This window comes from Castor canadensis, chromosome 11 (assembly GCF_047511655.1).
Source record: "Castor canadensis chromosome 11, mCasCan1.hap1v2, whole genome shotgun sequence".
Classification (NCBI taxonomy): domain Eukaryota; kingdom Metazoa; phylum Chordata; class Mammalia; order Rodentia; family Castoridae; genus Castor; species Castor canadensis.
The window spans coordinates 134,497,244-134,566,694 of record NC_133396.1 but is presented as its reverse complement, the minus strand read 5'-3'; the positions used below and the strand labels follow the sequence as shown (position 1 = coordinate 134,566,694).

Sequence of the window (69,451 nt, the reverse complement as noted above, 5' to 3'; positions counted from 1 at the left end):
TCATGTTCACCGTATAAGAAAGCCAATAATTCTCCATTACATTCTCTGAATTTACAATCCTTTGATTAGAGATACAATAAATCCAACAATATGTTATATGTAAGAACTTCACAATTTATGTTAGGTATCTATCTGCTCAGCATTTATTTGTTCAGCCAATGTTAACACTGGGATTTTGCACAGCAAACATATTCATTGTTTTACATGTGCTACCAGTGAAGTGAAAGGATCAACTTAGAAGTATAACTCTCAACTTATATGTTTGCAATTTCTCCAAGCAATAATTTTTGTAACCAGAAATAATAAAATTTTGATATTATTATTGTATTTGTATTGACCTTATGTTAGCCTGTACATTGATTTGGTCTCTCAATAAATCAAATGATGCTTTTCAGATTCTACAGGAAAATGTGGACCTCCTTCACCTATTGACAAAGGAGACATTACTTCATTACCATTGCTAGTATATGTCCAACATTTTTCAGTTGAATATCAGTGTCAGTCCTTGCATCAACTTCAAGGAAACAAGACAATAAACATGTAGAAATGGAGAGTGGTCAGAGCCACCCAAATGTTTAAGTAAGTAACATCAATAAACTCAGGAATCCTGAGAAAATCACTGTAATGATTAAATTTTCTTTGTTAATAGAACATTTACAGATTAATAAACAACTGTTTTGCTGAATGCCTGACTAACAAATATTAAAGGTTTGGGATTTATTTTATGTAAAAATATTTAATTGACAAAATTACATGTATTCATGTTATAACAAGGTTATAATTTTTTAATTACACTTTTAAATTTGTGATTAAAATATATGGACTGTATTTTCTTTTTTTTATTTCTTTTTTTTTTAAGTGGACTGGCATTTGAACTCAGGGCCTCATATTGCTAAGCAAGCACACTAATACTTCAGGCATTTCAGCAATAACTGATTGTCCATACAAATATACACTATGCACTGATCAAATCCAACCTCCTTTCATCTGTCTTTTCTCTCTCTATATATATATATCGCCTAAACTCTGCTCTTCTATAATCACATTGACTTTTAAAAATCTTCTCTATTATAGAAAAAACACATGAGACTTATCTTTGTATGTCTTGCATATTTCACAATGCCTTTTAGTTCCACCCATTTCACTGTAAATGACAAGATCTTCATCTTTTTAATGACTAGACAATATTCCATTAAAAATGACACATTGTCTCTATTAATTCATTCACTGTTGGACATCTAGACTGATTCCATATCTTAGCTATTGTGATTAGTGTTGCAATACACATCAGAGTGCCTATTTTGGTATGCTGACTTCGTTTCTTTGCATACATCCCCAGAAGGATCATCTGTGGTAGATCTACTTTTAGGTTTTTGAGGAATCTCCATATTGTTCTCTACAATAGCTGTAGTAAGTTGCACACTCTCCTGTAGTGCATGATCTCCTTTTAATCTATAAGCTCATGAGTAATGGATATTTTTAGGGTTTTTTTTTCACTTTATAATAGCCACCCTGAATGGGTGATGTGATATCTCATTGTGCTTTGATTTACAATTCCATGGTGGCTAATGATGTTAATGGTTTTTCATTTTGTTGACTACTTACATTTCTAAGTAAATTTTTCTACTTAGATTATTTTCCCTATTTTTAATTGGTTGTCTCCCTGGTTGTTATGCCTTTTGAATTCTCCCTGCATTCTACATACTGACACTGTGTTAAAATGGGCATTTTAACACTAATTCTTCCAATCCATGGATACTGGAGACCCCTCCATTTTTGTCTTTTCACTTGCTTTCAAACTATTGTAAAGCACTTTCAATCCTTTTGCTGAATTTATTGTTAGATTAGATTTTTTTGGAGCTATTGGGACTGAGATTTCTTTTATTTATTTTCAGCAAATTTGCTATTGCTATCTAGAAAAGCACCGATTTTTCTGTGTTGATAGGATGTTTTGCTAATTTTCTGATTTTGTTTTGGTATCAGTTCTTATAGTCCTGAAAAGGTTTCCTGTACATATAATCATATCATTTCTAAAGAGGGAAAATTTGAATTCCCCCTTCCTGTTTATATGCTTTCTCTCCTCTAATTGCTCTACCAAAAAATCCTAGTTTAGCTCTTCTGTCATTGAATAAGCTTTTTGTGCCCCAAATTTTTTCTCTTTTCCTTTGGATATATTGTAAATAAAGAAATCTATTTGTTCAGTGGTGCTCCAAAAGACTTAGTGCTCTCTTCTCTCTCTTTTCTCTACTTCTTCTCTCCTCTTCTATCTCTCTCTGCTTTTCTTTACCTCTCTCTTTCTCTCTCTCTCTCCCTCTCTTTGTATGCCTGAGATATTTTAAAATATCTGCCTTCAGGTTCAGATATTCTTTCTTGCACTTGATTTAGTTTCTTGTTTACATTACCAAATGAATGTTTATTCAACTTGTTGAGCTATTTATTTCCAATGTTTCTGTTTGATTCATTTTCAAACTCTAAATCTTTCATTAGTTCTCATTCATAACCTCCATTGTCTTTTTTTACTTGTTTTCTTGTGTTATCTTGGAAATCATTTATATTCTTTTTAAATACTTCATCCAACACTTCATTTACTTCAGTAACTTTGAATTGAGCTACTGCAGGGTGTCCTGTTGCCTTAATTTTTCATATCCTTGGGTTTCTGCATCAACATGCACACATCTAGTGAACCAGTTATCTCTGCCATATTGGTGTAGCTTCCTTAGTAAGAAGCTTTCTCCTAAAGATGTGTCTTGGAGTGTCAATTTGTTATGCAGTGTGAGAGTTGTTTCCAGCAAGGCACCACAGTGTAACCTCCCTATGCTATCTTTGACTGTAACCAGAGCTATTGGACACAATGTATACCATTCTGTCTGTGAGAAATACAAAAAAAAAGAGGATACTCTTAGCAGTTCTGACAGCAGAGGATATGGGTGCACTCTGTGTTGGTAATCTGACCACAGAAGTGGTGGCCACAATCAGGTGATAGTGGTTCCTCAGGGACTCTTGATTCTTCCTTTGCTACATTCCATCGTCTTAGGCCCTGGCTTCCCCCCAGTGCTGAAAGGTCTGACACATTTGTCCTCTGAGAAGTCATTTTGTGAGACAAAATGTTTCATGGGGACAGGTAGTGGTAAGAATGACAGCATCTCCACTGGGACATTCATCTTGAGACTTCAAAGCAGTGCATAGTCAGATGTGTTGTATGGAAGGATGGCAGCAGGAACTAGACCTTCTTCTCTGATGCTTTTGTGGTAGTGTACCCCCAAGTGTCACGTGGTGTCTGAACCATGAGCTTTTCCCCAAGTTTATTCAGATGGACAATGAATTGATTTGATATACTTAAAATTATATAAACAAAATGAATATATATCAGTCACTATCTATTTTTCCATTTTACATGCATATTTTGAAATCAATTAAAATTTGCTTTGTTAAGAGGCCACGAACAGCTAAGGCAATACTCAGTCAAAAGAACAATGCTGGAGGTATCACAATACCTGACTTCAAACTATATTACAAAGCAATAACAATAAAAACAGCATGGTACTGTCACAAAAACAGACATGAAGACCAGTGGAACAGAATAGAGGACCCAGATATGAAGCCACACAACTATAACCAACTTGTCTTTGACAAAGGCGCTAAAAATATGTGATGGAGAAAAGACAGCCTCTTCAACAAAAACTGCTGGGAAAACTGGCTAGCAGTCTGCAAAAAACTGAAACTAGATCCATGTATATCACCCTACACCAATATTCACTCAAAGTGGATCAAGGATCTTAATATCAGACCACAAACTCTAAAGTTGATACAGGAAAGAGTAGGAAATACTCTGGAGTTAGTAGGTATAGGTAAGAACTTTCTCAACGAAACCCCATCAGCACAGCAACTAAGAGATAGCATAGATAAATGGGACCTCATAAAACTAAAAAGCTTCTGTTCATCAAAAGAAATGGTCTCTAAACTGAAGAGAACACCCACAGAGTGGGAGAAAATATTTGCCAGCTACACATCAGACAAAGGACTGATAACCAGAATATATAGGGAACTTAAGAAACTAAATTCTCCCAAAATTAATGAACCAATGAAGAAATGGGCAAGTGAACTAAACAGAACTTTCTCAAAAGAAGAAATTCAAATGGCCAAAAAACACATGAAAAAATGCTCACCATCTTTAGCAATAAAGGAAATGCAAATTAAAACCACACTAAGATTCCACCTCACCCCTGTTAGAATAGCCATCATTATTTACAATTCATTCAAAAATTTAAAAATGAATTTACAATTCATTTAATGTATATAACAATTACATCTGTGTGCATGAGCATGTGTGTGACTCCAACATGGGGCCAACTAAACATAAAAAGTGAACATTAAGCCAGGTGCCAATGGCTCCCAGCTACTAAAAAGGTGGAGATCAGGAGGATCACATTTCAAAATCAGTTGGGCAAGAAGTTTGCAAGATCCTATCTCAAAATTATCCAACACAAAAAAAGGGCTGGCAGACTTGCTCAAGTGGTATAGCATCTGCCTAGCAAGTGTGAGGCCCTGAGTTTTTACTAATGAATTCTTACTTATGTTTTTTAAACATAGCTGTATTGTTCTGATGCAAGCTTATATGTCCTCTGAGATAAACTGAAATAATGCATTAAGGAAATACAAACAACAAAAGGAAACACAGAGAAATACAAATAAGGAAACTTAATCATTTCTAAATAATGTTAACATATGATAATTTCACACATCTTTCTCAACAGATATAGGTATTGATAAAGTGGATCAAAGACTTTAATATAAGTCATGAAACTTCTGAAACAACTACAGGACATAATTGGAAATACACTGGAATATATACTAGATAGGAACAATTTCTTAAGTAAAACTCCAGTGGCTCAGCATCTAAGAGAATGAATGAAGAAATGGGACTGCATAAAACTAAAAGGTTTCTGCACAGCCAAAGAAACAGTCACTAGACTTAAGAGACTGCCCATAGAACAAGAGAAAATCTTTGCCAGCTATGCATCTGATGAAGAAATAATATGCAGAACCAATAGGGAACTCAAAACACTCAATCCCCAAACAATCTACATCCCAATGAAAAAATGGGCACATGAATTGAATAGGGAATTTTCAACAGAAGAGGGTCAAATGGACAAAATATATGAAAGAAGGGTTCACCTTCTCTAGCTATAACAGGAAGGCAAATCAAAAGTACCCTAAGATTTCATCTCACTCCAATTAGAGTGGTCAACTTCAAGAGCAAAGACAACAACAAATGCTGGAGAGGAGGCAGTGAAATAGGAACCCTTATACACTATTGTTGAAAATGTGAATTAGTACATCCATTATGAAAAGCAGTATGAAGATTCCTCAATAAGCTAAAAATAGAATTGACATGTGATCCAGTGACACCACTCTTGGGCATATATCCAAAGCAACCTAAGTCAACATGTAATAGAGACCCTTGCACTACAATATTTATTATACCACTATTCACAATAACCAATTGTGGAAACAACCCAGATGCATTACAACTGATGAATGCATCAAGAAAATGGGATATATATACACAATGAAGTCTTACTCAGCCATGCAGAATAATGACAACATGTGGTTTGAAGGTAAATGAATGCAATTGGAGGACATCATGTTAAGTGAAGTAAGCCAGACTCAGAAAGACAAAGGCTGCATATTTTATATTATATGTGGAAGATAAATCTGAAAGATAAACAGGCACACACACACACACAATCATGATCACACACAAACATATTTAGAAAATGTTTGTAATAGTGTAACTATGGAACTTGGGGAAGGGGGAAAGGAAAAGAGACTGATAGAGCACCAACAATCTTACAAAAGATAACATCTGTGAAATTAGAAGATATTAGGATACTTACTGTTAGAGAGGTGTTGAAAATGGGGGTAGGAGGTAAAGGGGTAAGGGAGAGCATTAGAAGGGGTTAAATAAACAAAAGTAAAGTACACTCACACAGGGATACACTGAGAAACCCATCTGGGCATCAACTTAAATATTGATAACAAATGACAGTATTTTAAAATAGGTTAAGTGGAAGGAAGTAATTGTTGGGGGGAAGGATAATGAAGGGTATTAAGGTGAGGGAATATGGTTGATGGACTTCATATATGAAATAAAACAAAGAAACCTCTTGCAGTTACTTTAAGTGCAGTGGGGAGGAGGTCAAGGGGAAGACACAGTAGGGGTGATCTAACCATTGTACAGTATAAGCCTATTTGGAAGTATGTGCAATGAATCTCCCGTGTCAACGAATATATCCTAATGAAAAAGTAAACCTCAATAGATCTGAAGAAAGAAATAGATTACAATACTTTAACATCACAGACATCTATAACCTACTTTAAACAGTGGGTGAATGATCCAGTCAGAAAATCAATAAAGAAACATTGGACATTCACTATATGCTAGACTAACTGGACATAGCAGACCTTTGTAAATCATTCCACCTAATAAGGCATGCATTATTATCAAGTGTGTATAAGACTTTCTCTGGCATAGACATGTTAAGCCACAGAAATTTTATCAACATCTTTTTCAAATATGGCAGTATGAACTAGAAATAAATAACAGGATTAATTTGAGTCAATTGTTAATCCCCAATATACTAAAAGTTGTGAGATGTAGCAAAACCAGTTCTATGAGGGAACTTTATGGTATAGTGACATAACTATATTACATAAGTAATTGAACTACAAAGAAAGATCTGAAATTATTTTATATTTCAAGAACAGGAAAATGAAGAGCAAACAAGTATATGCTAATCAGAGGAAATAAATGAGTATTAGAACAGAAAGAAACAAGGACTAGAAAAATCACAGTAGTCATCAACAAAGAAGGAGATAATTTTTTGAAGAGAAAATCAAAATCAATACACATTTTAGAAATGAAAGAGAAGACATTGCATCTGATAGCACAGAAATACAAAATACTATGAGACTACTATGAACAATTTACAACATTGTCAATAACCTGGAAGTAATGAATATAATTATAGGTATATACAATGTACAAAGACTGAATCACAAATAAATAAAAAATCTGAATAGACCCATATTGAGAAAAGAAATTGAATTAGCAACAAAAAATTTCTTACATAAGAAAAGCCCAGGATCTGGTGGCTTCCTTTCTGAATACTACCAAACATTAAAAAATAACACTAATTCTTTGTCATAGTCTTCCAAGAAATGGAAGAGGAGGAAGAACTTTCAAACTCATTTATGAGGCCAACATTATTCCAACACTGAAGGACACTACAAGAAAATAACCCAATATGTCTGATGAATATCTCTGATAAATATAGATGCAAAAAGATTTCAACCAGCAAACTGAATTCAACAGCACATTTAATGGATCATAAATCATGATCATGTGTGATTTATTTCTGGCATTCAAGGATGGTTAAATATGCCAGAAAATATGCTATACACCACATTAATAGAATTAAGGATCAAAAACTATTTGTTTATCTCAATAATGCAAAACTAGAATGTGAGAACAATCAACATCCTTTCATGATTAAAAAAGATCCTTCAACAAATTAGGTATAAAATGAATTACCTTTAAGAGAAAACACCTCATAGAGGATGAATATCCTTAATCTAGAATATCCAAAATCTTAAATGCTCCAAATCTAAAGCTTTCTGAATAGCAGTGTCACAACTGGAAAATTCAATACCACGAAAGTTTGTTTCATGCACACAATTAATTAGTACAGTATTTGAAATGACATTGAAGCTATATTCATAAATTATATATGTAACATAAATAAATTTTCTGTTTAGGGTAAGGTCCCAAGTAAAAGATATTTCCATTAGTAACAAATATTCTAAAATCGGAAAAGTTATAATTCCTTTAGATAAGGTATACTCAATTTGTATTACAAGCCCACAATGCCCTAGTGGCTACGGCTCTGACCCCAAATATTTGCTTGGTATTACCTGAGTGGGAACTTTCTGTGGTGGTTCTGCCCCTGTGACAAGTCTCTATTTGAGCCCCAAGGCTACCACAAACTTGTTTTGAAATGCTGGTTATGCCTACCTTACCTCCACATCTCAAACATGCTGAGCCCTTCAAACTAATACTACATGGATACTGACTAATGCCATATTGATGAATCTTTCAAAAGTTGAAGAAAAAGTATTTAAAAAATAACAAGAAAAAAGTGGTGCCATATAAAGTAATGACCTTTAGAGTAACAGTATATTCTCAGCAGACACTTTACAGGCAATAGGGACTGGGAAGACGTATTAAAAATTCTCAGGAAAAGAAAATAAGAATAATACATCCAGAAAATTAATGCTTCAGAAATAAAGACTTTCTGATATAACAAAAAGGGAAGAAAGTCATTAATATCAGACTGACTTACAAAATATACTTAGTGTTCTTATTATCACTGGAAATGCATGTGCAATATCTGAAGGAATGGATAAAAATAACAGACAATTGGAAACCTGAGAATGGTATTCCTAGACAGAGGGGAGACTGAGATCAGGAGGACTGAAGATCTGGGCCTGAATGGTTAGCAAATATTTAAGACCCCATACTCTCAACCAGTACCTGGGCATGGTAGGACCCACTTGTTCATCCCAGCTATGCAGGAGGCTGAGATCTGGAGAATCACAGTTCAAGGCCAGCTTGGGCAAAAAAGATCATGAGACTTCACCTCAACAGATGAAATCTGAGTGTAGTGGCTTCAAATTTGGGTCACTCACTTGAGGGTTCTACAGGCTTGGTGGGTGACAATTGCTCCTGAGAAGCTCTGTATCCAAGGTCCACACACAGAAATCATTGCTGTGAATGAAGCAATGAACCAAGCATTGTCTTGTACCCACTCGCAGGCAGGGCAACCTCAGCCTCCATATAGACCAATCTCCTTGACTGTTTTGAGAAGGAGGAAGACACACCTAGCATCCAATATCTGGCAAACTAAGGACCACATGCCAGGCTAACAGATATCTGTATCTCTTCAACAGGAAGGAATTTGACTCTTTTTTCTTTCTTTGACCATTTTGTTTTGGAATTGTATTATTGTATTTTACTAATTTCCCATATGTCTATCTTATATTCTTTTCCTTTATTTCCTTTTTTCTCTTTTTTTGGTGTTGGTACTGGGATTTGAACTCAGGCTCTCAAGCTTGTTAGGCAGGCACTCTGCCATTGAGCCATGCCCCATGAGTGTCTTTCCTATTTTACATCCTTTCTTATTTTTCCTTTTAGCAGCCCCTTTTTATTACTATAGTAATACTACTAATACTACTTTTACCGTTAGGCATTTTTAATTTCTAGATTAATCCATATTATATTTGTTCCTTTCTTACCATTATTAAGAGTGTAGTAAACATTTGAGATAATTTCATATTACATGTATCTAATTCTTTTGTGTTGATATCATCACTATGATTTTTTTCACACTACTAAAGATATGGATAGCTATGTCCTAAAATAAGGCAGCTCACTAAAACCCTTGTTAAAGAGTTTAAAAGCAGAAGTGATATCCATCTCAATAAATGTGCAAATTGCACTATAGAAACTCAAGAATATGAAAAATCAAGTCAATAAGTCATCCAAAACTTCATGATGCTTCAATATATGAGTTCAGAGATATCAAAGCAAATGAAATGCTGAATAAATCATTCAGAAGTCTAATTTTATAATGATCAATGACTGCAAAGTAGTTGCAAATAAAAAACTGAATAAAGAAAGGAAGCCAGTATGATATTTGGAATATAGTTTGAAAAAAATGCACAAACGAATATCTTGAGAATGAAAAGCTCAATAAATCAAATAAAAACCTCAGTAGAAATCATTTGTAATAGACTTTCATTCAAGCAGAAGAATGAATACCAGGGACTGCCAGCTGATGAATCATTACATTAAGGTTGGTACCAGTGGAAGGGGGAAGGTGGTGGAGGGTGAACACTGTGCAAACAATGTGTACACAAGTATGTAAATGCAAAAATGATACCTGTTAAAGTTATTCCAGGAATTGGGAGAAGGGGAGATAAAGGAGAGAAGTTGGGGGGGGTGAATCCAAGTATGATATATATGATACCTTGTAAGAACCTTTGTAAGTGCCACAAGGTACCCCCACCCAGCACAACAATAAAGGAAACATATCACAAAGGTTCTCAAAGTGAACAGTACCTAATGGGGTACAATATAATAACAATAGGGACAAGTCTAAGGTCCTTCATTGGAGTCCAAACAAACCCTACACGTATGAGAATCAGACTCAGAAAAAAAACTAAAATGATCCAAAAAGCAAAAAAAAAAAAGTAAACAAAATAATAAGATATGATGACCATAACATCCAAGACCTCTGAGACACAACAGACTAAACTTATAAATCTTTAGTATAAAAACGTGAATCAAAAGATATAGATGTTCAGGTACTGGAGACATTTCAACCCCATATAAACATAACCATAAAAGAACTTCTAATCATATTTTAGCATCATATCATTGTTAAATGCCAATGCATTTAAATGCAGGAGCACTGAAAGCTGAAATAAGTGCTAACTATGTACAAAGGCAAAACTGTCAGTAAAATAAGACTTCTCAGCAGAAACCCTAAAGATGAGAAGAGCTCAGACTGATATGTTTCAGGCCCTGAATGAAAATAAATGGCAACCAATGTTACTACATCCAGCAGAGTTCACCTTGAAAATCAAAGAAGAAATTAGACCTTCTAAGATAAGCATAAACTAAAGCAATTTAAGAGGACTAACCCAGTATAACAGAAGATACTTAAAATAATTCTAAGCAAGAAAGAGAAGAAAACTGTATACAATCACTAGATCTCAAGAAAGAATAAATCTTAGTAAAAAAACAAACAAACAAATGGGAACTAAGAATCAACATTTTTCACTAAACTAAAAAATGTTCTAAGATGTATAGGGAGCAAATCAGAATGCAGAATATTTAAAACAACTAGAAAATAAAACAGGAATTTGTACGTAACTTTGAATAATAATCCTAAATGTAAGTAGTTTAAAAACTCAATTAAAAGATCCAACTGTTTGTCTGTAAGAAACTCACTTCAGAGGCAAAAAAAAAAAAAAAACAAAAAACATACAAATGAAAAATGAATGGTTGGAAAATGATATACCACAGAAATGGAACCAAAAATCAAACAGGAGTAGCTATACTCAAATCTGACAAAACAGATTCAGCTAAAATTAATCAGAAAAGTCAAAGAAGGTCACGCCATAGCAATTGCAAAAGTAATCCATCAATATAGTATAATTACAAATTCTTTGTGCCAAGATTGTTGCATCCAATATCACTACTACTAGACATAAACAGACAGATGGGTCCAGATACAGTGCTAGTGTGTGACTTCAATACCCCACTCTCATAAATACATGGATCATTCATATAAAAATGAATAAAAAACTTCATCATTAAAATGCATCTAAGATCAAATGGATGGTACATAAATACAAAGGTTCCTAAGATCAATGATGGAATACATTCTTCTCAGAAACTCATAGAATGTTTTCCAAAATAGACCACACTTTAGGCCATATAACAAGTCTCAACAAATACAAAAATAAATTTTAAACAATAACTTGTATCTTATAAGATCATAATAGAATAAAACTAGAAATGAGCAACAGGAGAAACTATAGCAAATAGACCAAGGTGGTAATGGGACAATGCACCATAAAAATAAGTGCTGAAGAAAAAATTCCTAGAATCAACCAGGCATGTGTCCAGCTAATTAGCTTGGCCATGGTTCATGGCCATCCTGAGCAAAAAGTTAATAAGACCCCTTCTCAAAAAACAGTGAGGGTATACTGGTGCCAACTACATGGGTGTGGTAGGTAGGAGAATCATGATCCAAGAACTCCCCAGGCAAGAACTCCAAAACCCTATATGAAAAGTAACTAAAGCAAAAAGTATTGGGGCCCTGACTTAATTAGCTGAGTACCTGCCTAAAAAGTGAGATACTTTTAATTTGTTCTCCAGTGCCACCAAAAAAATTCATAGATTCAAATCAAAATGAAAACACAATTTACCAGATCCTGTCAGATTCAGCATTTGTAGAGCTAAGTGGGAACTTTACAGCTATATGGGCCTACATTTAAAAAAAAATTAGAGAGTTCTCAAATAAATAACCTAGTGATGCATCCCTAAGGCATAGAAAAACAAGAATAAGCCAACCTCAAAATCAATAGAAAGAAAGAAATAATGTCAACCTGAGTTGAGATTAATGAAATGAAAACAAAATGAACAACATAAAGGAATAATGAAACAAAGAGTTGATTCTTTAAACAGATAAATAACATTGACAAACCCTTAGCTAAACTAACCAAAAGAAAGAGAACAAAGATGAAAATTACTGAAATCAGAGATGAACATAGGGATATTCCAACAGATGCTGCTGAAATCCACAGACACAACATGGAATAACTAAAAGATTTATGTTTTAATAAACTGCAAAAATCTAGAGGATATGGATAAATTTCTAGACAAATAGAACTACCAAAATTGAACAACTTAAGTGCACCAATAATGAGCGATGAGATTGAAGCAGTAATAATCATCCCAAGAACAATTAAAAGACCAAAAATAGACAATTTGCTGCTGAATTTTATCACATCTTTAAAGAAGAAATAATACCAATAACCTTCAAACTATTCTATGATATAGAAAGAGAAGGAATCCTCACAATTTCATTTTACAAATCCAGTAACAAATACCCAAAAGAGATAGGGACAGAAATATACACACACACATGAAATCTATAGATCAAATTCAAAAATACATGCAAAAATCCTCAAAATATATTTGCAAACTAAATTGCACACCACATTTAAAAGATTATACATGTTGTGCAAGTTGGTTTCTTTCCAGGGACATAAGGATTGTTCAGCATACACAATAGATCAATGTTTACAGCACTTAAATAAAATCAAGAACAAAAGCACACAATCATCTCTAATATAGAAAAGCTTTTGAAAAAATCAACATTGCTTTATGATAAAGGCATAGATGACAAGAGGAATACATTGATCATATCTGAACATACCAAAGGCTATATGTGACCAACTCATACCCAACAGTATGCTGAAATTATTTCATTATGTGAGGAAACTGAAACTATTTCCTCTGAAATTAGGAACATAAGAAGAGCGTCTGCTCAGAGCCATTAACCAAGAGAAAGAAATAAAAGGGATTATCCTAATTTGCATTTGATATGATCCTATCCTTAAAAGAGTAATGAACACAGGACTCTTTGATTTGGTAAGTAAGTTCAACATAATAAGAATATAGAATCAACCTACAAAAATGAACTGAATAGACAGCTCTCAAAAGAAGTACAAATGACCAGTAAATACATGAAAAAAATTAACATCTTTAACTATTAGGGATACAGAGTCAAAGCTACATTGACATTCCGTCTCACCACAGAATGATGATCTTAAAAGAACAAACAAAAATAAACATAGGGGAGGAATCAGGGAAAAAAATGGGAAAAAGGAACACTTATGCAATGTTGGTGAAAATGTAAATTAGAGCAACTATTATGGAAATCTGTATGGAAGTTCCTGTAAAACTAAAAAGAAAAGCTACTATATGATGCAACTATACCACTCTTGTGTATATGCCCAAAGGCATCAAAGTCAACATACAATAGATATATTTGTATATCTGTGTTACAGTAGGCACTATTCACAATAGCCAAGGTATGGAATCAGGCTATGTGCCCAAAAACAATGAACCGATGTATGTATATGTACATAAATATAGATAGATGATGGATAGATAGATTAGAAGGATAAATAGATGTATCTAGCTAGATAAATATGTATATAACTATAGATAGGTATGTATCTATTTATACATGTATATGCATTCATGTATCTATCTATATATGTATCTCTCCTTATATTTGTACATATACATAAATGCATACATAAATATATATAAAACAGAGTATATTTCAACCTTAAAGAAGAATGAAATCCTATCGTTGTGGAGAATGGATTATGAGAGGCCTATGAGAACTGGACATAAGCAAGGCAAGATGCAGCTCAACTGCTTTTTCCTAAGATGTTTATCTATAGGCTGAGATTGGCACAGCCCCCAGCCACAGAAGAGGAAGATGCAGAACAGCTGCTTCTCCTAAACTGTTTACATTCAGAGAAGCAGGAACACAGGTTTCTCCTGTTACAATGTCACACCCCCTCCCTGAGAACCAATGCTCCACCCTGTTTACCAGTGGATATGAAAGACTCAACTGAAGGAGGAAAGGAGGTTTTTTGCTTTGGGGCTTTTTTGCTTTGGAGACTTTTGCTTTTTGTCTTTTTGATAGGGAAGGCTTTGGCTTTAGGTTTTCTGGCTTCTGGCTTTGGGGCTTTTGTATTTTTGATGTGGGAGGCTTTTGGAAGGGAAAAGAATTGCTGAAGGAGAATTGCTAAAGGGGAATTGCTATCAAGCCTGAAGGCTGAGACTTTAAGAAAGCTAAAGAGAGAACATAGGACAGTGCAAGTCTGCACTGAGAACTTTATACATATGCTTTAGAAAAGCTAAACTAATGAAAAGCTAAAGAGAACATGGGACAGTGCAAGTCTGAGCACCAAGACTTTAAGAAAACTAAAGAGAGAATATGGGACAGTGCAAGCCTGGGGGCAAAGACTTTAAGAGAGATTATGCTAAAGAAAAGCTAAGAGAAATCATGGGATAGAGCAAGTCTAAGGAAAGAGGCTTTAAAGAACAGAAAAGAAGATTTTAAAAGCAAGGTTTTAAGGAAAGACTTTAGAAGCAAGGTTTTAAAGAATTATAAAGGAATAAGGCCTTAAAGAATAAAGATAGAGAAAAGAAGCGGAGTAAAGAGAAGAGATTAACAGAGATAAAGAAGAAGCAATGAGTGTTGTGCGTCTCCACCCGAGCGCCCAATACACCTGATCCCATTTTGTGTCTGTCTGTCTATCCTGTGTCTTTTCTGCATCTCCAGTTGCCCCCAGTTAGCCCCAGTTAGGTTCAGTAATAACCAGAAGCAAGAGAAAACTCGCTCCAACAAGGGAGGGAGAGAAAAAAAACTCCCCTCATATCATTTGTAGAAAAATGGATGGAACTGGAGATCATCATGTGAAGTGAATAAGCCGGACTCAGAAAAGCATCACATGCTTTCTCTCATGTTAGGGATGTAGAAAAAATGACATGAAAGGAGAAGAGGGACTACTAGGGAAGGAGAGGGAGATCTGGGGACAGGAATAAGAGAAGGAAATGGAGTGGTGACTCTGATCAAAGTACGTTACATGAATGCATGAAAATATCACAATTAAAACCATTGTTGTATACAATTAACACAAAGGAATAAAAAGCATTTAAAAAGGAATAAGGAAATATAGTTTGTTGTTGCATATAAGATGTTGCAAATTTTAGGCAATATATTATAAAAACCTGGAATTATGAATCCTCTGAATTTTATTTATTTATTTATATATTGACTTGCCTACACTAATTCAGTGAAATTCATTTCCGTCAAAGTGTATAGATTTTGATACCATTGCTCAGTTTTCACTTTTTATTTTTACATCAATGTCTGACTTGCTAGGAGTCACCCTACTATTAGCATAGCTTAGTGGTCAGCCAATAATTGGTCACAAGTTGCACTTAAACACCTTTGGCCTGAATATAGATTTTTTAAGATAGTTGAAACCACCATGAGAAAGGGACTAAGATAGAAAGAAGAAAAATAGATGAGATGAGCCAAATCAGGCTATAATGTACATATATATATATGTATATATGTGTGTATATATATGGAAGTGCCTCAAGGAGACTACCTGTGTAGCTATTTTAAACAAGCAATAATGTGATTTCTTTTTCTTTTTCTTTTATTCTTATACAAAATCCGAAAACAGGAGAACAGAACATGTCCTGCTTGGGGTGTGTTGGTAACAGTGGGAGGAGGAAGTATATGGGGAAAGGGTGAAGGAGGGTGAATATAGTACAACTACAGTTACACTTATATGTAAATTGACAAAATGATACCTGTTGAAATTAGAACAGGAATAGGGGAGGAGGGATAAAGCAGAATGGTTGAGGGGATGAATTCAAGAATGATATATTTGATATAATGTAAGAACTTTTGCAAATACCACAATGTACCACCTAGCACAACAATTCAAAAAAATTTTAAAACACCTTAAGACAGTAAGTGTGCTGTGTTTTGCTGCTTGACCCTTTGGGAATTTGAAAAATGCCTTCAAAATTCAGGCAATTATGAGTCTGTTTCACATTTAATGAAGAACTAACTGTTCCCACATCATCTCTGGCTTCTCTGATTGGGCACAGCCATGTGTATGGCCATTGGTTTTTCAATCTCTGTAGTCAAAGGTCATCTCAGTGGGACCACTTCTGGCTCTCTTCCCTCCAAACTTCTCTGTCAATTTTCTTCTTGGTTTGCCATTTTTTTTTATTTCCTTAACTAGTATTTTTATCTAGAGATACTAAACCACTGCAACCACTTTGCACACCACAATATCTTGGGTATGGAATTTTTAAGCTGTAAAGTCATTCTTTTCCTCAAGGAGAAGAGCTCTGTGTTCACATGACTGCATGCCCTGCCAGAGGACAAACCCTGAACCATGAAATTAGGATAAGAAACAGGGGTACGTGAAAGGAGGCACACTTTTTGTTTGAGATATATGGAGATTTTTTAATAATCACTTCTCATCAGTAGGGTCTTTGATGACTTTCCAGAGACTCTATAAATGGTTGGGTTTTTTGTAATTTTATCTAGTGTTATCCTGCATTTTGAATGGGAAGAGTATAGATCCATTTCCTCAAAAAGCCTTTCTGGAAGTCTCACCTTAACAAATTGAATTTGAAATATAATTTATCTGTTCAAACATTTTAGGAAGCATTACTTGATAAAACTCTTCTTGATTAGCTCTTAAAAATACATACAAAATATGAAAACTATTAAGAAGGAACGTAATTATTAGTGCCAGTTTCTAAAAGAAATTTACAACTATTAAGTGGTGATGTTTGACATGAGGGTTGATGACCTATACTTGTTTGCTTTTTGAAACAGCTGTCCTCCTAAATAGGGAGAAAGCAAAGAGAAGATTTGTTTCTTTGTTTTTAAATTTCTCTTTAATGGTCCATTTCTGATTACTCTATTCTCAGAGTCTCAGTTTCCAGCACAAGGAGCTTTTATTTTCTCAAATAACTATCAAATGATGATTTCAGTGTATTAATGTGAAAACACTGATTAAACACTATTTAGCTATTATGCCCATCTCTCTTTGAACTTTGATATTTACCCAACAAACTTCACTAAACTAACTTCCCAGCAGTGCACAGAAATTGGTTCCACTCATAATTGTTAATGACAGCAGGATTCCAAGTAAGAAGACAGTGCTAGTGCATGTTTAGATATGCAAGGTCAGACTCAACCAGCATGTTCCTCTCCATCAATGTCATTCTAATGTTATGGGTTTCCACTGTTGGAGGAGAAGGTAAGTTGAAACCAGATTTGAGTATTTACTTTCTTACTCAAATGTGCTCATTAGTTGTATGTAAGCATATTTTTAAATAAAAAAAAAAAAGAACAATTTGAATTAGGAATCATAGTAGTTATCTATATTCATGTAAGTAGATAATTGAAAAGAAATTGTTTTCTTCTTTCTCTAAATCTCCAAAGTGTTACTAGTGTAACTTTATATAATTACTGCATGACACTGATAAAGACGCATCCCCTAAAATGTGTAGATATCTTCAGAATGTTCACAGATTGGTTGATTTAAAACATGGAACATATTCAAATGAGGAATTTCCCATTTCAATCTAATTATCATGCCACACACAGAATTATCTCTTAAAAAACAGGTACAAAGGTAGAGTGTATTTTTATTTTTGCATGTAAACCTGTGAAATGCCACTATGTGACTTTTTCTATGACAAATATGGAAAGTGAAAAGAAATCATGTTGCCTCTTTATTAACATCAGAAACAGCCTACAGTGTTTTAAACACTCATTTTATTTTATAATGCCACCATATGAAAAGAATTGCAAACAGACCTTTCACAAAGGTACAGGAGACTGACTAAACTGTGTAAATGGAATTTCATTCACTGTGCTTTACTGTGATTTTCAGCAAGGATTTATTTTGCTGTTTTGTTGCTTTGCTAATTCTGAACATCATTGAAGATTTATTTGTCCAGTTTCTTTTCAGTTCTGACATAAGAGAAGAAACAGGAAGAATAAATATTCTTTTATTTAAGATCTACCCTTACACAAGTTGTAAAGCATTTTTCTAGAGACTTCAAACTCATTTTATTTTGTTTCCCCTTGAAGGTTGATTTGTAATCCCAGGAGATCAGTCACCTAGTGAGAAAACCATTTTCCCTCCAATGACAGACATTGTTTAGCTTCAATTAGAAACACTGAGGACTTTGGTTAGCCTGCAGGGAGGGCTAGACCTTTACAGTCCCTCACTGGCTGAGCTGAATTTGAGATATGTAAATCAAAGTTTCTAAAACATATTAAGAAGCTCAAACGTCTGTTGGAGATGGTATTAAAAGGGGATTTGTAAATGATGAAAAGAGGAAAGGAAATGAAAACTAGAATATAGTGTGTGGACTTTTGTCCAAGATCAGAGAAGTCCAACGTTCAGTTACCTAGAGAAATTTAGTGAAACTCTATCCAAAAGTTGCCCAAGTGGTAAATGTCCTGTAAGTCAGTAGTGATATCTGTTGGGTGCCTATTGACACTTCGCCAAATAGTGGAAGCAACATAGTACGGTAATATTTTTGAATCCATAGAAAAACTGTACATGGTTTAGTAGGAAAATAGTTATTGTCTTTCATCCTGAAACAAGGAGGCTGGAGAAAAATGAAAACCCCAAGCATGCCTCACTACAAATTATAATGTCTTCAAAACAGTAAAATACATTGCCTGCCTGTGTGTGTGTGTGTGTGGGGGGGGTGTTTGTGTGTGTGTGTGTGTGTGTGTGTGTATGTGTGTGTGTGTGTGTATGTGTGCATGTGTGTGCATCCCATAAGAAATGTATTCCTAAGGTGCCCTCAGAATGTAGAGCTGATAGAAATAAATAATGACCTGCACTTTGGAGTGGATGCTGGGAGAATTGTCAAGAGAAATAAATCTTCCTAGCTAGCACTACTGGTGAAGCACACAAGAGTATTTGATGTATGCTGTGGAATGCATTTTTAACAATGGGTAGAATAAAATTGGAGGATAGAAGCCATGTTATTCTGAATTGAGAAGTATGTGTACGCATAATGCATAAAAATCCAGTACTGTAGGTAAGAGTACACACGGAGGTCTAGAACTGAAGAGCTTCTCCAAAACTATCTAATGTCAAATTTAAACAGTTAGATAAAAAACTTCAGATTTCAGAAGGCTAAATACCACAGAAATTCATAGTTTCAAATAATGTGCAATATTGGAGATTACCTGCAGATAAGTGAAAAAGAATTATTTCCTAGATTTCTGAGCTGAATTTGTACACAATGTTTTCCAAAGAAAAAGAGAAAACTATTTCTTATTAAGTAGCAACATACGAAGGCAATATCTTGAGCTACAAAAAAAGAAAAAAGTGTTGAAAATACAGTACTCCAAACCTGGAGCGCATAACTGTCTAGTTAAGTCCTAAGCTTTTAATGATAATGACACTGATGATGGGAAAGCTTTGGGTTGGGGCTGGGGAATGGGAAATGCTGTTACCTTCTACTTAACTTATCTGTAATTACCTGTTCTGAAAAGCAAAGTCTACTAATAACATACAAAGATACGTACAAAAACAAGTACAAAGGTATAATGATTTTATACATTTTGTAAATTGTCCTGACAGATCTTGCACCTCTTGCACCATAATGCATGTATATCACATATACACCTCCACCTATACATATTATGCTAGAGAAAAATTTATTCATAAAAAAATTTCATCAGAATTTAGCTACAGTTTTATTTTGATGGATTGTTCTTAGTGATTCTTTGTATTTTAAAATATTCTGGATAAAATTTAATTGACCTTGTAACCACAAAAAATCAAAATGATGACATTAATAAACAATACTACCAACCCCACATCTCTAATATATAGCAAAAAATAGAGAAGAAAAATTTTGGTAGGTGTATATATTGTTGTCATTTGAAAGAACAAAGGAAGTGCATTGAAAGGTAAGCACAACCCCATCTTCCCACCACCACATACCACATATGACTTCCTTCTTGACTCTTTTCTTAAATTTTTGTATGGGGTTTCTTCTTGAAGGCCTGCCAAAAAGGTAATGCTTCATATTACTTCCAAATGTTAATTTCATATTTATTGAAAATTATGTCCTCAAATACACATGTACTCTTTTAGTGTATATTAATTGTGTAAAACAATAGGCTGCATTTGGACACTTTCATACATGTATGTGAGGTACATGAAGGCACGCTAGAAGGCATTTGAGTTACATGTAGTTAAGATAAATAAGAGGAAAAAGATCATCAATGAGGTGATTAAATATGACTTAAGGATTCACTAATGCAGACCACCATTTACTTCTTTGGATTTGTTTTACTTTTCCCAGTGGGGCTTTGTGATTTTCCACAAATAAACCATGGAATTCTGTATGATGAGAAGAAATATAAACCATCTTTCCCAGTTTCTACTGGGAAATTTTTCTACTACTCCTGTGAATATAATTTTGTATCTCCTTCAAAATCATTTTGGACTCAAATAACATGCACAGAAGAAGGATGGTCACCAACACCAAAGTGTCTCAGTGAGTACATGTCCCAAGTATAACGGAGACTCAGTGAAAAGAGAAGAACTTATAAGAGGGGATAATGGGGTCTCCACAGCCACGGGCACAGGGACTAACGGAGCCAGCAATGGGGATCTGGCAGTCATCTTTTATGAGATGTCTTTTCTGAAAACCAGTAGAGAACAGAATAAATATTTCAACTTGAAATACAGTCTGACAGTGCTCTGCATACTGAAATATTTTAATTTTAAAAAGTTATGATGAATATATTTAATGACTAACAGTTTTTACAAATATTGATTTTATAGTGACCATGTTTTTCATTTGAAAGAAAAGTCATTTTGCATATGCATTCTGTTTTGAATTAACCATTCTATCAACTATTGCATGAGGAGGTTTTCCACTTTTATATTATCCATAAATCACTTCTTTCATCCTTAAAATTGTTATCTATATTAATACTTCAGTGAAAGTATGGAGCAGATCTGGGTGGTGACAGGTGTATCAAAAGAGAAAAACAGTGGAAGACAGAAAACCTTAGCCAATGAAATAATGAGAGTTATCCCCTCCTGTTAGAAATACTTATGAGAAATAAGAGAGAAATTGGTATTTAAGACAGTTTTGTATTTAAAAGAATTTATAATTATCAAATATTAAATTATAAAAACCATGCAACAGCAGCATGAAAAACTAATCTCTGTTCTAATATAAGAATAAATCACATATAGCAGCATGACCTAAATTCATTCAAAACTTTTTTATATTTGACCTCAGTTTTGAAAAGTTGGTATTTTTTAAAATGTTCTAAAATGCAATTATACATTTTAGCAACATTGATATAGCATACTAATCATATTTTTCTTTTAGGAATGTGTTTTTTTCCTTTTGTGGAAAATGGTCATTCTATATCTTCAGGAAAAACACACCTGGAAGGGGACACTGTACTAATTCTTTGCAATCATGGCTACAGCCTTCAAGACAATGAGAAAACCATCTCATGTACAGAAAGGGGATGGTCCACTTCCCCTGTGTGCATTTCCACCAGTGAGTACAGTACTGTCCTGTACATCCTGCTATGATCTAGATTTTTAAAACAATAATTCTATCATCAGGGTTAAATACAGATTAATACAGGAGCACTTGCTTCTGTTATTAGACATTTGATATTTAGTTCCAATTGTGTCTAAGTGGATGTACTAATAACGTAGCTTTCTATCTATGTAATTCAAATGCATGCTCTAAGTAGAAATAGTGTACGAGATGTTGAGGCCAGCCCCCTCATGTTTAAGTCACACCCATTTATCATCTACATTACCAAGTTAGTTGGCAATAAATGATCACAAAACTAAAACATTAAAGTGAAAAGTCCAATTCTTTTAAAAATGTGTGACAGTTTTTAATATTTTCAGTTAGCTGTGTGTATGTGGGTTTTTTACTGTGATATGTATTCTGTCCCATTGGTCTGATGTCACACTTTATGGCAGGCCATGCTGCTTGGTTAGTATGATGTAGTAGCAAGTGGAGGAATCAAGTATTCTGACATTTTTCAGTTTTTTTTTCTTTAGTTCAAGACTTATTTGGCTGTGTGTTCTGATTCAGTATAAGTTTTAGAATTGTTTGAGAAGTGCCATTGATGTTATATGGAACTGTACCTAAGTCTGTGAATCAGTTTGGGTAGTGTGAACACATCACAATAGAAATCTTCTAATCACTGAACATGAAAGATATGTTCATTCTGTGTGTGTGTTCGTCAATTTTTTTTATCAGCTTCTTATAATTTTCATCATAGAGGCCTTTCACTTCCATAGTTAGATTAATTCTTGTTACTTTTATACACATTATGAATGGAAATGTTTTCATGATTGTTCACTATTGGTGTATAAAATGGTACTGATTTCTTTTTTTAATTAGTTATTCATATTTGCATACATTGTTTGGGCCATTTATCCCCCCCACCCCCCACGTCCTCCCTCTCCTCCACCTCACTTCCAGGCAGAACCTGTTCTGCCCTTATCTCTAATTTTGTTGAAGAGAAAGTATAAGCAATAATAAGAAAAACAAAGCATTTTTGCTAGTTGAGATAAGGATTCTATACAGAGATTCTAAGCATTGTTTCCATATACAAATGTGTTATATCTCAAGTTGATTCATCTCTACCTGATCTTTCATTAGTTCCTGATCCCCTTCTCATATTGACCTCTGTCGCTGTATTAGTTCCTCTGCAGTGGGGAAATTCTCATCATCTCTAGCCATAAAGGTACTGATTTCTTATGTGTTGATTTTCTCTTGAAATTTACTGAATTCATTTATTGGTTATAATACTCTTTAGGTAGAGTCTGTAATTATTTTATGTAGAATTACATCATCTTCAAGAAGTGGTAATTTAACTTCCTCTTTCCTATTTGCATGCCTTTTATTTCTTTCTCTTGCCTAATATTTTGTCTGAAAGTTCCAGTACTACATTGATTAAAAGCAATGAGAGTGGACATCTTTTCCTTGTTTGGGGTCTTAGAAGAAATATTTCAAGCTTTCAGTATGATGCTGGCTGTGAGCTTGTCACACATAACTTTATTATGTTGAGGTGTGACCCTTTCATGTGTGTTCTGGGTTTTTATGATGAAGGGATGTTCAGTTTTGTCAAATGTTTTTGTGCATCTATTAAATGGTCATATGGTATTCTCCCTCATTCTGTTGATATGATGCATTGTGTTTATTGATGCTCATATGCTGAACATTCTTGCATCATGGGAAATGATCTTTTTAATGTGATTTATACCTTATTTGTGAGTATATTGTTGATAATGTCTGTATCTATGTTCATTGGAGATATTGGCCAAAAGATTTCTTTTCTGCTGTATCTTTTTTTTTTTTGTATCCAGGTAATGCAGGCCTCATTGAATATATTTGGAAGGCTCCCACTCCCTTTCACCCTTGGAAAACTTTGGAAAGATCTGGTGTTAGTTCTGCATTAAATGCTTGGTAGAATTAAGTAATGATGCCATCTAGTCCTGGTATTTTCATTAGCAGATACTTTTATTTTTTACAGAATCAGTCTCACTGTTTGATATTTGTCAATCAGCAATTCTTTATGTCCTTTCCGTTCATTTGTGGTAGAGCATATATGTCCAGAAATTCATTATACATTTTCCAATTTGTCAGTTCATGGTTGTAATAGAATACTGTGATATCAATTTTAATGTGTTCTTTCATCTCTGATTTTATTTGTGTGTTCTTTCATTTTTCCGTGGTTATTCAAGCTAATGTTATATTATTTATCTTTTCAAAAAAAAACCCAAATCTTCTTTCCACAAATTGGTGGAGTGATAGGCACTTGGGTTTGAACTAAGAGCTTTGTGCTTGCAAAGTAGATTCTCTACTACTTGAGTCACACCTACTTAGTCACACCTCTAGTTATTTTGGAGAAAGGGTCCCATAATCTCTTTTTTCCAGGTTGGCCTGGAGCCACAATCCTCCCTATGTCTTCTCCACACTCTTATTCCAACACTGAGGATTATTTTTTTTAATTCTATTTTATTCTCAGTTCCACAATTCTTCTTGTTTTTTGAAAGATTTTCAATCAAGACATATTTGTCATGTCAGTGCACATTTTATTAATTTTTCTATTTGAAAATTTACTGATCCTTATTTTATGAATGATCTAATTTTATTGTAGTCATATCGGGTGTTGTATTATATTTGAAATGCACATTTTATTTAAAATTCCTATTTAGCATGTCTCCATTACCATGATGATGTTCCCACTTAGTACTGGCTATGAACGTGAAGTGCGGTCTTGCCACCCCAATATGTGGGTTGTCTCTTGTATCAAAGAGTACAGAGGATGGACACTGATGTCTTTTCTAGATTAGGCCATATCTTGTTGCAAAAAGTTTTTTGTCTTGCTAGGTTGCTGCTTACTGGCCCTTGGGTTAAAGAGATATGCTCCTCTTTGTATTGCTTTCTTTATTGGTTCCTGATATCACTCCTCAGTGTATTTTTCTCCAGTGCTGCATGTAAGATACAGAGGAGTTCAACACAGAATTCAAATAGCACAATGAAGTGCCACTTCTTGAACCCTGAAATTCTTAGCCAGACTGTATTTTCTATTCTTTAGAGTCTCATAGTTTCTTAAAAATAGTATGGCCAGCAGTTTTAGTTGTACTAACTTAGCCAGCTTTTATAGATCAACTGTGGGTAAACTACACCTAGACTTCAACAAAGTAATTTCACTATGGACTTTCTGAAGTTCTCACAGACATGACAAAAAATTGACCAATTGCATGTTTTATTTGTTTACAATTTCATTAAATAACCTTATCTGATTATCAGACATAGCACTTTCTTTTCAGGCCTGCTTCATTATTTACTTGTGTTATCAAATAATTTAATGTTTTAGGAGACATACACATAAATTCACAACTGGAATGACACAAAGGATGGTGAAAGTGAGCCTACATTAGGACAGATTATTCAAAGAATCCTTGTGTCAAGTTGAATTTAGTAAGATTGAATTTAGCAGTGATGACCCTCAGATGGTAGGCTTGGGTCCAAGCAATGAACTGCCTAGTTCAGACAGATTCACAAAAGCAACAAAAACAGTGAATACTTTAGTGACTAATATGATCAGGCTTTAGAAGCAAGGTTTTAAAGAACTGCAAGGAGCAAGGCTTTAAAGAATCAAGATAGAGAAAAAGAAGCAATGAGGGTTGTGTGTCTCCAGCCTAGCATACAACACACCTGATCCGAAATTTCTTTCTATCTGTCTGTCTATTCTATATCTTCTCTAAAATCTCCAGTTGCCCCCAGTTAAGCCCAGTTAGGTCCAGTAATAACCAAGGAGTGAGAGAGAAAACCTCACTCCAGCAAGGGAGGGAGGTTGAGAAACAGCGCCCCCTTCAAAGGAGGATGAAAGTGAATCTTCATTAGCACAGAGAGAATCCTGTGTGCAAGGTTGGATTTAGTAAGATGGAATTTATCAGTGACAATCCTCAGATGCTAAGTTTGTGTCCAAGAAATGAGCTACTTAGTTCAGATATATTTACAACACCGAAAAGCTAGCAAATATTTTACTAAATTTTATGATCAGGGTGATTCAACACTGTGATGGAACCACATAGTTAATGATGAGGCCATAAACTGTATTGTTAGGAGTGTAAGAAGTAGAACCAATCTGATCTAAGGACTGTCCAACTCTGCTGATCACACCCTATGGGAATACTATGCTGTGTGTCCAGCTACCAAGTTGTTTCCACCCAAGACAGAAGAGTAGCAAAGTGGCTCAAGCCTGTTATAATGATGCCAATTTGTAACTATGTTTCATTCTGCACTTTGAAAAGCCATCTCAGTGGATTATTTCTTTTCATTGATGTTCTATGAAACACAGTTATGAGATAGATAATCACATTTGTTATGCATTTTACACAAGTTTTCAATGTTCTATAACTGAATGGGTGTTTTCGTTTATTTATTAAAATGTCACTTCCTGTAATCCAAAGACTCAAAATTGCCCAACACAGTTAATATTATATGACACACTTATTGATAGCATGATGCAATTCATAAAAATCAAGGGTAAATTGAGAATATCTAAATCTTTAAAAAATAAAAGAGTTCATTTGGAATCTGGGTGTTGGTGACTAAAACTTGTAATCCTAGCTACTTGGGAGGCTGAGATATGGGCTATCACAGTCGAGGCCATCTTGGGCACATAGTTCACAAGATCCCATCTCCAAAATAACCAGACAAAGAAAATGGACTGGAGGTGTGACTTAAGCAGTAGGACACCTGCTTTGCAGTGTAAAGCCTCTAAGTTCATACCTCAGTCCTGCCACAAAAAGTGATGTGGGAAAATGCAAATGCTCATTAAAAGGAAAGAAAGTAAATCTTAAATAAGCACTTTAATTTCAGCAGTGGAAACTTCATGAAAGTGGCAATGCATTTGTCAATGATAGGGATAAAGACTACGGATCAAGGGAGTGTACCCAGAAAGGTAAAATACTCTAGCATTCGTTAATGAAATACACACAGTGTTAGCAAAGGACCAACATTTATAATTCATATCACCAGTGTGGAGGAACTTTTTGAAAAATTTTGTAATTAAGCAAAAAGGAAAATTTATAAATAAATATAAGAATGCCATAAAATATTTGTGTGAGTGTGTGTGTGTGCATGTTTGTGCACACTGGTGTACTCATCTGTGTGCATGTGTGTCTAGGAATGTGTTTGTGCATGTGTGTCTGTAAATACATCGGTGTGTGTTCATATGTGTGTCTATGTGCATGTGTCTATTGTGTGTGTGCCTCAGAAATTGTGTGCATGTGTGTGCCTGTGTGTTTGACTATGTGTGTGTGTGTTTGTCTCTGTGTATATCTATGGGTGTGTGTTCATGTTTGTGTATGTGTGTTGCACATGAGGCTCTAAATGTGTGTGTGTGTGTGTGTGTGTGCATGTGCCTGTGTGTGTGTCTGTGTGCTTGCAAGTGTTCATGGGGATTCTTTTAGACATGGTGCATAAGGTTTTCTAAAATAGAATAATACTTCATGGAAATAAATGAATTCTATTCTGATATCTAGAAAGCTATTTATTTCTAAAGAAGCTCATTAAAAGGAAATTTTTTTGAAAACACCATATGTATACCTGTCATTATAATAATGTAGCACTTAAAATGAGTGTTAAAATTATTCAGTACTTAAGAATAACACATAAAATATCATTATATTTTGCATCATCTTAAATATTTTACAACATTTTAAAATACCTAATTTTCCAATTAAAACTGGAAACACATGAATGTTTATCATAGTTTTAGTTACTTGGATATTAACAAATTTTGATAGTTCACTTCTCTGGTGACCCCCAAGATAAAATTCCAACTTCATTAGCAAAGGCCACCTTACATACCTCAGTCATCTGAATTCTATATTTTGCTTGTTTTGAAACCTTAATACTATGTGTATGATTATGATAATAATGGAAGGTAATTGATGAAATAATTTGTGTCTGATATGATTGTTTGCTAAAAAGATTTGTGCTTACACTTTTCTTCTTGCAAGTGAAATCTTGTGATTTTCCACAAATAAAACATGGACATCTACATAATGAGGACAGACATAGACCATATTTTCCAGAACCTATAGGAAAACGATACGGGTATTACTGTGATCACAATTATGTGACTCCTTCAAACTCGTACTTTGAATATATTTACTGCACGAAGGAAGGATGGGTGCCCACAGTGCCATGCCAGAGTAAGTAAATGCCTTTACAATTACATGCATACAGTTCTTTCAAAGGGTGGAGAGAGAAAAGCACATAAGTGATTACAAATGTCTGGGATGACAAAAATAGTGCCAAAGGACAGTTGTGGTGCTGCACACCTTTAATTCCAGCACTTAGTAGATGGAGCCAAGAGGACTGTGAGTCTGAGGCGCCTGGTAAGACCCAGTATATAAAAAATAGAGAAGGGGGACCAAAGGAAGTGTTGTAGGAACAACAGCATACAGTTTTGTTTTTATAATGAGTTCTTCACTAAAATCACATGAAAAGTGAAGGTAGAGACTTAACGAGAATAATTTCGCATTTATACAGGTTTTAATTATAAAACTAAAATAACATTCTCTTAAAACAAACATTTTCAAATAGTTCTAGATTTTCTTAATTTCACATTACTTTTGAATGTTATGCAATCCATTTCAATATTGGGAAGATAACATTTTAAATTTAGTACTTTGGCCAAATTCATTTTTTCTCTTTTTCATTTATTATTGGCTTGTTGTTTAGGACAATGTGTTTTCAATTATGTGGAAAATGGAATTCCTCCATCTTCACCAAGAACATATGTACAGGATCAATCCGTGAAAGTTCAGTGCTATCCTGGTTATAGTCTTCCAAATGGAGAGAACACAATTGTGTGTACAGAGAGTGGCTGGTCCCCTCCTCCCAAATGCGTCCGTGTCAGTAAGTACACTGCTGTGACAAGCAGATAGACTGACCTACAATAACTGTGTAGGTGTGTATAAGTGAATGCACAGATTTCTCCATAAGTATAGAGCAAAATAAATGCACCTATCTGTAGGCATTACTCCAGATTACAAATGAATACTATCTTTAAGTCATGATAATATACATTGAAATTGTTTAATCACTCAACGGTAAATGATTATAGAATTAAAAATAAATAGGATGGTAGCCAAGAATATCACTCATCTGTCCAAGAAATGATATGACATTTTACAGCCATGCTGCTTGTCTCTGAATTTCTCTGGTACATGCAAATATGAGGGGATGTCTTGGACGCTGGGCATCCTCTGCTTTTGAAGTATTTCTCTTGTGTTTGTCCCCATAAACACTATGTCCACAGTTTATTCATTTTCTCCATAATTAATGATGTCACATTTAAATGTTTATAAAATAAATGGCTATAAAATGTTACAGCACTGTAGTGTTGATATGCATCTTTTATTATGAATCTGGTTTAGCACCTACAGCCATTAGTTAATTGGCAGTTAATTATTTTTTTTATTCACTTTTCACATGTGCATACATTGTTTGGGTCATTTCTCCCCACTGCTCCCTGACCTCACCCTCTCCGCCCCCCACCTCGCTTCCAGACAGAACCTGTTCTACCCTTATCTCTAATTTTGTTGAAGAGAAGACATAAGCATTAATAAGGAAAACAAAGCGTTTTTGCTAGTTGAGTTAAGGATGGTTATACAGAGAGATTCCTAGCATTGCTTCCATGTACAAATGTGTTACAACCCAAGTTGATTCATCTCTAACTGATCTTTACACTGATCCTGTTCTCATGTTAACCTCTGTCACTTTAAGTTTTCTGTATTAGTTCCTCTGGAGTGGGGACATCAAATGCTTTCATGTTTTGGGTTTACTACCTATCCCCATACCTCCCTTATATGCTCTCCCCTTGTCGTGTGACCTAAGTCCAACAACATTCCTGTATTTGTCTTGGATCTAAAGTCCGCATATGAGGGAGAACATATGATTTTTGGTCTTCTGAGCTTGGCTAACCTCACTCAGAATGATGTTCTCCAGTTCTATCCATTTACTTGCAAATTTTAAGGTTTCATTCTACTTCATGGCTTAGTAAAATTCCATTGTGTATAAATACCACATCTTCTTGATCTATTCATCAGTAGTGGGGCATTTTGGTTTCTATTACTTGGCCATTGTGAATAGTGCTGCAATAAACAGGGGTGTGCAGGTGCCTCTGCAGTAACCTGTGTCACATTCTTTTGGGTATATCCCCAGGAGTGGGATTTCTGGATCATATGTCTATGTTTAGATTTTTAAGAAGCCTTGAAATTTTTTTCCAGAGTGGTTTCACTAGCTTGCATTCCCACCAGTTAATTATTTTAATCTATGAAATGTGGTTTGATGTTCTTCTTAACATCTTTCTGGAGATTTTTTTATTTATTGTGGGAATCATTAATTCTAAATATTAATGTGTTTCGATTACATCATTTCAAATGTGTTTTCCACTTCATGGCTTGTATTTTACTTCATTTTTCTTTGTTTTTATTTGTTACAGAAGTTGCTTCTTTCACTATAAAATTATAAATTGTTTGGCAATTAATGTTTTTATTTCTTTTTGAGTAATACTTCCTCAATAATATGAAGACATTACACATTTTCTAACAGTTATAATATTTTGTTATTCTTCTTCCTAATTTTAATTCTTTTGGATTAGATTTTTATACACAATATTTTCTTTTTTAAAAATGTGGGAAGCCCCACATACCTGTTCTCTAATATTGCATCTTTCTCAGATGTCATGGTCTCTATGCATGGTTATTTTTCCATATATTCTATTGTGCAATATTTAATAATTTTTCAACTGGTGTTTTAATAATCCTCTATTATAATTAGAGTAAATTTATAATAAGAATGGATATTGAATCAGTACCATCCACCCTAATCTTTTGTATTCATTAGTCTCATTAAGGAGAAGTAGGGCTTTGCTCTTCATATATTTGGTGTGTGAGCTTATGAAGCTCCATTGTGATTGAAATCATGTTGGATCGCTAGAAAAATTTATGGAGAATCCAAACCTTTGTGATGTTCACCTTTCTTTTTTAGATGTCATATGTTTCTAATTCTTAGGTATTTTTAAGGCCTACAAATTGTGCATTGCTACAAAATTTTGCTGTCAAGAAGCTTTCAGCAGTTTTGCGAGCTCTATTTTTTCTAGAGAACATGTTTAATAATTATAAGCAAGATGATTGCAAACCAAGATAATGTCATATAATCTCTTTATTCTGACTTCTGTTTGCATTTTTGCAATTTATCTTGCATTTTTAGAAATTATAATATTTACTGTGCTCAAAGACAAATGTCCATGAAAACTTTCCTCTTCACTGACTTCCAAGTGACAAAAAGTCGTCAGTGTTCTCGTGAAGGATGGCAAAGAGATTTAGGGATGTGAACACTATCTTTTATTCCTCAACATTACACTGAAATTTATTAAAAGCAGTGACATCCTTCATGGTAGATTACCTAGTGATGCTCAACGACCATTGAACTATATTTGGAATTTTATTTATTGACTGGCTACTCAAAATGAGTACTGGGTAGACATACTTTCTCTTCCTTTCTATTTAGATAATTTCTGTGTGAATCCACCCAAAGTGAAAAATGCTACTATAATATCAAGACAGATGGACAAATATCAATCTAGTGAGACAGTGCATTATGAATGTAACAAACCTTTAGAAATATTTGGAGAAACAGAGGTGATGTGTCTAAATGGAACATGGAGCAAACCACCTCAATGCAAAGGTAAACTATGGTCTTCTACAATTTTTTTTAGAGAAGCTAATTAGCATAAAATATGGTGATAAAAATAAACTGGAGTAATTCTTGTCAAAAATGTTTTTGAATGCAAACAAAATGGTATGGCTACATTTTACTCTGTTTGTCAATTAAGCCAGGAAATATTGTGTATTTTTTCAAGATAAAGTAAGCCAGACTGAAAGGAAAAAGGAACCCAGGAAGACATTCTTATTTCTTGAGGAATAAATATATAAAAATATATTATGTACTTTTGACAGTCCTAACTAGATATCCATTTGAGCTGTGGCATATGTACTGGAAGAGCAATCATAGAATCTGATATAACTTTTGGCATCTGCAGTGCATAGATTATATTTCAAGGAATGTGACTGATTGAGGTCATCCACTGAATTTCAGTATTGATAAAAGAAAGTGTGGGTACCAAGCCTCCACTCCAATACGGCGATCTCAGAAAATAAGGAAAAGTAACAATGGAGATATTATATCATCCATTTCCATTTTTAACATTAATTTCCCCTGGCATTTTTCTCTTCTTAAATAAATGTATCTATTTTGTGGTTGAAATGAATTTGATAATGACAGCGGATAGGTGGGTCTTGTTTACCAATCCATCTTGATAGTCTCATTATTTTAATTGATGTGTTTAGACTATTTACATTTAAAGTAACTGTCAATATGGTAAGACTGTCTGTCTTTTTATTTGTTTGTATTTGTTTTTTCTGTTCTTGGTCCTGTTTCTCTTTTCCTCCTTTTTGTTAGGGGATTAGTATGAAAGAATTTTATTTGGATTTATCTTCACTGTTTCTGAGTGTATCTCTCGGATAGGTTCCTCACCCACAATTATTAAAGTATTTGCTCTAGGTATTAATACTGCTCTCTACTAGTGCCAGCATTTTATACAATTTAAAATGTGGAAACTTCTGCTAAATCCATTCACCCTCCCACATTATAAATTAAAATACCTTCAGTATTTCCTGTATGTACATTGAACACCATTGTTAAATGACATAATTTTGCCTCAAATATCACACATAGTTGAGCAAACTCAAGAGGAGAAAGACAGTTTACTATTCTATGTACATTTCTTTTTATAAATTACATTTTTCTCCCTCGTGAAGTCTCAAATACTTACTGTTATCGTTTTATTTTTATTTGACGAATTTCTTAATTTTACTAACGGTAATGCTGATGGGAGGCAGTCTACTAAGGAAGTAAAGGGAAAAGTGGGGTAACAGAGGAAGATAAGAAAGAGTAATGAAAAGGGGAATATGACAAAACACTTTGTATAAATATATGGAGATCTAATACTGAAACTCCTTATTATGTACAATGTATATATACCAATAAAGTAATATAAACTAAATAAAGGTAACTGCTGAAGATAAATTATCTTAGTCTTCTTTTGTTTGAGAATGTTTTCATCTATGCTTTACTCTAAAGGATACACTCACTGCATGCAGAATTCGAGGATAACAGTTCTTTCTTTCAATTCCTGTGGTCTCTATGGTCACTGATGACAAACCAACTTTCATTTGATTCTTGTTCTATATTAGGTAAAGCATAGTTTCTATCTTGCTGATTTCAGGACATTTTTTTCTTCAGTTTCATTATGATATATGGTAGCCTCACTTTCATTGATTTGTTGTGTCTGAATTCACTCAGCTTCTTGAATATGTACTTTTGTGTGTTTTTCCCAATATTTTTCATTGTTTTTTTAAACTAATATCCATCTCTTCTGTACTTTAACTTTTTGTTTTCTTCTAACAGATTCTCAAGAAGTGTCTAGAGTTAAGATTTTGGTTTAGGTTCAGTTTTAAGTTTTTACTCTATACCCAGCCTAATTTCTGTTTTTCTATCTTCAAGGCTGTAATTTTAACCTCTCAATCATTTAAGCCTATTTGTGAGGGTCATTTTTAAAAATTACATTCTGTCTTCACTTGTGCAATTCTTATTTTTTTTTAAACGGTAACCTAAACATATTTGTCAGGTCAGTGCATTTTTATTACCTTTTGTTTCAAAGTCTTCATGGTCCCTAATTTGATGAGTGATTTTTAATTTTATTGTAGACATATTCAGGGTTATATTTTATTTGAAGTTTCTATTTACCACGTCTCCCTCAGCATGATGTTCAGTTTCAGTCTAGGGTTCCCACTTGTCTTCATTGATAAGACAGTAATGGGGCATGAGTTTTGCCACCTCAATGTGTGAGTTGCTGGTGGTTTCAGAATGGATAGAGGCTGGATTTTGGTGATATTGATATCTTTTCCAGATTAATTCGTATCTAATTGCAAAAAGGGTTTTGTTTTGCTATGTTGCTGCTTCTTGGCCCTTGCTTAAGAGATATGCTCCATTTGGTATTTCTTTCTTTATTGGTTCCTAATATCACTTCTAAGTGCATTCTCCAGTGCTCCATCCAGGATGCAGAGGAGTTCAGAAGAGAACTCAAATACCACACTACAGTTGTTATTTCTTGATCCTTGAAGTTCCTAGCTAGACTGAATTTTCTTTTTTTCCAGAGACTTGTAGTTTCTTAAAAAATAATATGTCCAATATTTTTAGTTGTGCTTACTTAACCGAAGTAAAGGTAGAATTGTTTTTTGCTCATGTTCACCGCATAAGAAAGCCAATAATTCTCCATTACATTCTCTGAATTTATAATCCTTTGATTAGAGATACAATAAATCCAACAACATGTTATATGTAAGAACTTGAAACTTTGTCTCAGGTATCTATCTGCTTAGCATTTATTTGTTAAGCCAATGTTAACACTGGAATATTGCAAAGCAAATATGTTTATTATTTTACATGTGCCACAGTGATGGGAAATGATGAACTTCAAAAGTGTAACTCCCATTTATATGCTTGAAAATTCTTCAAGCAATCATTTATGTAATCATAAAATTGTGATATTATATACAGTACTATATTTGTATTGACTTTGTATTAGCCTGTACATTGATTTGGTCCCTCAATAAATAAAATGATGCTTTTCAGATTCCACAGGAAAATGTGGACCTCCTCCACCTATTAACAATGGAGACATTACTTCATTCCCATTGCCAGAATATGCTCCACATTCTTCAGTTGAATATCAGTGTCAGTTCTTGTATCAACTTCAGGGAAACAAGAAAATAACATGTAGAAATGGAGAATGGTCAGAACCACCCAAGTGTTTGAGTAAGTACATCAATAAACTCAGGAATCCTTAGAAAAATCACTGTAATGATTAGATTTTCTTCTGTTTGTATTAGAAGATTTACAGATTAACAAACAACTGTTTTGCTGAATGCCTGACTAACAAATATTAAAGGTTTGGAAAGTCTTTTAAGTAAAAATATTTAGTTGACAAAATTACATGTATTCATGTTATAACAAGCTTATCATTTTTGAATTACACTTTACTTTTAAATTTATGTGTAAAATATATTGACTGTCTGTGCTTTCTTTATTTCTTTTTTTCGGTGGGACTGTAGTTTGAACTCAAGTTCTCATGATAGCTGCGCAGGCATACTGCCACTTCAGCCATTCCACCAGCAACTGATTGTCCATACAAATGGGAGTCACTGTGATAGTTCCATATATACATACACTATGCACTGATCAAATCCAAGCTCTCTTCATCTAACCTTGCCTCGTACAAGCCCTGCCCAAAGTCTACTCTTCTACATCACATTGATTTTTTTAAATCTTCTCTATAATAGAAAGAAAACATAAGACTTATCTTTCTGTGTCTGACTTATTTCACAATGTCCTTTAGTTCCACTCATTTCACTATGAATGATGAATTTGCATATTTTAAATAATTAGACAGTATTCTATTATATAAACCTACCTCATTGTCTCTATTAATTCATTTACTGATGGACATCTAGACTGATTCCATATCTTAGCTGCTGTGAATAGTGGTGCAATGGACATGGGGGTGCAGATTTTGGTATAATAACTTCATTTCTTTGCATACATCTCCAGAAGAGGGACACAAGGATCATATGTGATAGATCTTCTTTTAGGTTTTTGAAGAATCTCCATATTGTTCTCCATAATGGCTGTCCTAAGTTACACACTCTCCAACTTGTATGACTTCCTTTTAATCTAAAAGCTCATGAGTAATTGACATTATTAGGGTTTTTTTTCTTTCATAATTGCCACCCTGAATTGGTGATGTGATAGCTCATGGTCATTTGATTTACAATTCCATGATGGCTAATGATGTTAATGGTTTTTCATGTATTTGTTGACTACTTGTATTTCTGCTTTGTAAATTTTTCTACTTAGATTATTTTCCCTATTTTTAATTGGTCAACTCCCTGTTTGTTATGCATTTTGAATCTTCCTATATTCATGGGCAGTGTGTGTTACCTTAGGTATCATGGGCATTTTAACATTAATTTTTCCAATCCATGGATATGGGAGACCCCTCCATTTTTGTCACTTCACTTGCTTTCAAGTTACCATAATTTTAATGGTAGAGCACTTTCAATCCTTTTGCTAAATTTATTGTTAGATTGGATTTTTGGAGTTATTGGGACTGAGATTGCTTTAATTAATTCTCAGAAAATTCACTATTACTATCTACAAAAGCACTGATTTATCTATGTTGATATGATGTTTTGCTACTTTTCTGATTTTGTTACCAGTTCTTATATTCCTGATAAGATTTCCTATATATAGAATCGTATCATCTCCAAACACAGGAACAATTTGATTTCCCACTTCTTGTTTATATTTTTTTCCTCTCCTAATTGCTCTAGCAACAATTCTAGTTTAGCTATTCTGTCATCAGACAAGCCTTCTGTGCCCATACTGTTTTTTCTCTTTGCCTTTTGGTATATTGAAAATAAAGAAATCTATTTGTTCAGTGGTGCTCCAAAAGACTTTAATGCTCTCTTCTCTCTCTTTTCTATACTTCCTCTCTCCTCTTCACTCTCTCTCTCTATCTTTTTCTCTTTCTCTCTTTTTCTCTATGTATGCCTGAGGTATTTAAAATATCTGTCTTCAGGTTCAGATATTCTTTCTTGCACTTGATTTAGTCTGTTGTTCACATTATCAAGTGAATGTTTATCCAACTTGTTGAGCTATTTATTTCCAATGTTTCTGTTTGATTCTTTTTCAAACTCTACATCTTTCATTTTTCCATTCATAACCTCCATTGTCTTCTTTTACTTGTTCTTCTGTATTGTCTTGGAAATCATTTACATTTTAAAAGTCATTCTTTTAAATACTTCATCCAATATTTCATCTACTTAAGTGTCTTTGATCTGACTTACTAGAGAGGCATTACATTGCCTTAATTTTCCATAATCTTTCTGCATCAACATTCACCCATCTGTTGAATCAGTTATCTCTGCCATATTGGTGTACCTTCCTTAGTAAGAAGCTTTCTCCTGAAGATTTGTCTTGGAGTGTTAATTTGTTATGCAATGTGAGATTTATTTCCAGGTAAGCACCACAGTGTAACCTCTCTATGCCTTCTTTGCCTGTAACTAAAGCCTTTGGATATAATGTGTACCACTCTCTCCATGGTCTCAGGCCCTGGCAGGCCCCCAGTGCTGAAAAGCCTGAAATATTTGTCCTCTGATTGGTCATGGTGTAAGACAAGGTGTTGCATGGAGACAGGTAGTGGTAGGAATGACTGCACCTCTACTGGGACATTCATCCTGAGACTTTACAGTACTTCATGGTCAGATGTGTTATACGGGAATGATGGCAGTAGGAACTACATTGGTGATGTGGCAGCAGGAACTAGACACATTCTTCTCTGATGCTATTGTGGTAGTGTACTCCCATGTGTCAAGTGATATCTGGAGTACAAGCTTTTTACCTAGTTTTTCAGGTGGACAATGTATTGATGTTATGTACTTATTGTTATATAATTATATTAACAAAATTGATATACATCAATCACTATCCATAGTTTCCATATTACATGTGTATTTTGAAATTAACTAAAATTGTTTTCTGAGCTAATTTCAAGTAAATATAGTATTCTTATTAGAGTCACCTTGCTGTACATTAAATCTTATACCTCTTATAACTCAGTTTGTATCCTTGAAATGAAGAATCTTAAATGGAAAGTCCTTAACATCATAATTGATCTTATGAATTTTTGATAGTAAAATATTTTTATCCCTCATTACCACATATTTTGACATCATTTACTAGCATTTTGATCTTTAATTCTATATGACATTTTGGCAGAGTTTGCTTGGAAAGGGTTTTGACAAGGAATCCCCAAGGCATTATCAAACATTGTACTTGTATACTTGACACTATTCATAGATTTGTGTGTTACTTAACATTTTATTGTCATTTATCTTTCAGATCCATGTGAAATATCTGAAGAAATTATGCGACATCATAACATAATGTTCAAGTGGATAAGAAAACAAAAGCTTTACATACCATCAGGGATGATGGTTGAATTTAAGTGCACACATGGATACGTTCAAGCAACATCTAAACCATTTCATACAACATGTTATGATGGTAAACTGGAGTATCCCATTTGCAGACGAAGTTAGGGCTGAAAGTTTTACTCTAATTAATATGTGCCCCTTTGTACAGAATTTTTCATTATTATGCCAGGTCTCAATTTTATTGTTTTTCATAAAAAAGCATTTGTGTTCATATTTGATGATGAATTTAGCATCTGAGAGACTACTGCCACACTTTAATAAGCACTGCATTCAATTTTGGTGAACCATATGCTGTGTTCCAGTTTTAAAACTCTATAGCAAGGAATTTGATGTAATTACTTCAGTACTTGTCTATACCCATCATTCTCCTAAATCTCTCTTAGCTTTTTACATAGTTTCTGAGGCTCCCTGAATTATTTGTTTCACAATAAAAGTAAAAGCTATAATTTCCATCTGCAATATTACATTACTTCACCAACATGTAAAAAACAAGATTGTACCTTACATTAACAATAAATTAATTACTACTTATTAAAAGTAAAACTTTTGACATGTATGCACTTCTAAAATACATCAATCTAGCACATTTAACAATGCAACTAAACATAGAAAGGAATCAAAGTTTAATTCAGTATATGATTATATAGCTATCATAATATTGGCATAAAAATTATCAAAATGCAAGACAAGTTATAAACCATGCACAAACTCACATTGCCTTTGTTTTCTACATTATTATTTATTAAAAATGATATGCAGGAAATGCAATAAAAATGTAAAAATCTATATTTGTCTTTAAAGATAGTAGAGTTAAGAGTTGTTTAATTCCTTTAGGGAGACAATCTCCCTCTTATGATTGTCAAACACAATTTTTTAACTTTATGATGGTATGAAATTGATATGCATTCAGTAAAAAGTGTAATTGATCTTTCATATTTTTCTGAGGCTAGAAATATGTAGTATGATATTCTTTAATACTTGGCTGCAAGAGAGACCATGGCTCCCAAATAGCCAGGTGATCATCAGGGTAAATAAACAATCCTCCAGGGCATACTGCATGTCTAAGCTCTGATGTATGGTATGCTAGGTATACTAAATGAATTGTAAAATTAGAATATTTTCAAATTACCTTGAGGTAATCAGGATGTAACCCCAATGGAAGTTGAAGAGTATAAGTATTTACCTCTATTGTTCAGATTTTCTATGAATAACACAAAAAGTTTTGAACACTAAGAATGAGTTAAGATAAAAATGTCTGATGAGCAAGGCAATACATGTGAAGGATTCAATGAACATCATTGGTAATCATCTTAATGTCAGGTAACTTTTAGGTGTTATTGAATTTATAAAATTTAAAATTTGGTTTAAAATTTTTTATTTCTGAAAATTGCAAAACAATATTTTCAAATGTAATTTTGTTCATATATTTTTGAAAAGCCTTAATTAGTTAAAATTACTTTTGGTCAGAAGCAATTTTAAGTTTTCAAAATGTTAATGTCTTTAGGATAATAATATAGATATCCATAATAACATGAAAAATATTTAATCAGATATCCTGTTATCTCATAGCATAAGTTCTCAAGGCATATATTATAAAGCTATCCCCTTTTTGGAGATCATGATATGGATGAACTAGCTGAGTTGCAAAGAAACAAATTTCTCAATTTTAAGAGAAATTCATTACAATAAGTAAGTAATTTTGTGCTTAATGTTAATATATGGCTCTGACCCTTTGGGTCACTATAACAAATTGCTATCAACTGGGTAGGTTATTTTAAAGACATTTACTTTAAACATTTCTAGAGACTGAGATGTCCAACATCAAAGCACCTGTTGATTTCTGGCTGGGCAGGACCCAGTCTCTATTTCATACATTCTGCTACATTGATGCACCTAAGTAGGTGGAAAAGACAAGGAAACCTTGTCTTTTTTAAAATATGTTTTTTTAAAATATGGGTATGAATCACATTCACAAAGATAGAACCCTCATAACCTAATCGACACCCAGAAAGTTTCACCATCTAAGACTATCATGATGGTGATGATGAATCAACATGTTAACTATGTGGACGTAAACAGTCAGACCACACTATAACACAAGAAAGATAAAGATAGACCATGGAAACGCAAACCAAAAACAGTAGTCATAGTTACATATATTAGACAGAATAGAATTTAAGTCAACAACCATGAAAAAGCAGGCAAGGAAGGTCAGTATATAGAGATAAAATTTACAGTTAATTTAATGTATATAACAATTACATCTATGTGCATGAACATGTGTGTATATGTGTGTGATTCCAACATAGGACCAACTAAACATAAAAAGTAAACATGAAGCCAGGTGTCACTGTTTTCCAACCACTAAAGGAGTAGAAATAAGGAGGATAACATTTCAATGCCAATTGGGCAGATAGTTTACAAGATCCTATCTCAAAAAAAGGGCTGACAAACTAATTCAAGTAGTAGAACATCTGTCTAGAAAGTGTGAGACCCTGAGTTCTTATAAATGAATTCTTACTTATGTTTTTTAAAGATAAAAAACTGTATTGTTTTGGATCAAGCTTATATGTCATTTGAAATAAATTGAAATAATGCATTAAGGAAATAGAAGTAATAAAAGGAAATACAGAGAAATACAAATAAGGAAACTCACTCAACAATTTCTAAATAATGGTAGCATGATAATTTCAGACATCTTTCTCAGCTGATATAGGTATTGATAAAGTGAATCAAAGACCTTTGTATGAGGAAAGAAACTTTGAAACAACTACAGGAAGTAGTTGGAAATGCACATATAGTCATAAGGGACAATTTCTTAAGTAAAACTCCAAAGGCTTAGCATCTAAGAGAATAAACAATTAAATGAGATGCATCAAACCAAAAAGCTTCTGCACAGCCAATGAAACAGTCACTAAACTTGAGACTGCCCGCAGAACTGGAGAAAATCTTTGTCAGCTGTTCATCCAATGAAGCAATAATATCCAGAACCTATAGAGAACTCAAAAAACTCAAACCCTAAATAATCAACACCTGTATGAAGAAATGGGCACATGAATTGAATAGGGAATTTTCAATGGAAGAGGTACAAATGGCCAAAAAGTACAGAAAAAGTATTCAAGTTCCCTAGCTAAAAAGAAAGGCAATGAAAACTACATTAATATTTCATCTCACCCCAGTGAGAATGGCCATTTTTAAGAGCAAAAACAACACATGGTGGCAAGGATATAGTGAAATAAGAACCCTTATACACTGTTGTTGAGAATGCAAATTAATACCACCATTACAGAAAGCAGTGTGAGGATTCCTCAATAACCTAAAAGTAGACTTGCCATGTGACCAAGTGACACCACTCTTGGGCATATATCCAAAGCAACAAAAGTCAGAGTATAATAGAGACCCTTTCACTACAATGTTCATTGTAGTACTGTTCATAGTAGAAAAGCTATGGAAACAAGCCAGATGCCCTACAACTGATGAATGGTTCAAGAAAATGAGGTATATGTACACAATGAAGTCTTACTCAGCCATGCAGAATAATGACAACATGTCATTTGAAAGTAAATGATACAATTGGAGGACATGATTTTAAGTGAAGTAAGCCAGGCTCAGAAAGACAAAGACTGCATATTTTATCTCATACATGGAAAATAGCTCCAAAAGATAAACATAGACACACACAAAAAATATGATCACATACAAACTCATATGTAAAAAATGTTTGTAATAGTGTAACTGTTCTATGGAACTCAGGGAAGGAGGGAAAGGAAAAGAAACTGATAGAGCATGAACAATCTCATAAAATGTAACATCTGTGAAAGCAGAGGTTATTAGGATATGTACTGAAAGGTGTTGAAAAATGTGGGGTCAGGAGGTAAAGGGTAAAAGAGATCTATGGAAGGGGTGGGAAAAAAGGTAAAGTACACTCGCAACAGGGATAATTTGAGAAACCCATTTGAACATCAACTTAAATATTAATAACAAAAGACAGTATTTTAAAATAGGTTAAGTGGGAAGAGGTACTTGTAGGTGGGAGGAGGGTGAATGAAGAAGATTTAGGTGAGGATTTATGGTTGATGAACTTTATATTATTGTAAGAGATGGAACAAAGAAACCATGTGCAATTTTTTTAAGTGCAACAGGGAGGCTGTTGAGGGGAAGACACAGTAAGGGTGATATAACCAATGTACAATATAAGCCTATTTGGAAGTGTCCACAATAATTATCCCCTGTACAATGAACCTACTTTAAAAAAGTAAACATCAATAGATCTAAAGAAAGAAAGATTGCAGTATTGAATTCAGTATATTTAATGTGTGATTTAGTTCTGGTATGCAAGGATGGTTAAATAAATCAATTAATAATATACACCACATTAATAGAATTAAGGATAAAAAACTATATAATTGTCCCAATAATGCAAAGATAGAATGTGAGAACAATCAACATCCTTTTTATGACTAAAAATATCCATCAAAAAATTAGTTATAGAATGAAATACCTCAAGAGAATAAAGGCCTCATAGAGCATAAATATCCCTAAACTAAAAAACAGAATCTGAAATTCTCCAAATCTAGAACTATCTGTATACCAAAGCCATAATTAGAAAATTCTATGCCATGAGACTTTGTTTCATTCACACAATTACTAAAAATAGTATTTAAAATTACCTCGAAGCTATATTCATAAGGTATATATGTAGCATAAATAAACTTTCTGTTTGGGTAAGGTCTAAATACAAGACATTTCCAATAGCATATACAAATATTCCAAAATCTTAATAGATAAGGGACATTCAATTTGTATTTCACACCCACAATTAATATCATACTTGGTCCTATTATATTCAATGCCCTAGTAGTTACTTTCACTGTGGCTCTGGATCTGACCCAAAATATTTACTTGGTATTCCTCTAGTGGGAACTTTCTGTGGTGGCTCAGCCCTTGTGACAAGTCTCTCTTGAGCCCCAAGGCTACAGCATACTTCTTTTGAAATGCTGGTTATGCCTACCTTACCTCCGTATCTCTAATATGTTGAGCCCTTCAAATTAATACCACATGGATATTGCCAACTGCCATATTAATGAAACTTTTAAAAGTTGAAGAAAAAAGAATTTTAAAAATAACAAGAAAAAAGGGGTGTCATATAAAGGAATAACCATTGAAGTAACAAAAGATTTCTCAGCAGACATTTTACTGGCCAGTAGTGACTGGGAAGACATATTCAAAATTCTGAGGAAAAGAAAACGCAAATACTACACTCAGAAAATCTATCCTGCAGAAATACTTTCTAAGATAACAAAAATGGAGGGAATTCATTAATATCAGACTGACTTACAAACTATGCTTACTATGCTTATTATCATTGTAAACACGTGTGTAATATCTGAAGGAATGAATCAAAACAAATGTAGATAATTGGAAACCTGAGAAAAGTATTCCTAGACACATGGGAGACCTAAAGATATAGGTCTGAAGGGTTAGCAAATATTTAAGACCCCATTTTCTCAAGCAATACCTGGGTATGGTAGGGCACATGTGTTCATCCCATTTGTGCAGGAGGATGAGATCTGGAAGATCATAGTTCAAGACCAGCCTGGGCAAAATGGATCATGAGACTCCATCCCAACAAAGTAATCTTGGTGTGGTGGTTTCAGATTTGGGGCACTCACCTGAGGGTTCTGCAGTTTGGTGAGTGACAGTGGCTCCTGGGAAGCTCTGTATCCAAGGTCCTCACACAGAAATCATTGCTATGAATGAAGCAATGAGCAGACATTGTCTTGACACCTTCTAGCATGCAGAGTAGGCTCAGCCTCCATACAGCCCAGGCTGCTTGATCTGTTTGAGAAGGAAGAAGACACATCTAGCCCCCAATATCTGGTAAACTAAGGGCCCTAGGACTGGAAAACAGGTATCTGCATCTCTTCAGCAGGAAGGAATTTTGATTATTTTTCCTTTCTTTGACCATTTTGTTGTAGAAATGTGTTATTAATTATATTTACTAATTTCCCATATGTCTATCTTATATTCTTTTCCTATATTTCCTCTTTTTTGGCATTGGTACTGGGATTTGAACTCATGGCTTCAAGTTTGTTAGGCAGGCACTTTACCAGTTTAGCTTTTGTGTCCTGCACAAGTGGATCATGAGACCTGATTGGGAGTGATGGGGAATAAGAAAGACAAAGAAAGATTGGGATTGGATGGACTACACACTCCTGATGAGAGACCTGAGCTCCAAACTACTCCAGGACGTTTATTTTATATTTAAGTACAAGGAAGTGAAAGCAGGCAAATCTTTGTGCATCAGGCACATCAGCAGTAAAGGTTATCTGCAGGACTTCAGAGCAAGGGATGTCAGGAGGTCTCATGAGGAAGTCACGAGTTGTTTATCTTATTGCTCCGGGAAACAAGTATGAGCATGTGGTTAGCTATTTTCCAGGGCTGAAAATCAGTATAGAACTCTGGAACTTCTGCAAGAGAGCTGTGCAAACTCTTGCATAGGAGAACTGTGCAAACTCCTATGGTTCCAAGCTGGGAAACTAGGGCTGTGCCAGCTGAGCTCCTTTGCCAAATCATGGCTAGGTCTATTCCAGGGGATCGACTCTTTACCTGGCTTCTAGTCCCCTATATCTCCCCCTGTTCTATTTCTTAAATGATCCCAGTGCAGTTCAACATTAAATCTGGGGAGATGTCTCTGTACCATTCAATATCTGACGGAAAACATGCAAAAACAAACAATTACTAATATTATTAGTAATATTATACCAGCAAAATACCAAAAGGAATGTTTAAGAGAATTTTACAGATTAAATCCTTGTAAATCCTCTGAAATCATTTTTGCCACATCTACAGGGGAGATAACTTGATCGTGTGCTCTTTGCATAGCCAAAATCTGTTGTCTCAACAGTTGTAGATTTAAGGAATCATTGTTATTTTCCCAGGCTCCCATAACATGGACCTTGTTGCTGGCCCGGGGAAACTGAGACTTATTGTAAGGTGTGGCAATAACACAAATGTGCTGAAAGCTTGCATGACATAATAAATCCTGTGAAAATTTTAAAATTTGTACTTCATCACCCATAACTCGCAAAGTGGCTTCTAAGGTATTTAGACGAATATCAATTTTTTTGTCTATTGCCACTTGCTGTTAAAAAGCATTGCCATTATCTTGGGTCAAAGTATTTTCATAATAAGCATTTTTAATGGATTGAGAGAGTCACTGCAGTGGTAGCCATCGTGGCAATGGCAGTAATGGTTGCTGTAATGGTGGCCACAAGAAGGCCCACTAATTTTTTTCTCTTACTAATAAAGCCTTTACTTCCTTAACAACTTTTTGCCCTCTATTGTGATCCCATGGGCCTGTAAAGTTTGTGGGTACTGATGTACATGGACTTTGTTTAACCAGCAAAAGACTATCATTGCTACCACTACCAACACATCATGTTAATTACAATTTGGACAGATATGAAAATGCTCCCATTTTTAGTAATATTAATTGTCCTAGTTAATGGAGCAAAAGGGTGTTGAACACACACCTGAAGCCCCCTGCTATCAGCTCCAATGCCTCCTGTCTTAACTAATGGGTAGCTTGTCAAATTGAGCATGGTGGTAAAGGCCCCTAGCTTCCACAAATCTAGCTGGATGTTGCCCCCTTTGGGACCAAGCAAAAGAAGTGTTCCAATAGCCTGTTGTATCAGTCTCACAGCTACCATAATAAGACCAATACACAATTGTATGATTGGTGAGATTTATAGCCATGGATGAGACAAACACGTACTGTTCCCATGGGGCTCCCTTGCCAGGGTACCAAGGGTTGCACTTATCATGGCAATGAGGAAAATGGACCAATGTGTGGCATTGTACAGCTCAGTGTTATTAAAACAAAGCATTCTAGTTTTTTATCCATAAATTGAATGGTGTTCTACAACAGGGCATTCTTCCAAGTGGGTGTAAGGGGGAGGCAATAGGATGAACTGGCCACACACATCAGTAAAGCAACAGACTGTCTTGTAAAATTATAAATTGTAGATGTAGGGGTAAGATGACCACTAGAACGGCCCCCAACAAGTTCATAATCATTTGTAAAAACTGATATATGTGGACTTTTCTGGGTAACTGCATGAAGCAGAGATGGAGGAGGCACAAACACAATAATTCTTGGGCTCCTGTAGGGCTTACCTGTCAGATAATGATTGCAATCATAGTCAATAAAAGAACAGCAGGAGTCCCTTCCTGACCCCACCCTCTACCAACCACTCTTGCCATATCCACCAAACATTTTATTTGTCCCCATGTCAAAGGAGTTGACCTAGAAGTTGTTCCACTGCACTTGTCAAGACAGTGTTTAGCGTGTGGCAGTTGGGGAATCCCTGGCTTATTCAACAGAGGAGTTTCCTTTGGCATTGCCATAGCAGGCATGATCGATAGTGGTTGGGCTTCCTCCAGGCCATCAAGCAAAGCTTCTTCATCTGTTGGTCCACAGGCTCCACTAGTCTTCACAAACCATGAAGGCACCCAAATTGGGGTTTCTGCACCTTCAGAAAAAAGACAAGTATGGCCTTAACCCCACATCAAAACTGGGCTGGGAACTCACCAGGCCCCTGTCACAATACTTGTGGTAACTGTTTTTTTTTAAATTTTCCCAATGCGTTTCAACAGAAGTAAGACCAGATTCTGAACAATTAAAAAAATTTAAAATAAAAACAGCTTTCTTAATTTAAGTGGCTGGGGAGCTATCTCCCTCTTTTTGTCTTTGTAATTGGAGTTTTAAAGTATAGTGAGCCTGTTCCACTACAGTTGGTTTTGGGGATTACATGGGATGCCTGTGGTATGAAGAATTTGGTAGGAGGAACGAAAAGCCTTGAAAGCAGTAGAAATGTAACCCAGGGCCATTATCTATTTTAATATAGAACAGCTTGCCCATCACTACAAAGGTGGCCAAAGTGTGGTCTATGACATGGTGCCTTGTTTCCCGATCTTGGCGAGGCAAAAATAAAACCAGAGCAAGTATCAATGATGGCATGAACATAACGTTATTGCCCAATAGATGGAATGTGAGTACCATCCTAGAGGGCAAAGACCACAAGGGTTTACTCCTTCAGTGGACACAGACAATTGAGGAGTGCAATTAGGACATGATTTAACAATCTGAGGGCTTGTTCCCAGGTGATATGAAAGTGCTTACGAAGAGCCCTGGAGTTTTGGTGGAACTGAGAATGACTTCATATGGCCTGTTGTATGGTGATGGGGTATCCACCTGTAAAATTAATGGAGAAACCAAGGCATGGGCCTGGCGGTTGCTCCCTGCCAATGGACCAGGAAGGCCAGAATGGGATTGGAGATGGCCCACAAAATAAAAATGTTGCCATTGTTGCAATAATGCCCACAGCTTATGAAAAAGCTGTTCATCACTGGTATGGAGGTTTCAATGGTTTGACCAGCCATGTACATAGGCACTGTCTGTGTACAAAATGAAAGGAACATGAGCAAAATCCTGACAAGCCAATATAACTGCTTGAAGCTCAGCACACTCAGCAGTGGAAAAAACTGTTTGTACAAACTTTTGTCCTTGAGAGGAAAAATAAGAAGTGTTTCCAAAGCCCAAAGCATCAGTAAGAATCACAAGGGCCTGAGGTATGGGATCCTCTCGACTATAAAGAGGAAATATAAAGGCATGTTGAGAAGAAAAATTAAGAAGTTTAGAGGAAGGCAAATGTTCTCCAAGTTGTCCTATAAAGTTTGCTAATGTATTTTGCCACATTGTATCAGTGTGCCACAACCAAGCCTGTTTTTCCTTGGAAAATGGAACAACAGTAAGTGATGGTTCCAGGTCCAGCAACTGTACAGTGCAAAAACATTCCATGGCTATTAGTTTAGTCATCATATTATGTAAGGGGTGATGACCTTAGCAGGGGAATGCTGTAAATGTAGCCATTCCAGCAATCCCTGAGACTGCCAAAGATCTCCAGTGCGCAAACCCACAGTGGGTAAAATAAGAAGTCGTGCTGGTTGAAAATAAATCGGTACGAGTTCTCAGAGAGTCATGGAATTTTTCAGCCTTAGCTAGGGCCATACGACACTCCAGTGTAAGATGTCTCAGGGATGATGGTCAAGTATCTCCCTGCGAAATCTTAAAAAGAGGAGAGAAATCACATGTAGTGAGTTTTATGGCAGGACACAGCCAATTTATGTCCCCCAATGATTTTTGGAAATCACTCAAGGTTTTAGGCTATCTTCATGGATTTCTGTTTTGGGGAGGCAGGTAGTATATCCCTCAGTAATCTGGCCCGAATGTGAAAAGGGAGATGGTTGCTGGACCTTTTCTGGGGCAATGATAAGACCCCATTTGGGCAGTTATTCAAGGGCATGGGCCAATAAATTTTGAAGAATATCACAATCAAAGTGGCTAAGTAAAATATCATCATATAATGAATAATATAAGCTTGATCACATTTTTGCCTTAAGGGTAGTAGGGCCTTGGCAACAAACTCTTGGGGCAAAACTTTCCAGGATAACATTCATGAGGAACCTAATGATTAGGAATAGGGAGAGAAAAGGAGAGTTTCTCTCTATTGTCTTTATGTAACGGAATGGTAAAAAAGCAGTCTTTTAAATCATCAATATAAAGATGATTCTGTACGGGAATGGCGGTGGGCAAAGGAAGCCCAGGTTGTAAAGGTCCCATGGGTTGTATCACCATATTAACAGCCCTTAAATTCTGTAGCAAATGCCATCTGCCTGACCTTTTCTTCATAACAAAAATATGTGTATTCCATGGGCTATGAGATGTTTCTATATGTCCTACTTGTAATTGCTCCTGTCTTAATTGGTAATTTTATATAGTGTTATGCCTTTTTAGTGGGAAGAATGTAGATCAATTTCCTCAAATAGCCTTTCTGAAAGTCTGACCTTAACAAAATTAATTTTTGAAACATGATTTGTTTGTTCAAACATTTTAGGAAGCATTACTTGACAAAACTCTTCTTGATTAGTTTTTAAAAATATATACAAAATGTGAATACTATTAAGAAGGAACCTTATTATTAGTTCCAGTTGCTAAAAGAAATTTACAAGTATAAGTGATGTTGTATTGACATGAGGGTTGATGGCTGACACTTGTTTGCTTTCTGAAAGAATAGTCCTCCTACATAGGAAGAAAGCCAAGAGAGAATTTGTTTTTTGTTTTTAATTTGTCCTCAATGGTCCATTTCCTTATTTTTTTCTTTTATTTTATCATTTTTACATTTACTTACATGTGTATACATTGTTTGGGCCACCTCCCTCTCCTTCCTCCCTCCCCTCATTCTGAGAAGAACTTATTCTGCCTTCTCTCATTTTGTTGAAAAGAAAACATAGGAGATAATAAGAAAGACATAGTGTTTTGCTAGCTTGAGTTAAAGATAGCTATACAGAGAGATTCCTAGCATTGCTTCCATGCACTTGTGTATTGCAACCCACATTGGTTCATCTCTACCAGATCTCTTCACTACTTCCTGGTCCCCTTCTCATAGTGGTCTCTGCCAGTTTAAGATTACTATATTCACTCCTCTATAGTGAGCACATCAACCGCATTCAAGTTTTAGGTTTCCTTCCCTTTCCCTTTTCTTCCAGTGCATGTTCTCCCCTTAGTGTGTGACCCATGTCCAAAAATATTACTGCACTTGTTTTATGGCCAACGATCCACATATGAGGGAGAACATGTCATTTTTTACCTTCTGAGTCTGGCTAATTTTGCTAAAGATGATGTTCTCCAGTTCCATCCATTTACTTGAAAATGACAAAATTCCATTCTTCTTTATGGCTGAGTAAAATATATGACATTTTCTTAATCCATTCACTGGTAGTGGGGCAGCTTGGCTATTTCCAGAGCTTGGCTATTGTGAATAATGCTGCAATAAACATAGCTATGCAGGTGCTTTGGTAATAACTTGAGCCTCATTCCTTCAGGTATATCCCTAGGAGTGGTATTGCTGGATCATAGGGCAGATCTATGTCTAGTTTCTTAAGAAGCTTCCATATTGTTTTCCAAAGTAGTTGTACTAGCTTCCATTCCCACAGCAGTGTATGAATGTTCCTTTTCCCCCACATCCTCATCACATGTGGTGTTCCTGATGCTAGCTATTCTAACAGGAGTGAGATGAAATCTTAGTGTGCTTTTGATTTGCTTTTCCATTATGGCCAAGGACGGTGAGCATTTTTCCATGTGTATTTTGCCATTTGGACTTCTTCCTTTGAAATAGTTCTTTTTAGTTCAGTTGCCCACTTCTGAACAAATAATGAATTATTTGTTCATTAATTTTGGGGAAGTTTAGTTTTTTTGAGCTCCCTACATATTCTGTTTATCAGTCCTTTGTCCGTTGTATAGCAAGCAAATATATTCTCCTACTCTGTGGGTGATCTCTTTAATTTACAGATCATTTCTTGTCTTGTGCAAAAGCTTTTTAATTTTCATGTAGCCCCATTTGTCCATCCTTTCTCTTAGTTGCTGGGCTTCTGGAGTTCTACTGAGGAAGTCCTTGCCTATACCTATTGCTTCCAGGGTATTCCCTGATATTTCATGTACTAATTGCAAGGATTCTGGTCTGATATTAAGGTCCTTAATCTATTTTGAGTTGATACTAATACAGGGTGACAAGAATGTATCTATTTTCAGTTTTCTGCAGGCAGATAACCACTTTCCCAAGCAACATTTGTTGAAAATGCTTGTCTTTTCTCCCTCATATGTTTTTGGCAACTTTATCAAAAATAAGGTGGGCATAGCTATGTGGATTCATATCCGGGTCATCTATTCTGTTCCAATTGTCTTTATATCTGTCTTTGTGCCAGTACCATGCTGTTTTTGTTGCTATGGCTCTGTAGTATAGTTTGAAGTTGGATATTGTGATAACTCCATTGTTGCTCTTTTTACTCAGTATTGCCTTTGCTATTTATAGTCTTTTCTGTTTCCAAATGAACATTAGGGTGGATTTTTCAATCTCTGTGATGAATGTCATTGGGATTTTGATGGGAATTTCATTAAACATGTAAATTGCTTTTGGTAGTATAGCCATTTTTACTATGTTAATTCTGCCAATCCACGAGCATGGGAGATCTTTCCATCTTCTGTATTCTTCCTCCATCTTTTTCCTCAGTGGTTTGTAGTTCCACTTGTAGAGGTCATTTACATCCTTTGTTAAGTTTATTCCTAAGTATTTGATTTTTTTGAGGCTATTGTAAAAGGAATTGTTTTCCTATATTCTTTCTCAATTTGTTCATTGTTGATGCATAGAAAGGCTACTGATTTTTGTAAGTTGATTTTGTATCCTGCTACATTGCTTAAGTTGTTTATGGTGTCCAGTAGTCTTTGGGTGGAGTTTTTAGGGTCTTTAAAGTATAGGATCATATCATCTGCAAATAGAGATACTTTGACTATTTCTTTAACTATTTGTATTCCTTTTATTTCTTCTTCTTGCCTTATTGCTCTGGCTAGGAATTCCAGGACTATGTTGAATAAGTGTGGGGAGAATGGCATTCTTGTCTACTTCCTGACTTTAGGGGAAATGGTTTCAATTTTTCCCCATTAAGTATGACGTTGGCTATAGGTTTGTTATATATGACCTTTATTATGTTGAGGTACATTCCTTCTATTCCTAGTTTTCTTAGGGATTTTATCATGAAGTGGTATTGGATCTTATTAAAGCCTTTTTCTGCTTCTAATGAAATGATTAAGTGTTTTTTGTCTTTGCTTCTATTAATGTGCTGTGTTACATTTATTGATTTGCTTAAGTTGAACCATCCCTGCTTCCCTGGGATGAAGTCAACATGGTCAGGGTGAATGATCTTTCTGACATGTTGTTGGATTCAGTTTGTCATTATTTTATTGAGGATTTTTGCATCGATGTTCATTAAGGAGATTGGCCTGTAGTTCTCCTTTTTGGATGTGTCCTTGTCCAGTTTGGGGATTAATGTAATGCTGGCTTCATAGAATGAGTTAAGGAGTGTTTCTTCCCTTTCTATTTCATGGAAAATTTTAGGAATGTTGGTATTCGTTCTTCTTTGAAGTTCAGGCAGAATTCAGCTAAGAATTTGTCAAGTCCTGGACTTTTCTTTTTTGGGAGATTCTTTATTGCTGCTTCAATTTCATTATGTGTTATAGATCTGTTTGGTAGTTAATATCCTCTTGGTTCAGTTTTGGATGGTCATAAGTATCTAGAAATCTGTCCATTTCTTCAAGATTTTCCAATATATTGGAATATAGGTTCTCAAAGTAGTCTCTGATGATTCCCTGGATTTACTTGGTGTTTTTTATCTCCCCTTTTCATTATTGATTTTATTAACTTAGGTCTTTTCCCTTCTATCTTAGTCAAGTTTGCCAAGGATTTGTCAATCTTCTTTATTTTTTTCAAAAAACCACTTTTTGTTTTACAGATTCTTTGTGTTTTTTTTTATTAATTCATTAATTTCAGTCCTTAATTTTATTATTTCTCTCCTTCTGCTTGTTTTGGGTTTTGCTTGTTCTTATTTTTCTAGGAGTTTGAGATGTAGCATCAGGTCATTTATTTGAGATCTTTCTGTCCTTTTAATATATGCACTCATGGCTATTAACTTTCTTCTTAATACTGCCTTTCTGTGTCCCATTGGTTCTGGAAGGTTGCATTTTCATTTTCATTAAATTACATGAAACTTTTGATTTCCTCTCTTATTTCTTCAATAACCCACTGATCCCTGAGCAATGTGTTATTAAGTCTCCTATTATTTGCATATTTTCTGCTATTGTTTTCATTCTTGAGTTGAAGATTTAATGTATTGTGATCAGATAGAATGCAGAGAGTTATTTCTATTTTCTTATATTTGCTGAGACTTGCTTTGTGCCCTAAGATATAATCTATTTTGGAGAAAGTTCCATGGGCTGCTGAGACGAATGTACATTGTGCTGTTGTTTGATGAAATATTCTGTAGCTAGCAGTTACATCCATTTGTTTTATGATGTCATTTAATTCTAGAATTTCTTTCCTGGTTTTTTGTTTGGATGACTTATCTATTGGTTATAGGGGGTATTAAAGTCTCCCACTACCATAGTGTTGGAGTCTATATGTGTTTTTCAGTCCTTTAGTGTATGTTTGATGAAATTGGTTGTACTGACATTGGGTGCATACAGGTTGATAACTGTTATTTCGTTTTGATGTATTGCCCCTTTTATTAGTATGAAGTGCCCTTCTTTATCTTGTTTTGCCAATGTAGTTTGAAGTCTACTTTGTCTGATGTAAGCATTGCTACTCCTGCCTATTTTCCAGGGCCACTGGCTTGATAAATCTTCTTCCAGCCTTTCATCCTAAACCAGTGTTTATTTCTGTTAATAAGCTGGGGCTCTTGTAAACAACAGGCTATCAGATCTTTATTTTTAATCCAGTTTACCAAACTGGATTGATGGGAGTGTTTTGATGGGGGAGTTGAGTCCATTGTCATTCAGTGTTAAAATTGATAGGTAAGTTGTTATTCCTGCCATTTAGTTGTTTTTGTTGTTTAAGGATTTGATTGCATATGGCCAAATCAATGCTACTCTCTGATTATTTGTCATTTCTTCTCCTGTGGTTTGATATTTTCCACCCTCTTGGAGTTTCCTTTGTTTTTGTCTTCTGTGTGCAGAATTCTTTGTAGAGTCTTCTGTAGTGGTGGCTTGGTGGTCATATATTGTTTTAGTTTCTGTTTATTGTTAAAGGTTTTTATTGCTCCATCAATTTGAATGATAGTGTTGCTGGGTAGAGTATCCTAGGGCTGAAGATATTTTTATTGACTGCCTAAAATACCTCACTCCAAGACCTTCTTGCTTTTAAGTTTTCTGTTGAGAAATCTGCTGCTATTTTGATGGTTTTACCTTTACATGTTATTCGCTTTTTCTCTCTTACAGCACTCAATATTCTTTCTCTGTTCTCTGTGCTTGTTTTGATGGTAATATGCTGTCAGGGGCTTCTATTTTGGTCAAGGCTATTTGGTGTCTTAGAGGTTTCCTGTACCTGAATGGGCATAGTTTTCTCTAGATTTGGGAAATTTTCTGTTATCATTTCATTGAAAATATTACATATCCCTTTGGGTTGCATCTCTTCTCCATCTTCAATGCCCATGATTCCCAGGTTTGGTGTTTTGATGGAGTTGCTGAGTTCTTGCATATTCCTTTCACAACTCTTGTGTTGTTTGACTAAGATTTCACCTGTTTTTTATTTAATTTCAGTTTTATCTTTGTGCTCTGAGATTCTGTATTCCACTTGTTCTGATCTGCTGGAGTGGCCTTCCACTGCATTTTTTGTTTGACTAAATGGACTTTTTATTTCCAGGATTTCTGTTTGATTCTTTTTTCTGAGGTTTTCTATATCTTTGTTCAGCTCCTCTTTTATATTTTGTGCTGTCACCTTTAATTCATAAATCTCTTTTTATAGAGTTCTTTGTTTCACTTTGGTGTTTGTTGAAGTCCTCTCTGAGTTCATTTATTTGTTTCTGTGTCTTCTTATATTCTTTATTTTTTGTGTCGTGAAATTTCTTGCATGCATCTTGTACATTCTGGCTTACTATGTCTAGTATCTTCTCCATGAATTTTTCAATGATATATTCCAAGATTTCTTCTTTGAGTTTTTATGTGGGTATCACTGGGCTACATAGTGACATACATCATTGTTTTGTTGTGGTCAGGAACTTAGTACCCATTTTCTTCATTTCCCATTGAATCCTGTGTTGAATTATTTTTTGAGGAGAGTGGTTGCCATCCCTTCTTCTTCTTTCCATTGCTCCTCTTGGTGCTGTACAACTATCCTCTTGATAGACTAGTTGGTGGATTTGACTGCCTGATTTCTTTCCCTGATTTAATTTTTGTGTTATGACTGACTTGGTTGTTAGCTAGGTTGATATGCTCTTTCTGTTCTTATTCTGGAAATAACAATAACAAATAACCAGACCAGTTGTTTACATATTATATAGAAATATATTAATGATAATATCTATAGACAGTGGGATTGAGGGAGAATGGTTATTAGGTTATTTATAGATTAAATATTCTATTGTTCCAAATAGAACACTTACAGATTAGCAAATAACTATTTTACTGAATGCTCAAATACCAAATATTACAGATTTGGGAACTCTTTTTACTTAAAAATATTTTACTGACAAAATATGTATCTATGGTATAACAATGTTACAATTTTTGAATTACACTTTATTTTTAAATTTGTGATTAAAATATTTTGATTATCCATTCATATTTTCCTTTCCTTTTTTTTTTGATGGGGCTGGGGTTTGAACTTAGGGCCCCATGCTTGCTAGGTGGATGCTCTCTCACTAGAGCCACTCTACCATCCCCTAGTTGTCTGTATGAATGGGGGTCATTGTGATATTACCATATACATATACACTTTGCATGATCAACATCCCTTAATCCTTCTTTGCCCCCATATACACCTTTTCCAAATTCTACTAATCACTAACCTACATTAAGTTTGACTTAAAAACTTTTTCACCATATGATAGTTATTTCACTTAAATTATGTCCTTTGGTTCCATCCATTTCACTGTAAATGAGAAGATTTAGGTCTTTTTAATGACTGGACAATATTCTATTATATGAACATACCATATTATCTTTATTAATTCATCTGTTGATGGAATTCTAGGCTGATTCCAGAGTATAGCTGTAGTGAATAGTTGCACAATAGACATGAGTCTGCATATTTGGGTATGCTGAAATTATTTCTTTAGATACACTCACAAAAAAAGGGGCACAAGAAGGGGAAGGAAAATATACACAATCCCAAGACCTCAAGAAAGAATAAATCTTGGTAGAAAAACAAATAAACAAATGGGAACTAAGAATCAACATTTTTCACTAAATACAAAACTTCTAAGATGAATAGTGAGCAGAAAAGAATGCAAAATATTCAAACAAAAAATAAAACAGGAATTTGTTTATAACTTTCAATAATAATCCTAAATGTGAGTTGTTTAAAAACTCAACTAAAAATGCAGATAGGCTGGTTGGATTTTTAAAAAATTCAAAGTGTTTTGTCTGTTAGTGTAAATAGTAGTACAATAGACATAGATGTGCACATTTTGGTATACCAACTTCATTTCTTTCAACAACCCCCCAAAAGAGGGACACAAGATCTTATGTAGCAGATCTACTTTTAAGTTTTTGAGGAATCTCCATATTTTTCTCCCTAATAGCTGTACTAAGTTACACACTTTCCAACAGTATATGAATTCCTTTTCACTACAGGCTCATGAGCACTTGATATTTTTATTTTTGGAGTCTGTCAAGATGCTTTTTTACTCCAATCTGGGCCTTGCAAAGAATGTAGTATTGCCTCTAGCTAATAGGGATGGCTCTTGGCTTTAATTCTACCCCCACTGGAGTTATGTTCTGAGCCAGTCTGGGGTGTTGTTCTTGGACTATACTCCTGGAATCTTACAGGGAAGTTCAGGCATCTCTGAAATTTCTTTTTTAGAGGGATAAAGTTGCCATTCTTCCTCTTGTGCAACCATGAAGGTCAGAATCTTGGCTTCAGGTACTCTCAGCTTTAAAGCTGCTGCCACCAGAGTCAAAGGTTATCTGTGCCCTTAGCTTGCACAACAAAATCTTGCCCATCAAGGCCACAGAGCAATCAGAGAGGTAAAGGAACTCATGTCTTAGTTCATGCTTTCCAAGATTGCATTTTCTGGATACAAGGAAGGGGTGGCAAGTCTGATTACCCATGGGCCCAACACTGGTTGCATGTCTCTGTGAGAGAGGGCCAATGGGTTGAGTTACAACTGAATGTGTCATACCAGTGTCCCCCATTAGGTCAAGGGGACAACCCTCTATCTTCCTTCAGACCATAAGCTCCTGGGGACCCAGTAGAACGGAGCCCAGTCTGTCCTATTCCTCCTCACAATCCTCAAAAGTGGCCAGTCTTATGATGATGTCTTCCTCCCAGGGGCTGATTCTCCTCTGAGCAGACTGACACTTTCCTTCAACAACTTAGCCTCTGCCTCTGGTTGGGGGAGCCTTTGGGGGTCCCTAGGCTGTTGGGAACACTCATTTTTCCAGTGTCCTTCTTGATGACAGTAGGCACACTGGTCCTGCCTTAGTTCCTCTCTATGGTGAGGGCATTCCAGAGGTGCTCACTGCCATCCATGGGGATTGCCTCTTCCTCTGCCATGGCCTACATGCTAGGGCCTGCCTGACTGTCCAACTTGAGCCACAGCAAGGAGGTTCACCTTCCTTTTCATTTTTCTATTGACCTTGTGATCTTGATTGACAAACACTTTGTGGCCACTTCCAGATGCTGGCTGGCCTCATACCAGCAAACCCTTAAAGCTTTTTCAACTTTCACCTTATGTCCCCCTGGCCTTGGCTGACAAAGGCAGCATTAATCATCCTCTAGTTTTCAGCCACCTCTGGGTCAAAAGGGGTATACAAGCAGAAGGCCACATATAGTCCCTCATAAAATTGATGGGCTCTCATCTGGCCCTTGGTGGTCTTCTGTTGTTTTAGCCATATTCATAGCCCTTTTTCCTCCTTCCTTTATATCTCCTAATAATGCCTCCTGATGCCACTCAAGCCACTGGTAATCTCGGTTGTCATTCGGGTCCCAGTGGGGGGTCCTCCTCTGGGAACTGACCCTGAGTTTAGGCTTAGGCACTCAGAGTGTCTACAGGGGCATGAGCTTACAGCCACCTTAGAGCCACCAAGGTTATAAGGTGTTGCTCCTCAGTATTAAACAGAGTCAAAGAAGTGGTTGGCAGTCTGTCCTGGTGGGCTTATAAGTTTGGATGGTGGACTGCATTAGATCAATCAGCCTGAGTTTTTCTGTGAAGGAGGTGGTGTGGCACTTCTAATTAAGGAGGTCTGTGGTGGTGAAGGGCTGGTAAAGAATGTTCATCATTCTCCTTGTATCTGACCATGTTTGTCATCATATATTTGGCCCTGGAACTCTCTCAGGAGCATCTGCAGAGTGGTGAGTTCCAGGGGAGAGGCTAGACCCATAATGGGACTGCCCAAGTGTTCCTGGATAAACCTAGGGGCCAATCTCACAGGAAGCATCAGAGTGGAGCCTGGTGGGCTCAAAGTGAGTACAAGGTTCATGGGGCCTGAAGAAATTGGGGTTATTGCAATCTGAAGGACTCTTGGGTTCAGCCAATATGCTATTGGGGTTTCCCTGTCTGATGCTGCTTCTGCTTATGAAGATGGAGGAAAAGAGTCAGATGGCAGTGGTAAAGGTAAAGGTGGGCACAGTGGCACATAGTGGAAAGGGTCCCCTGGGGGTCCCCTCTAATATGGGCTTCTCCAGCTTTTTACATTTTTTGCTGCACTTGGAAGCTGCTGTCATCCATGATTCCAGGCACTCATGCTTTCTCTGTCAGCAACCAATATAAGGAAATTGATCTGTGTGCCTGGGTTCCCCTACAACCACCTCGAAAACTCTATTGACTATGATCTTATCTAATGATCCCTCGAGGGCCATCCAACCCAAAAGCAAACCAGTTTATTTCACAGAAGATACTAAGCTTGTCAGGAGTCAGCATGATCCCATAATCTCCATTAAATCCCTTCTTAAATTCTTAAACATGCACTCCAGAAGGGTGTTATTAATCTGATCTCCAATTCCTTCTGTTTGCCAGATGTCAAGACAGAGACAGAGGCAAAAAGGATGAGGGCTACAGAGAGGAGGTAAGGGGTCCTCCTCTCTGGCACACAGGGGAAAACAAATAACACCACTCACTCCATTTGTCTCTGGCCATGCCCCTCATGGGGATCTAGGCATCTCTTGGTGGTAGTGCTATCTATAACCCTGGACGTAAGGCCCTGTTAGGGCCCACCCTAGACCATGAGTTCACAATGGATCCAAGGATCTGGAATCCGCACTAGCTTCATAACCAGGCTACATCTAAGGCTCATACTTTCACACAGTGCAGTACTTTTGCCCTGCTCCCTGAACCTGAAAGACACAGTTTCACCCCAAAAAAGGGGGTACTTGGGTGTCTTTGAGAGTTGATCAGATTCCCCTTCTGCCTTCTGAGTCAGGCCTAAATTCGAACCCAGTTTTTTACCAGTCTGATGGGCAGGGTTCCCAAGCTGTTTCCCAAGTCTTTTTGGGTTCCTTTGTGCAACTGTAACTCACCTTCTTGGCTGGGAGAGAGGCTTCCTCCCTTCAGATCAACATGGTCCAGTGGCACCTGGCAGGGGTGGCCATACAGGTGGGACAGGAACTCTGATCAGGCAACAAGGAGGTAAAAACACCATCCTTTGAATCCTTGATGAGTCCCCCAGAAATGTTGCAGGAGGGCTCAGAAAGAGACTGAAAGGGCACCAAAGGTTTTGGGAAGCAAATTTATTAGGCAGGCCTGCAGCAACATTGAACTTGAGTCCAAAGCATGAACCCCAAGAACAAAGGGGGTCTTCTTATTTATCATTCAGAGCAGGTTACAGAAATGGGGGAGGTACAGCTTGTCCTACACAAAATCACATGTTATTTCATTGGCCACATTAACCTCTGGGGCAAGTGATCCTTCTTTGGTCTCCAGATAACATTTCCCAACCCTGGTTTTTCTTTGTTTCACTGTAGCACTCATTATCTCCCTTCCCCCTCCCCACTTTCCTGCAACAATGGGGGCCTACATTTTAAAAAATCAGACAGTTCTTAAATAAATAACCAGATGATGCTCACCTAATTTATAGAAAAATAAGCCAACACCGAAATTAGTACAAGAAAGAAATAATGAAGACCAGGGTTGAAATTAATGAAATGGAAACAAAATGAACATTATAAAGGAATAATGAAACAAAGAGTTGGTTCATTAAAAAGATAAATAATATGGACAAACCCTTATCTAAACTAACCAAGAGAAAGAAAGAGAAAATCCAAATTAATGAAAATAGAGATGAACACAGGTATATTTCAACAGATACTGCTGAAATCCACAAAATAATGGAAAGACTAATACTCTACTAAATTGCAAAAATCTAGAAGATAAAGATAAATTTCTAGACACATATGACTTACCAAATGGAACAAGAGGATATAAACAACTTAAGCAGACCAATAATGAACTATGAGACTAAGACAGTAATAATTATCCCAACAACAAAAAAAGACCAGAACTAAGAAATTTTCTGCTGAATTTTATCAGACCTTTAATGAAAAAATAATGCCAGTAGTCATCAAACTATTCTGTGAAATAGAAAGAGAAGGAATCCTCACAAATTCATTTTACAAAGCCAGTAACAGATATCCAAAACAGATAGGAACACAAATATACACACACAAAGAAAACTCTAGACCAAATTCCTCAGTGAACATACATTCAAAAATCCTCAATAAAATAGTTGCAAACTGAATTGAACAACACATTTAAAAGATTACACACATTGTACAAGCTGGTTTAATTCCAGAGATATAAGCTTGGTTCAAAATATACAAGTAAATGATTGCAATACAGTACTTAAACAGAATCAAGAACAAAAATCAATCATCTCAGAAACAGAATACTTTGAAAAAATCAACATTGCTTTATGATAAAGCACAAGTGACAAGAGGAATAGAATGATCATATCTCAACATGGTAAAGGCTATACATGACCAACTAATACCCAATAGTATACTGAAATCCTTTCAGTATGTGGGGAAAACTGAATCTATTTCCTCTCAAATTAGGAACATGAGATGAGCATCAGCTCAGAGCCATTAATCAAGAGACAGAAATAAAAGAGACTATCTTAATTTGCATTTGATATGATCCTATACTTAAAGGAATAATGAACACAGGACTTTTTGATTTGGTAAGCAAGTTCAGCATAGTAAGAATATAGAATCAATCTGCAAAAATGAACTGAATAGACGGCACTCAAAAGAAGTACAAATGACCAGTAAATACATGAAAAAAATCAATGTCTTTAACAATTAGGGAAATAAGGTCAAAGGTACATTGACATTCCATCTCGCCACAGTCAGAATGATGATCATAAAAACAAACAAAAGTAAATGTTGGGGAGGAATCAGAAAAATGGAAAAAAGGAACACTTATACAATGGTTGTGAACATGTAAATTAGAGCAGCTACTGTGGAAATCTGTATGGAAGTTCCTCTAAAACTAAAAATAAAACTACTCTATGATCCAAATTTACCCCTCTTGAGTATGTGCCCAAAGTCATCAAACTCATGTATACATGTATATCCATGTTACAGTTGGCACTATTCACAATAGCCAAGACGTGGAATCAGCCTATGTGCCCAAAAACAAATGAACAGATTTATGAATATGTAGATAGATAGATAGATGGAGTACAGATAGATCTATCTATAAATGTATATGTATCTATCTATTGTGTATCTTTCTATATATATTCCACATATATGTATATGTACACCCATGGTTTATTTCAACCTTAAAGAAGAATGAAATCTTGTCATTTATAGAAAAATGGATGGAACTGGAGGTCATCATGTGATGTGAAATAATCCAGACTCAGAGAGAAAAGCATCACATGCTTTCTGTCATGTTTGGAATGTAGAAAAAAATGACATGAAAGAGAAGAGAGACTACTGAGGAAGGAAAGGGAGATCTGGGGGGTGGGATAAGAGAAGGAAAGAAGTGGTGAATCTGATAAAGTACATTACATAGATCCATGAAAAGATCACATTTAAACCAATTGCTTTATACTATTAACACACAGAAATAAAAAGGTGAAAAATAAGAAAGAAATATGGTTTCTTGCTGAATATAAGATGCTGGAAATTTTAGTTACTATATTTGAAAAACTCTGAATTAAAATCCTCCAAGTTTTATTTATTTATTTATTTATTTATTGGCTGCTTAAAGTTTGTTTCTGTCAAAGTGTAGAGATTTTAATGCCATTGCTCAGTTTTCACTTTTTATTTTTACATTGTAGTCTGACTTTCTAAGACTCACCCTTCTGTCAGCATAGCTTGGTGTTCAACCAATAATTGGTCAGAGCTGGCATTTAAACATCTCAAGCATGAATATAGAATTTCTAAACTGTTTGAAACCACCCTAAGAAAGGGACTAAGGTAGAAAGAAGAAAAGTAGAGATGAACCAAATTGGGCTATAATACATATACACATGGAAATGCCACAAGTAAACTCCCTGTGTAGCTATCTTAAATAAGGAAAAATGCCATTTTTTTCTTATAGAAAATCTGGGAACAGGAGAGAAGAACAGGACTTTCTAGAGGAGTGGGAAGGGAGGGTGGTACACATGTATGTAAAAGGAAAAATTATATCTGTTGAAACTCTTCCAGGAATGGGGAAGTGGTGATGAAAGAGAATGGTGAAGAGGAAAAATTCATTTGATAGATTGTAAGAACTATCCGAATGCCACAATATACCACCACCCAGAACAACAATAAAAATTTTTCTTTAAAATACCATAAACCAGAAAATGTGCTATGTTTTGCTATTTGACCCTTTGGAAGTTTGGAAAATGCCTTCAAAATTCAGGCAGTTTATGGGTCTATTTCACATTTAATGAAGAGTTAACCATGACCAGGGTCCTCTCAGGTTTCTCTCCTTGGGCACAGTCATGTCCATAGGTTTCTGAATCTCTAAAGTCAAAGGTTATCTCAGTGGACCATGTCCAGATCTCTTTATCCAAATCCCTGTTAATCTTCTTTTTGGCCAGCCATTTTGTAGATTTCCTCAACTAGAATTGTATCATCCAGAGATACTGAACCACTGCATCCATGTTGCATACCACAATGTCTGGGGCATGGAATTTCTAAGCTGTAAAGTCATTCTTTCTTGCAAGGAACAGGGCTGCATGTTCACATGACTGCATGCAACCTAGGGGACAAATCATGAACCATGAAATTAGGCTGAGAAAAAGGGGTCTATGAAAGTAGCCACTCTTTTTGACTGAGATCATGAAGTCTTTCTAATAAACATTTCACATCAGCAGGGTCTTTGACTACTTTCCAGATATATAAATGCTTAGGATTTTTTGCAGTTTTATCCAGTTTATCATGCCTTTTTGGTGGGAAGAGTATGAATCAATTTCCTCAAATACCCTTTCTGGAAGTTCCCCTTTAACAAAATGAATTTGAAATATAATTTGTTTGTTCAAGCATTTTAGGAAGCAATACTTGTCAAAATTCTCCTTGATTAGCTTCTTAAGATATACACAAAATATGAGGAAGTTTGGGGTCGATCCAAGATGGTGGCTAGAGGGCAGAAACAGACAGCGTGAGCTCTGTAAGTCAAAAATTTTGCTGAGACGCTGGAGCCACACTTGGTAGAAAAAATACCAACAAGAAGAATCAAAACTCTGACACCCTGAACCCCCAGCCTGTACAAAGCTTCTCCTTGCCACATTACACTGAGAAAACAGGAGGGATCCCATGCCAACAGATGCCAGCTTCAAACCTCATTGGGAGATGCAGACCAACAAGTATCAATACATGTCACACAGTATTCCCACAGCTACCCTTGGGATAAACCATCATAACCCCCTGGACAGACTGACCCATTGCCCCACAAAAGAAAACAAAATAAATAAAAGAACTGAATAATAAACAAGGAACTGAAAAGGAACACACAACAGAGGAGGCAGGATGCTATAACTGCACTGGAGAAGGGAGGAGGAGCAAGAAGCTGATCTCCATTGGAACTTACAGTAAACAAAGACTGGCAAGGCAGAGGGACAACAGTAGGTGGGTGATAAGCCCCTGCCTGAAATAGGGCAGAGAGCAGTCCACAAATCTCATCTCCTGAGCTGGTGAGCAACATTCAAAGTTAAATGACACTGCAAAGTTGAAAAACAGTCAGCAAACCAGCATAACACTCTGACAGCAGAGAGCCAGCTGACAGATCTCTGACCTCAGAGCAAGGGTACGAGGAAAAGAAACAAGCCCCCAGTAAAACAACACAGCAAAAACCCAACTCCAAAGCAGAACAGCTAGTGGGCCATAGAGCTGATCTCCGGAACCTGAGGACAAGCCACACTTTACTGAGGGAGGAGTTGACTATGCAGCTGCCACTGAAAGGAAAAAAAACTGGCGAGTCTTCCCAACCACCTGGCAAGACTAAGACAGAGCTTCTGCACCAGGATTGGCCAGGATTGGATGCTGAAAGAGTAACACCAGAACTACTAAGAATGAAATTCTGTTGTTCCTGAACCTGGAATTTTTTTTATGTGTTTGTTCGTTCTGTTCCCTGTTTGTTTGTCCACAACCTCTCCTGTTGATTTCTTTGGTTTTCTCTTTCCTTTTTCTTTTTCTTTCTTTCTTTCCTTGTTTTGTTAGTTTTACTACTGTAAGTTAGTTAATACTAAATTACACACAGACCAGGGACAGAAACAGCACCAAGTAGAGCAATGGGAAGACAAAAAAGGGATAGAAACCATTGTCCCCCCAAAAAGAAATTAATACAGGATTCAGAGGGAAATGAAGAAAATGGATACCCAGTTCCAGACTCCAACAAAACAAAGATAAACTATGCCAAGGATCCCAACAAAGCCCAAAAGAATGTTCTGAAAGAAGAAATCTTGTAAGTAATTACTGAGAATTTCATGGAGATGTTAGTAGACATGGTCAACCAAAACCTATATGAGGCACTCACAAATTCCAAGACAACAAAAATAAAGAATATGAGAAGACACAAAAACAAATAAATGAACTCACAGGAGCCCTAAATAAATACCAAAGTGAAACAGAGAACACCATAAATAGAGAGATAAATGAATTAAGGGTGAAAATTGACAATATTAAACAGGAAGTGACCCAAGATATGGAAAACCTCAGAAAAAAGAATGAAATAGGAATATGAAACACAATGGAAGTCCTCTCCAACAGACTAGAACAAGCAGAAGACAGAATCTCAGAACTTGAAGATGAAATGGAAATTAAAGGAAAAACTGAAGAACTACTAATCAAACAACACAAAACCTGTGAAAGGAATATGCAAGAACTCACCAACTCCATCAAAAGACCAAACCTGAGAATCATGGGCATTGAAGAAGGACAAGAGGTGCAACCAAAACAAATTTGTAGTATATTCAACAAAATAATAACAGAAAATTTCCCAAATCTAGGGAAAATTATGCCCATTCAAGTACAGGAAGCCTCCAGGACACCAAACAGACTTGACCAAAACAGAACTACCCCATGACATACTATCATTGAAACAACAAGCAGAGAGAATAGAGAAGAATTTTGAAGGCTATAAAGGAGAAAACACAACTCACATATAAAGGTAAACCCATCTAAATCACAGCAGATTTCTCAATGGAAATCTTAAAAGCAAGAAGAGCATGGAGTGAGGTCTTCCAGGCACTGAATGAAAATCATATCTACCCTAGGGTACTCTACCCACCAAAACTATCATTCAAAATAGATGGAGCAATAAAAGTCTTCCATGATAAGCAGAAACTAAAACAATATATGACCATCAAGCCACCACTAAAAAGATGCTTCAAGGAATTCTGCACACAGAAAATGAAAGCAACCAATACCACAAAAGGACAGGCAGAACCAAACCACAGGAGCACAAAAGGCAAGAAAGTAGAGAGTAACATTAATTCAGCTGCACACAATCAAACACTTAAACAAAAAAACAACTGAATGACAGATATCATCACGTACCTATGAATACTAACACTGAATGTTAACGGACTTAATTTCCCCATCAAAAGACACTGATTGGCAAACTGGATTAAAAAGGAAGATCCAACAATCTGTTGCTTACAAGAGACCCATCTCATTGACAGAAACAAGCACTAGCTTAGCATGAAAGACTGGAAGAAGATTTACCAAGCCAATGGCCCCTGAAAACAGGCAGGAGTAGCAATACTTATCTAGGACAAAGCAGACTTCAAACTTACATTGATAAAATGAGATAAAGAAGTACACTCCATACTATTAAAAGCAGAAATACACTAAAACGAAATAACAATTATCAACTTATATGTAACCAATGTCAATCCATCCAATTTCATCAAACATACTCTGAAGGACCTAAAAGCATATATAGATTCCAACACAGTGGTAGTGAGAGACTTTAATACTCCCCTATCACCAATAGATAGGTCATCCAAACAAAAAATTAGTGAAGAAATTCTAGATCTAAATCATACCACACATCAAATGGACCTACCTGATGTCTAAAGAATATTTCATCCAACTTCTGCACAATATACATTATTCTCAGCAGCCCATGGAGTGATCTCCAAAATTAATCATATCTTCGGGCAAAGCAAATATAAGAAACTAGAAATAATCCTATGCATTCTACCTGATCATTCTGCATTAAAACTAGAAATCACAACAAAGGCAACAGTAAATAATATGCAAACAGTTGGAAGGTGAGCAACACATTGCTCAATTATCAATGTGTCATTGATGAAATAAAAGAGGAAATTAAAAGTTTCCTGGGAGTTAATGAAAATGAAAACATGACCTACAAGAACCTATGGGACAAAGCAAAGTCAGTCCTAAGAGGAATATTTATAGCCACGAGTACATATATTAAAAAGACAGAAAGATTTCAAATCAATGATCTAATACTACATCTCAAACTCCTAGAAAAATAAGAACAAGCAAATCCCAAAATAAGTAGAAGGAGAAAAATAATAAAAATAAGGGCCAAAATCAATGAAATAGAAACACACACACACACACAAATGCAAAGAATCAATGAAACAAAAAGCTGGTTGTTTGAAAAAATAAGTAAGATTGACAGACCCCTGGCAAACCTGACTAAAATGAGGAGACAAAAAACCCAAATCAGTAAAATCAGAAATGCAAAAGGGGAGATAACAACAAACACAATGGAAATCCAGGAAATCTCAGAGACTACTTTGAGAACCTATATGCTAACAAATTTGAAAATCTTGAAGAAATGGACAGAGTTTTAGATACTTATGACCATCCAAAATTGAACCAAGAGGATATTAATCACCTGAATAGACCTATAACACAAAATGAAATTGAAGCAGTAATCAAGAGTCTCCCAAAAAAGAAAAGTCCAGGACCTGATGGATTCTCTGCTGAATTCTATCAGACCTTTAAAGAAGAACTGATACCAACCCTCCTTAAACTGTTCCACGAAATAAAAAGGGAAGGAACATTGCCTAACTCATTTTATGAAGCCAGTATTATACTCATCCCAAAACCAGACAAAGACACCTCCAAAAAGCAGAATTATAGGCCAATTTCCTGAATGAATATTGATGCAAAAATCCTCAATAAAATAATGGCAAACCAAATCCAACAACACATCAGAAAGATCATTCACCACAACCAAGTCAGCTTCATCTCAGTAATTCAGGGGTGGTTCAACATACAAAAATCTATAAATGTAATACAAAACATTAATAGAAGCAAAGATAAAAAAACCACTTGATCATCTCAATAGATGCAGGAAAAAGCCTTTGATAAGATATAATACCACTTCATGATAAAAGCTCTAAGAAAACTAGGAATAGAAGGAAAGTACCTCAACATTGTAAAGGCTATTTATGACAAACCTACAGCCAGCATTATACTTAATGGAGAAAAACTGAAACCATTTCCCCTAAAATCAGGAATGAGACAAGGATGCCCACTATACAGCATAGTACTTGAATTCCTAGCCAGAGGAATTAGGCAAGAACAAGAAATAAAAGGAATACAAATAGGTAAAGAAACTGTCAAAGTATCACTATTTGCAGATGATATGATCCTATATCTTAAAGACCCAAAAAATTCCACCCAAAAAATACTAGACACCATAAACAGCTACAGCAAGGTACAGGATAGAAAATCAACTTACCAAAATCATTAGCTTTTCTATACACCAAACACTGAACAAACTGAGAAAGAATATATGGAAACAATTACATTCACAGTAGCCTCAAAACAAATAAAATACCTAGGAGTAAACTTTACAAAGGTTGTGAATGACCTCTACAAGGAGAATTACAAAACCCTGAAGAAAGAGATCAAGGAACACTAGTAGGTGGAGAGATCGCCTGTGCTCATGGATTGGTAGAATCAACATAGTAAAAATGGCTCTACTATCAAAAGTAATCTACATATTTAATGCAATTCCCATCAAAATCCCAATGACATTCATCACAGAGATTGAAAAATCTACTCTAAAGTTCATTTGGAAACACAAGAGACTGCGAATAGCCAAGGCAATACTCAGCAAAAAGAACAATGTATTTCAAAGCAATAGCAATAAAAATACTGGCACAAGAACAGACATGAAGGCCAGTGGAACAGAAGAGAAGACCTGGATATGAAGCCACACAACTATAACCAACTTGTCTTTGACAAAGTTGCCAAAAACATATGATGGAGAAAAGACAGTCTCTTCAACATATGTTGCTCAGAAAAGTGGGTATCCATCTGCAAAAAACTGAAACTAGATTCATGTTTATCACCCTGTACTAGTATATACTCAAAATGAATGAAGGACCTTAATATCAGACCAGAAACTCTGAAGTTAGTAGAGGAAAGAGCAAGGAATTCTCTGGAAGTAATAGGTATAGGCAAGGACTTCCTCAATAGAACTGCAGCAGCTCAGCAACTAAGAGAAAGGATGGACAAAGGGACTACATAAAATTTAAAAGTTTCTGCACAACAAAAGAAATGGTCTCTAAACTGAAGAGACCACCCACAGAGTGGGAGAAAATATTTGCCAGGTATACATCAGACAAAGGACTGATAACCAGAATATACAGGGAACTTAAGAAGCTAAACTCTCCCAAAATCAATGAACCAATAAATAAATGGGCAACTGAACTAAACAGAACTTTCTCAAAACATGAAATTCAAATGGCCGAAAAACAAATGAAAAAATGCTCACCATCTCTAGCCATAAAGGAAATGCAAATCAAAACCACACTAAGATCCCACCTCACCCCATTACAATAGCCATCATCAAAAACAGCACCAACAACAGGTGTTAGTGAGGATGTGGGGGAAAAGGAACCCTCATACACTGCTGGTGGGAATGTAAGCTAGTGCAACCACTCTGGAAAACAATATGGAGGCTTCTTAAAAATCTAAACATAGTTCTGCCATATGATCTATCAATCCCACTCCTGGGGATATACCCAAAGGAATGTGACACAGGTTACTCCAGAGGCCCCTGCACACCCATGGTTATTGCAGCGTTATTCACAATAGTCAAGTTATGGAAATAGCCAAGATGCCCCACTACTGACGAATGGATTAAGAAAACGTGGTACTTATACACAATGGAATTTTACTCAGCCATGAAGAAGAATGAAATCTTATTCTCAAGTAAATAGATGGAACTGAAGAACATCATTCTGAGCTAGGTTAGCCAAGCTCAGAAGACCCAAAATCATATGTTCAACCTCATATGCAGACTTTGGATCTAGGGCAAATACAGCAATGTGGCTGGACTTGGGTCACATGACAAGGAGAGAGCACATATGGGAGGTATGGGGATAGGTAGGAAACCCAAAACATGAAAGTGTTTGATG

The 69,451-nt window shown here is 35.5% G+C and overlaps 1 protein-coding gene and 1 pseudogene across 1 annotated transcript; both read left to right on the top strand.

Moving 5' to 3' along the window:
• The window catches only part of LOC109689620 (complement factor H-related protein 1-like), a 6,000-nt pseudogene extending 5,413 nt beyond the window's left edge, over nucleotides 1–587 (top strand).
• Nucleotides 588–17,354: 16,767 nt separating this feature from the next.
• LOC109689619 (complement factor H-related protein 1-like) lies at nucleotides 17,355–38,448 on the top strand. Its single transcript, XM_074048748.1, has 8 exons — nucleotides 17,355–17,514; nucleotides 20,600–20,794; nucleotides 21,644–21,820; nucleotides 27,829–28,023; nucleotides 28,556–28,732; nucleotides 31,391–31,567; nucleotides 34,577–34,759; nucleotides 37,904–38,448. The coding sequence occupies exons 1-8, from the start codon at nucleotides 17,424–17,426 to the stop codon at nucleotides 38,101–38,103; spliced, it is 1,395 nt and encodes a 464-aa protein (XP_073904849.1). The 5' UTR covers nucleotides 17,355–17,423; the 3' UTR covers nucleotides 38,104–38,448.
• The last annotated feature ends 31,003 nt before the right edge of the window (nucleotides 38,449–69,451 follow it).

Bases quoted from the DNA above. Each gene is read 5' to 3' on its own strand.
- LOC109689619 (XM_074048748.1), top strand. From the start codon at position 17,424: ATGTTTAGATATGCAAGGTCAGACTCAACCAGCATGTTCCTCTCCATC. The intron at 20,795-21,643 runs GTGAGTACATGT...TTTTTCTTTTAG, and splicing joins ACCAACACCAAAGTGTCTCA to GAATGTGTTTTTTTCCTTTT. The intron at 28,024-28,555 runs GTAAGTAAATGC...CTTGTTGTTTAG, and splicing joins GCCCACAGTGCCATGCCAGA to GACAATGTGTTTTCAATTAT.